This window comes from Hemicordylus capensis, chromosome 4 (assembly GCF_027244095.1).
Source record: "Hemicordylus capensis ecotype Gifberg chromosome 4, rHemCap1.1.pri, whole genome shotgun sequence".
Lineage (NCBI taxonomy): Eukaryota > Metazoa > Chordata > Lepidosauria > Squamata > Cordylidae > Hemicordylus > Hemicordylus capensis.
In genome coordinates, this window is record NC_069660.1 from 227,372,665 (window position 1) to 227,425,724 (window position 53,060).

The 53,060-nt window shown below is 42.8% G+C and overlaps 1 protein-coding gene across 8 annotated transcripts; it reads right to left on the reverse strand.

The window, feature by feature from the left end:
• Window positions 1-2,344: 2,344 nt before the first annotated feature.
• On the reverse strand, window positions 2,345-43,640 carry C4H18orf63 (chromosome 4 C18orf63 homolog). Of its 8 annotated transcripts, none has more exons than XM_053243142.1 (16): window positions 43,117-43,632; window positions 42,843-43,005; window positions 42,377-42,541; window positions 40,785-40,863; window positions 39,173-39,229; window positions 36,444-36,555; window positions 31,322-31,363; window positions 23,807-23,883; window positions 22,047-22,156; window positions 21,208-21,304; window positions 20,994-21,075; window positions 16,851-17,029; window positions 7,634-8,689; window positions 5,766-5,876; window positions 4,942-5,020; window positions 2,345-2,738 (listed from the first exon to the last, which is right to left on the reverse strand). In XM_053243142.1, the coding sequence occupies exons 3-15, from the start codon at window positions 42,508-42,510 to the stop codon at window positions 4,952-4,954; spliced, it is 2,205 nt and encodes a 734-aa protein (XP_053099117.1). In that variant the 5' UTR covers window positions 42,511-42,541; window positions 42,843-43,005; window positions 43,117-43,632; the 3' UTR covers window positions 2,345-2,738; window positions 4,942-4,951. The 8 variants fall into 8 exon arrangements, with proteins under 8 accessions (XP_053099117.1, XP_053099120.1, XP_053099123.1 ...); XM_053243145.1 differs by having other exon boundaries at window positions 4,942-5,024; window positions 43,117-43,625; XM_053243148.1 differs by lacking the exon at window positions 5,766-5,876 and having other exon boundaries at window positions 4,942-5,024; window positions 43,117-43,640.
• Between the last annotated feature and the right edge of the window lie 9,420 nt (window positions 43,641-53,060).

Sequence of the window (53,060 nt, forward strand, 5' to 3'; positions counted from 1 at the left end):
GACTCTGGAACGTGCTTCCTAATGAAACTAGTTTCCTCCTCTCTGAGTGTTTTTAAGAAGAACCTTAAAACATATCTATTTAGTCAGGCTTTTAGTGTATAGTTTTAAAGCTTTGGTTTTAGAGTTTTTATTGCATTTTAAATTGTTTTAATTATGTTAATGTTTCAATGGTTTAAAACTGTGAACCGCCCAGGGACTTTTTTGTATGAGGCAGTATATAAATGTACTAAATAATAAATAATAATAATAAAACATAAAAAGATCGATTCCAGGACAACAAATGGAAAAATCTGAAATGAAACTCAGGATTTGACAAAAGAGCTGGTCTAGATGTAGCCTTGTACTTCAGTGGGTAGGAACAGAATCCACAGAGCACCAAGAGTTTATAGCCCAGTAAATTCTTCAACGCAGGAACTATAGCATCACCTAAGGATTATGGAACTTGTTTAATTTAATATACCACATAAAACATTTCATGAGGTCCCAACTATGACAGTAGGTTTTAGGATTGAGTCCTAGCTCAAATTAAGCATTGTCTAAAACTTAAATTGCACTTTGAGCTATTTTGGCACTGGTCAAGTGTTCTGCAGAAATACAGGATGCCCTTAGTGGTCACTAGGACAGAAAGAGTCCATCCTCCTGGAGCTGTTTTTAAACAGCTCCATGCTCCTGGAGTGGGTTTTTAAAAAGATAGATAGATAGATAGATAGATAGATAGATAGATAGATAGATAGATAGATAGATAGATAGATAGAATAATAACAAATAGAAAATCAGACTTGTCTCATCTTGGGCAAGCCACGTATCCTGTTCTTCCAATGGAATCCCAGCCCCCCACTCTCAAGATACTGTATTCAAAGGGAGGGCCAGGAGGCCCCCCCCATTAGTGATGTTTCTAAAGCACTTGTTTTTCCTTGATTTGGAGCCACATTTAGAAAAATCACATAGTACCATCTCCTAGGACTTCAGCACGTCAGAATGCAGGGGGGGGGTGTCACACAGTCCCTCAAAATATTTCTGACAGGCAAAGTTAGCATTTCAGGAGAAGACTTCTAGCTCAGCCTTCTCTCAGATATGGCAGTTTTCTGTGTAACTCTAAATCTAACAGTTATTCCAAACTGTCCAGACAGGTGCTACTCGTGTGGAGCACCAGGATCACTCCTGATCCTGGTGCTTCTGCCTCTGCAAGCCCAACTTTTTAAGCTGGCGTTTAGCTGAAGTTAAATGAACCAGAGGAGTGCCTTGGCAGGTGATCGTGAGAATCATTACCACCAGGTAAAAAGGCTTCCCCCCAGCCCTCTGCCATTCTGGCAGCAAGCTGCTCTAATGTAAGCAGCTGTTGCACTCATGGCATGGGGCACTTTGGGATGTGGGAGGAAGAAGTCCTCCCACTCCCAGATCTGGCTTTCACCATGCTGCTGCTTGTGTGGGTAAGCGGCACGGTGGAGGAACAGATGGCCACTGCTTCTCTTCTGGGGAAGGCAGGTGAACACCTGCCTTCCCCGCAGCCCTTCTGAGTAGGAGCTGGAGGTCATGTGAGCAGTCCCTGTGAGGTATCTGTTTACTGGAGAGCACCCAATATAAAATCAGTTGGCTGATTTGTGATTGCAAAGACACAATCACAGAAAGAGACATCCCCAGGGATACCATCTAGTATCTGATATGATTGGCCGCTTGAGATGTAAAATGTTCTCATTCAAGGTGATTGGCTTGATAGGAGGAGACAGTCCCGCTGATTATGCTATCCTCTCACCACAAGTGAAATGGGAAAAGATACCAGATGGCATTACAGTCCCTCTAAACTGCTTCCTCCATAATCTTAAGCCTCTATTCTGTTCTAGTTGCAAGAACAGCAGCACTGATTCACTTAAATAGTAATTCTCCCATTCACTCACAACAGGTCTCAGAAACATACACTGGGCTAGATACAAAATACTGCAGGTGGCCTTCCACTCAAACACAGAAGTTTTTTAGCTTCCCCTTCTAGAGGCAGGCCCCTGAAAAGCTCTCTCCATCAGGAGTCACCTGGAACAGCACCTCATGAAGTGTAAGAGGCTCTGCAGAATGGAAATATCACCTCCTCCCCTGCGCATGAGCAGAAGTGCCTCTGTGTGTGTGCATTTATAGTCACAACAGTTAGTATTATTCCTTTATTTAATAAGAATGAATCATGCATGCAAAGTTATACTTGTGTATTATGAAATGTAACCACTTAAAGCAATATGCTAGAAATGTGCATTGTAACATTTATGAGTTATATGTTATATAACTCACATGTTATATGTTATATAAAGTTATATGTTATATAAAAGTTATATAGAAAACATCACCACTGTGCAGGTAATAATTTCTAATCACTTTATCAATGAGACGCAAGACCTTACAAATAAAACAATTTAAAACAGATCACTATGTTGACCGTTCATCTTCTGATAAAAAGCTTTTCCATTTTGATTTTTCAGACAATTACATAAATGTGGTTTTGTTTTCACTAGCTTTCAGAGACTTTCAACTGTGGAAAATAAGCACAGCAACTAGGTGGTCTTAATTTTTTCTATTTAAATTCAGAGAACTGTGTCATAAAGCTCAGCTGACAAAGCAACATGTTTAAAAAAAAAAAAATCTTCAAAGGATGACCAAAACAATCAAAACAACAACTTTTCTGTTAAAATGAAGAACATTTCTTATTCATAAAAGGAGTCAAGGGTCAGCAGTGTCTTTTGAGTGTTGCACTGTTCCTAGAACAAAAACATGGTTTCAAAATAATTTCTCACATAGCCTTCTGGCAAATATAATTCAAATATAAAAACTGCAGCTTACCAAAGGCAAATAAAGAAAGATTTGTGGTCACAAGACAGGCAAGGTGTCTTATGGTCATAAGCCTGAAGGCTATGCTTATGTAAGGATCAGAGACAAGTAAACCAGTTGTATGCATGTTTATTCAAACTAGAAACAGACAATGAGGCTATTCACACAATTGTAGAAAATTGGGCTAGATTTTCTACAATCGTGTGAACCACCAGGCTCAGCTGAGAGCCCGGTGGTTCTTGAGCGGATAAGCCGCTCAAGTAGCCCACCCCTTAAATAGGGTTTGTGGAGCGAGCGCTCCACAAACCTGATTTTTGGGATCGTGAATAGCCGTGGTGTGGCTCCGCACTGCGGCTACTCATAAGTAGACCCCTGGTGGGAGGCTGAAAAGCAGCCTCCTGGCTCGGGGGTCTCCCCAGTATGCCCTGCATGCTCGTGCAGGACATACTGGAGCTTCCAGGGTCTGCGCGGCCCCTGAACTCCCCAGCACCTGCCGGCTCCGTCACGGAGCCGGCAGTTGTGTGGGCGGCCAATCTGGCCGCCCAGGGCTCCCGCCCTGCTTGTCTGTGGGGAGAGTGGGGTTAGCCTGCTCTCTCCACAAAACTAGCAAAAGCAGGTCTCACTGATCGTGAGACCCACCCTCAGTAGTTTTTAAGAGTTGAAGGTATTGAAGCAATGCTTTCTTTCCTATAACACACATACACACACAATTTCTTTTGGCCCAGTGTTACTTCAGATCAAATGGGCTTTATCAGCTTATGAACAATATAAAAGACTTGAGATATTACTACAATTAACATAGAGAATCTGAATGTTAGGGCTTTCTCATACATTTCTTTTCTTACACAGCTAGAACTGCAGTGTAAGAGAAACTGCATGTCATCACTTGTGAAGTGCAGCACAAGAGTGCAAATATACACAGATTGCATTGGCTTCTCCAATCCACATGCATACAGCCAAGTAAATACTCATAATGCACTTTCCAAATGAAACTTGATCTCAGCTACACTGGGATTATTTCTGTAGGAAATGAGATTCAAAACATATAGGGCTGGTTAAGATAATCTAACAGAGGCGGGTCTCACAACTTTGAGAGCGGGTCTCATGACCGAGAGACACGCTTTGAAACGGTTTGCGAGGAGAGCGGGCTAAGGCCACTCTCCCTGCAGACGATCAGCAAGCCCTGCCTGGGCAGCCGCCCACACGACTGCTGGCTCTGTCACAGAGCCGGCGGGGGCTTGGGAGTTCGGGGGCCGTGCAGCCCCCGGAAGTTCCAGCATGCCCTGTGCGAGTGCGAAGAGCATGCTGGACAGACCCCCGAGCTGGGAGGCTGCTTTTTAGCCTCCCGGTCGGGGGTCTCCTCGTAAGTTGCTGTGGTGCGGAGCTGCACCGCAGCAGCACACGATCCATTAACCCTGGAGCACTTGCTCTGCTAACCTGGGCTAAGGGGAGGGCTTCTCAAGTGGGTTAGCCACTTGTAAACCAGCAGGCCCGCCTGCGAGCTTGGTGGTTTACACGAGCAGCAAAAATCAGACCAGGCTCTCCTAGCCCGATTTTTGCTGGCCATGAGAATAGCCTCAAAATCTTGAAATGGTTCAGATGATATGTAGAGCTGTGGTTTAACTAACCAGGATTCTGCTGCTCACAGAGTCAAGCATGTGAAGGGAAGAGGAACTGTAAAGAGGAAGCAGGGCGTGCAAGTGGTCCATGCTCCTTCCCAACATATTCATGATCCAGAAATCATGATTTGTTGGATCACCTGAACTGGAACATAAGTCATCCCATTCCTACAGTCAGAGCGTTGAGTTTCAATATACCTTCTTGCTGAAATACCTTCATTATTCATTTTAACTCAGAGGGCTCAACAGCATGTATGTTGCTTGCTAGGACCAAAATGGTCCATGTCATTCAAAAGGGAACCTTGCCTACATAAGAAGTCTATTGTGGGTGCATGGGGATCATAGTACAAGAAAATTGTTAGACAATTTTTACAGAAAAAATATACCTCTTGAGTTACAGAAAATAGTGAGATACAGCTCTAACAGAAAACTCATTTGCAAAGCATGTTATGAATATAATTCTTCTTGTATTAACTGAAAGAAAAAAACCTTCCCTGGTTTAGTGCATACATACCTGGTTTCCTCTACATTCTTATTCTAGACTGGCAGCTTATTGGTTCTTGGTTTCTTTGACTCTGAATAACTTCCTCTTTCTTCCTGCCAGCAAGTTAAAGCATTAAAGCATTAAATCACTAAGAATATCAATTTACTAAGCACAATTTACAATTTACTAAGCACATTTACTAAGTAGCATTGAGCCAACAGCTATCCTAACAAATGTCATTCCTGCCTATTACATACTTGTTCAATATCAACTTGTTCAAATATCAAGGGGATATCCATAAACATATGAAAAATAATCCAATGATTACCAAAATATCTAAGCTATCCCTCCACACACTGTGATAAAAACAGCAACTAGTGGCTGACATCTTGACTAAATGTATTCAAAGAATTCCCACTGAAATTAAAAGGACAAATTAAGCTTGCCTTATGTGCCTTAATTTCAATGGGATTTCTTTAAGTCAGGCTGTATGTTTTAGAACTGAAACTGTTTTCTAGAAAAAAAGCAAATGTTTTAATCAAGATTACATAGTTCTAATAGAATATGTGACAGGAAATGAGAGTGTAAATGATGCTATATGAATGTTAACTTATGAATATGAAAGCTCATATAAAGTAAATATTGTTGTGTAAGACCCTGTTGTTAACAGGTGCCATCCTGACCTGTGGCACAGTAGCATGCCATTAACAAAAGCTCTTTCCATGAACAGAAGGTGAGTTGCGCTTTTACAAGGAACTTCTGTAGAAGGTATGCTGCTATACCAAAGATCTGGACCCAAGAGGTGACAGATTCCTCTCCCATTGAAATGCTTATATATGCTGTTATAAATAAACCTTTATCTGATGCCTTTTGCCACTTCGATTTGGTATGGATGTCCTATGGGTTTTCATCTTGGAGGAAATGTGCCTTAAGTTCACATCTTCACAGTGGAATGACTCATTTGTCTTGAATATGAATTTTAAAAAATAGAATATTCCATCATTAATTTACAGTTTCATATTATAAATGTTGTAACATGAAACATTAACAATATGCTTAAAGTGCCTGCTGTGGTCTATTCTAATGTCAACTGTGTGTACTACAAAGTGCAGCATGTGCTATCAATGGCTGACATACAGAGCAATGATGCACCAGTGCAGTGCATCCTTCCCTAACTGAATTCCCCAACTGGTGCAGCAGGGAAACAGCCCTCTGTGTTACCCAATGATATGTCCCTGAGGGTTGCACAGCCCTTGGGGACATGCTTTCAGGAGGAACAGCAGGCTTCGTGGGGAAAGGGAGGGCTTCACAAACTGCAGCTGCTTCCCTGCTTCACCGATGCAGTTAGTTGGGAAGTTATCTTAGGCTGCTCTCTCACTGCATTGGTGCATCCTTGTTCTGTATGTCAGCCAGCCACTAAGTTCTATAACACTTTGAGAATCCTGTCACATAAGAGAAGCAAAGAAAAAGTTTTGTTTTCTACATCCACCTTAGGCAACTGTATCTGTAAGCAGTAGTTAACAGTAATGGTTACAAACCAGAGAATAACAAATGAATTTGTCAGAGATAAACAGCTGTACTTCTTTTAACCAGGAAGGCCAGTTATAGCAGCATCTCCCTGTAAAAAACTCAAATATTAGAAAGAAGTCCAATATAAAACAAAATAAAAAGAATCCACACACAATGGGTAGCATCCATGTGGTAGTGCTAATATAAAGGCTGTTGCATTAGGCCATAGCGCATGATCATTGTGAAAAGAAATTAAACTCTTTTCCAGACTAGTTATTGAGCTAGTGCAACTAGCTCATTTTATCCATAGAATGAGGTTGTTTTCACAAGGAGCCTAGCCCAGTCTAGGGCAGCCTAGCCTGCGCTACACTGCTCCCATCCAGCCTAACCCTGCTCACAAGCCCAGCTCTTAGCCAAGTTTAAAGGAGCAAGTGCTCCCTTAACCCAGCTGCTGGGATTGTGTGTCTCCTTAGGCTCCATGGAGCCTGAGGAGTCACAGGGACAGGTGCCTAGAGCTCGTCATGTGGTGCCTAGAGCTCGTCATGTGGGATATCCAGAAGCTTGAAAAATGAGTCCCAGCCTCTGTTGATCCGCGCTGCTGGAAGCAGTGTGTATTGTATGGGTGTGCGGCTCGGGAAGGGAAGCGGGATGTGCGTGCTAATGTCCTATATTGTGTGGTGGATAGGGGCCACTTGCATATACTGTTTGTTTGAACTGACCCACTAAGTTTTGTATGTATGTACCCCAGATATGCCTGAGTGCATGTGCTTCTTTATTGAGAAGTTTGTAACACAAGATGGCTCTAACTTAGCTTTAATGATGCTGCACTAGCACAGCCATGCACCCTGTACAGTCTGAGCTATCATCTGGTAGCTTACATGGGGGAGCAATATTAATAGTGGGAAATCTGCTGGCTGAGCATGGGTGGCACAGTCAATACACAAGGAACATGCATGGAGCACCACACATAACTTCATGCAGGCGTAGACAACCCTGGTTCTCCAGATGTTGTTGAACTACAACTCCCATCATCCCCAGCTACAATGAATTGTGGCTGGGGGTGATATGAGTTGTAGTTCAACAACAGCTGGGGGGCATGGGTGCCTGTTGCTGACCTACAGCACTTTTTTTCCTCCTTTCTGCACTTAGGTTTTGTGTGAATCAGCAGTAAGGGAAACTCCTGTGCTGACATGCCCTATATAATTTACTATACCTGTTGATGGTTAAACTGCTCATGATGACTTGCTCTCTTAATGATACAGTCATTTGATCGTCCTTGTGATTCTTTTTGATCTCCTCCTTTTGGGGCCAATTTGTGCACTGAACTGTTTAATCTGTAAGCATTCATTTTTGTTTCTGCTGGTGGACTTGTTTGATTCTGATGTACTCTGGGATATTCTACTTCTACATCTGAGTGAGATATGCAGAGATACGTTCTCTTTGATCCAGTATTCCCTGTACTCTGGTTTTCAGCTTTTCTAATCGCTTTGTTACTGGAACTGTGATTTTCAGGTTTGGTCAAATGCTGATGGATAGTTGATGCAAGATGTACTGATGTGTCAGGTAGCAAAGATGCATTTCGTCTTCTGGATTTGATTTCACTTGAATTCCTATCTAAAACTGTTTCATTAGATATAGCACAATTTGCAAGGCATTGGCCATACTCATTTTTTTCTTTTAATGCAAGTTTAGCATGTTTTACATTTTTTCTTCCAGTCTTTATCTGAAGAGTTCTGCTTGTAATATGTTTCAGAGATGAATCATATAATGACTTGTTGACTTGATCTACATTAACTTTGGATACAGCCAAATTAGCAGCTGCATTAGTTTCCACTATTTTTGCTGAATATTGTGAAACATTCTGCTTTTTCTTTCCATGGTTAGCTTTTGTTGTTTGCCTATCCACCTGCAACAGCTTTCCTTTGAAAATTGGTATTATTTTAGTAGAATCTCTTTTTAGAAAATCCACAGGTAAATTCTTTGATACTTTTAAAAAGTCAGTTGAATGCAATGTGAAGGCAGATTCTTCTGAAGTTTTCCACTGCTCCCTGTTATGAGCTTTTTTCTCCACTATTGTAGTGCTACCATCTTTTGCTAGTAAACTGAGATTAGAGAAAATACCTATTTTGGGCAGATTGAGCTCCATCTTGTGGCTATCTTTTGTAGTGCACATGGAAGGACTGGACATACCTGCTTTTGGAATTACATGAGTCGAAGTTACCTTGCAACTCCTTTTCCCAGTGAGATTGGCAGGTTTAGAGTTTATTTTCTAAGACACAAAAAAACCGAACAGGACAATTTGAGTTATATGATATGTAGAATGGTTTTAGAGTTTTTTAAACACATGGCATGTGATATTTTGAAATCAATCATTTAATAAACATAATTCCATGAATATAAATAGCAAATGTCATTTGTCAATCTCAGTCTCACAGAATATGCTGTGACTTTCTCAACAGAGTGAGCCAACAGTATAATGATTCAGATTGATGACTGAGATGTAGTAACAAACTCAGGAAAATACTGGCCCTATCCACCCAGCACAGTCCCTCCAGTGACTGTTGCTGGTGTCTATCTTGTGTTTCTTTATAGATTGTGAGCCCTTTGGGGACAGGGATCCATCTTATTTATTTGTTGTTTCTCTGTGTAAACCACCCTGAGCCACTTTTGGAAGGGTGGTTTAGAAATTGAATTAATAAATAATAAATAAATACAGAGCTCACAGAGAACCTGAATTTTTGACAATAGTGGATATTCCTACAGGTATTTAACAACAGTGAATATCCGTATTCCTAACAGGTTACAGAATTTTCCAGCCACTCCGCAAACTTGCTCACACAAGAATATCCTCATGTTTTCCCTAGAGTGAAAACAGGAATGTTCAAATGACCTTATACCTGTGTGGACCCAGGCATTCTGACCCCAATCTCAGCATACTCATGACTCAGAAGCAGACATCAGAGTGGGTCAGTTCAGATGATACTTTCAATGCACATTTAGATTCCTCTACCTGTGTACAAATGATCATCTGAATGGAAAACCACACATTCTCTACCCTGATTTAAATACTAGATGTAATGTAGGATTTAGAACCTGGGGTAGTCACTATCATGTGATTAGATGAACATCCGAATTGCAATGTGGTGTCCGCCCCCCCTCCCAACCATAGAGTTTGAATTGTAAACAGGACAGAGCCCAGGACTGGATCACCCAGTTATGTAGGTGGGACTTACATGTGGCACAATTTTCTTCCTCAGGTGGAGAGTGGTGAAGAGAACACTTTTAATCTCTGTCACACTAACTGGCCCTAACTGACATAGGTGGGAACTGTGTTGCTTATTTTGGGGGGATCAATACATGTGAAAAATTGTATGTGACAATATTTGAGTTTCAAACATGAGGTTTTTGTGTGGTGGTGGTGTTTTTGTTTGTTTGTTTGACTGTGACAGGAAAATGGGGCAGTCCTACCCACCAAAGAAAAGCCTTAGGGACAGGGGGTCACCCCTGGTCCCTTGTCTTCTCTCCTCCACTTTCCAGTGCCCTACTTGCAGCCTCTTCAGTCACGGCCTCCCCCCCCCCCGAGTATTTAGAGCTCACTGTATTACTCACTAAGCCATCTAATGGTACAGTGGGGAAGCAACCTGCCTAGAGAGCAGGAGGCTGTTGGTTCGAATCCCCGCTGGTGTGTTTCCCAGAATATGGGAAACTCCTATATCGGGCAGCAGTGATACAGGAAGGTGCTGAAAGGCATCATCTCATATTGTGTGGGAGAAGGCAATGGTAAATCTCTCCCTCCCCAAAGAAAACCACAGTGCTCTGTGGTCGCCAGGAGTCGACACCGACTAGACATCACCATCTTTCCTTTCCTATATTACTCACTATTATCCGTCTATCTAAAGGTGCTTGGGCCTCTCTCACTCACTAACATGAAAGTCCCAGACCAAAGCACGATAGAAGGATGCTGTTTTCACTGTTAGATTCCACACCTTGTCCATAATTCCCCCTAAATCCCAAATGCTTGGAAATGTTACCTTTCTAGTAAAAGCAGGAAAACACTCCCATTGGAAAGCATAGGAAATGAAACCTCATAAGGATGGGAACCTCATAGATATAGTCACAGAGAGAGAGAGAGAAGATATTGATATCTGGAGGAATGTTTGCAAACTGCCAATGCTTTTAAGCACAAGCGCGCACGTGAGAGATTGTGTGGGTATACACACATACATATAGGAGCTCACTATATTTTAGGAACTTAGGAAGCTGCCTTATACCAAGTCAGAGCAGTGGTTCATGGAGCTCAGAATTGTCCATGCCAACTGGCAGCATCTTCTCCAAGGTTGCAAGCAGGAGTCTCTCCCAGTCCTACCTGGTCTTGTGGTAGCAAGCATGAATTGTCCCCTTTGCTAAGCAGGGTCCACCCTGGTTTGTATTTGAATTGGAGACTACATGCGTGAGCACTGCAAGAGATTCCCCTTAGGGAATGGAGCCGCTCTGGGAAAAGCATCTGCATGCTTGCATGCAGAAGGTTCCAAATTCCCTCTCTGGCATCTCCAAAATAGGGCTGAGAGAAACTCCCATCTGCAAGCTTGGAGAAGCCACTGCCAGTATGAGGAAGATGGAGCACTGGTCTGATTTGGTATAAGGCAGCTTCCTTTGTTCCAATGAGATGGCAGAGACTGAACCTGGGACCTTCTGCATACAAGCATGAAGATGTTTTTCCACAAGGCTATGGCCTGATCCCCTAAGGGAATTATCTTATGGTGCTTCCAGGGGACAAGGTGGGCTCCTAGCCTTTCTTGAACTCCAGGATGACTGGAGTACCCCCCAAAAGGTCAGCCTCAGGAACAGCCAGGGGAGGAGGTTAGCTTGTCACCAGAGTCCTCCTCCTGGCTTGCTGCAGTCCTGGCTCCCAGGGGCATTTCTATGGTGGGGCAGGCAGGGCACATGCCCCGGGTGCCACATGAAGGGGGGCTCCATTTTTAAAAATTAAATAATTTTAAGAAATGGCTGCCGAAAACAAAATGGCCACTGCACATGCTCAAATGGCCTCTGTGAGGCCCTAGGCCATGCCAGGCCTTGCAGAGGCCATTTGAGCATGCATAGCAGCCATGTTCTTTTCAGCGGCCATTTTTTAAAAACAAAAAATATTTTTTAAAAAGGTCACCACACATGCTCAAATGGTCTGTGAGGCCCTAGAGGCCAGCGCGCGGGGGGATCTTTACAGGACCCCCCCCCGGCCTTTAGGAAGCCCCCCAAAGGAGCTTCAGGTAAATTTTATTTTTTTAAAAAATAATATTATATAAGTCACTGTACACATATTTAGTTTGGCACTATGTACAGAGAATCAGGGCTTGTGAATACTGAGCTGAAGCTTATGAGCTAGGATTGTATTTATTTGCTCTTACTTTGCTTCTTGTGATAAGTGAGTTAAATGTGATGTCTTAATAATATGGCTATTAATGCTGAGTTTGTCTTTGAATCAGTGTGAAATCCTTAGTATTATGGCCCACTGGGAGTTTCTTGCTCTCTTTCTTTCATTTTAACTGTCTTTCTGAAATACTAGAATATTTTCCAAGCAATGACACACTTTACTCTGCATATCCTTTAATTATTTTCAGTGTTTTGGGGAAAAGTCAAATTCTCCATTTATTTTTAAAACTTATGTAATAGTGATGCTACAATGCATAGTAGAGAATTATACAGGCACTTCTGTTTAGTTTTCCAAGTACACCTCCACATGGTATTTGAGTATTTCATGAGCCCCAGCATCCTGAAATTTGTAGTTTCCCAGCATTTTTTGGTCTGGCTACGTCCACTGCTAAATAGTTTTTGAAATATGAAAAGATTAACGACCTTGACTTGTATTTTTCAGCTGATATTATGGTAAAGCTATCTGAAAGATGGGTGTCAGATGTTTGGACAGGGGGCACAATTTCAGTGCTTGCCCTAGTCGCTATTTCCCCTAGATATGCCTCTGCTGGCTCCCATACTCAGAAACAGCTCCTCCTCATCAGCTGCCTTGTCTTTAAATACCCCAGTGCAGAGCTGATGGCTTAAAGCTTACTTCCAGCCCCTCCCCCTTCCTGATCTTGCTTCCTGTTTCCTGCCACACCCAATGTAGCTGTCTCCCTGGTGCTGTTTCCTGCAGGTCTCCCTGCCTTGCCTTCTCAACTCCACTGGGATCCAACCAGCCTGGGCCCTTCTCATCCCCACTACTCCCTAAAGGGAACAAAAGCCTCAGAGGAGGGATGCCACGCCCTTCTCCAGACTCCACAGGGTCATCCAAGCAACCAGGTAACATGGCATCCTGACAGCTCCCACATGTAGAATCCAATTCAAATACAAATTTGCTGAAATGGGGGAAGAACTATCATGTATTACAGCATCTCATGACAACCAAGGCAGTTATTAAGGCAGTTTCTGCAAGACATGTGAGGAGACAAAATGTTTCAGTTTGACTGCATACAGAAATTCTGAACAAGGACTACTTCATGGCTTCAATCAGATGAATTCATTGGAAGAATCTATTTCTTATCAGTTAACACACAATAGGACACTTGTTGCAAGAATAAGTGTTGTCATAAGTAAATTTTTTTCTTTCTCTGAAAGCTGCTCAGACACTCTGGAAAGCGTGTCTCCTACATTTTGGCAGATTGAATGGCCACAAAACTGGTGGGATCATATAATGTCATTAAGAGGATGGGATGATGAGCGTTGGATAATTTGCCCATAAAAGATGGTGCTTTTTTCCTTTTCCTTAAAAAAATAAACTGAATTGGACAATGTTTATGTTGCACTCATCTGGTAGGTTTCCAGAGTGACCTTAAGCATGCTTAATGAGAAGTAAGTTTCACTACGTTAGTGGACCATACTCCTATGTAAGCATGCATAGGATTGCAGTATCTTTTTTTCTTATTTGGTTCTCTAGAGAATATTATCCTACAGTTATTTTGGTTCTGACTTTTTCTAGATCATCTGCAGAGGAAGGCAACCTTGCCTGTAACACTGTTGTTGAACTACATCTCCCATTACCCCCAGTGACAATTTATTTATTGTAGTTCAACCACAGCTGGATAGACAAAGTTGCCCGAGTGCCATTTTCATTTTTCCCCAGTGCAACACTTTCTTGGGATCTCTTCTCTTGCATTCTCTCTATTTCACTCCTTCACCTCTCCCCAACTTGATTGGGATCTTCCTGGGCAAAATGCTCGGTCAGATCCCAGTAGGGAGAAATATGGGGGTGGGGGGGAATGGAAGTGACCGAAGAGGCTGTAAGTACAGTTCTGGAAGCTGCAGGAGTGAAGGCAAGGGACCAGGCAGATCCACTTAAGGAAGCTGGCTTATGGTCTTTTCCCACTAGGATTGCCATCTTCAAGCTTCTCAAATCCAGGTGACCTGATTTGCATATTATGTAAATTATGTGGCAACTAATTCAAATTTTTATTTATTTATTTGACAGATTTGTATACTTTCCCCTCCTTTTCTGCCCTCCCATGTGATCAGATCCAGAGTAAAATCCGGGCAGCACATTTGAAATCCATGTAAATCCGGGTGGAATTTAGCAGCTGCGTGAAGGAGCCAAAATCTGGGGGCTACCCTAAATTCTGGGGGACATGGCAAACCTATCCCCCACTCCCACCTTTCGTTTCAATCCTTCACCCCTAATCTGACTAGGATATTCCTCCCAGAAAACACTCTGTCCGTTCCTAGGAGTGAAAAACTGGGGGCTTTAAGGAGGCTGTAAGTGGTGTGCTGGAAGCTGGGGAAGGAGAGACTAGGGATGCCCCCATGCCCTAAGGCACCTGCCTCTTGGTCTAGCTCCCCAACACCTTTGGATCTCGCTTCTTGCAGCCTCTCAATTTTGTTCCTGACCTTACAGCTTGGTCAGATCCTAGAAAGGAGAGTGATGTGAAGAGGCTGTAAGTGGGTGCTGGAAAGTGGTGGAAAGAAGGCAAGGGGCCTGGAGTGTGCCCTGAGATCTCCAAACATGCCTATTTAATCTGTGTAATTCAAACTAGCAGGCAGGTTATTTTATAGCTGCTTCCCTCACACACACAAGGAAATCCTATGTAGATTGATTAAAGGTTTATTCAGAAACAACTCCATTTTATCCACCTTTCCCTCCCTTTTCCTTTCTGACTCCACACTCCACACTCTCTATAGGATCCCCACTGGGACAAATGTCTCAACAACACAAAATAAAATATTACTAGATAGAATACAACACAGGTCAGCATGTTTCCATAGAAGACAAAGGTGCCAAAGCACTCAATTCTGCCTTGGAATAGAAATGTATCTCAACAGCTGATCACTGTGCATGACTCTATCATTTTATGAACTTATATCTATGGGAAGGTGCTGTGTTTGAAGCAGGAAATACAACAAAGGAAACCTGGGAACCATAGAGAACGGGAGTGATGGACCTGCATCTGTGAAAGGAAGGTAGAGTAGCATTCTAAACACATGATTGGAAGAATACACTCTACCCTGCTCATCTGAATCAGTTTTCCAAGTGGTATGAAAAACCACAGATATACTGAATGCGCGTTTAAAAGTATCATCTGCACTGACCCAGTGAAAGAAGTCATTCCAGTGTTACAAATTTTTTTCATGAAAGTGCACTAACAATTCAGCAACAGTAATTCTGGAAGGACTCCTGGTCCCTGAGAACCAGACACAGGTATTCCTCGTACAATTCTTGGTATTGCTAAAACAAACATTAAGTTCTTCTAGTGTTGATATTTTCACATTAGTGTTCATATATATCACATTAACAAAATAGTACTAATAGAGGAGGAGAGAATGACAATTGTGAGGTTCTGTGATACAGAAGGAATGGGGACATGTGAATAAAAACAGTAAATAAAAAGCAGCTCTTTATTTGTGCTAGGCTTCCGATGGCTCACCATGAGTCCCTTATAGCTAGGGATGAGCCCGAACCGGTCCGGAGGCCATTCTGAAGGCCTCCGAACCAGTCTGGGCATGAGGGCGGTCTGGCACTGGTGTGTGGGGCTCTTTAAGGGTGGGGGAGGGTGTGCTTACCTCCCCCCCACCGCGTTTTCCCCGCCGGCGCATTCATTTAGTAAAGCTTTTGGGGCGGCAGGATACCTCCCTGCCGCCCCTTCCCCCAGTCAAAAAGCCTTTTGTGTGTGCGCACGTCGCGCGCGCACATGACACGGAGACGTGACGTGCGTGCGCGACGTGTGCACACGCAAAAGGCTTTTTGAAGCCTTTTGCCGATGACTGGGGGAAGGGGCGGCAGGGAGGTATCCTGCCGCCCCAAAAACTTTACTAAATGAATGCGCCGGCGGGGGAAACACGGTGGGGGGGAGGTAAGTACACCCTCCCCCGCCCTGAAAGAGCCCCCCACACCAGTGCTGGACCGCAGCTCCGTGCACATCCCTACTTATAGCTAGACACTATGCAATAACTAAAACTGATAGTCAAGTAAGGAGGAGGGGAGGGCTAGAGCTAGGTGCCACCTACACAGTGCTTCTTCCTTCAAATATTCACTTAATTGCTCATAACCATGTTCTGAGATTTCTGTTCCAGGAATACCAACAACTATTTTTACCAGCCTTACCAGGTCCCATAGTCATATCATTCCATCATTTTAAAGGTGGATGAAACATCAAGTAAGATCAAGAGGATACAATTTTCTTGTTGATCCTCAAAGCGCAGATGTTCACCCAGAGATACAAGATAACCCATACATCGACTAAAAACTGGCATAAGTCAAATCTGGAGCTGAATCTGCAAGGTGACCTTACAACCAAAGCAGACCAAATAATAAAGAACAGATACAAATGGAATATTTCTTCAGAATAAGGCAGGCATACAGTTATAGTGTTAAGGCTGCTGAGCATCCTTTCCTCCTAGATACTGGAATCCCAGTGAGCAGCAGCTTCAGTTCTTTCTTAGTAGCCTTTACTATTAAAATGGACTGGAGACCATTTGTAGTTGTAGTTGGTTGCTCTCATTCCTGCAAACACAGTCTTAGCACATTCCCAGCACTCAAACCCATACAAATAGAAAAATGAGTCTATGACTCTCTTGAAATTACAAGCATTTTTTTTGCCTCAGAAGTGGCAAACTAGTCATAGTTTGCCACTTAGTTACTAAAATTTGCAAGACCTTGTGCTGTAATTTTAGATAGACAGACAACCATTTAGAGTTGCTATGCAGCAACTTAGAAAGCATTCATTGCCTTTGCCCAGCAAAAATTATTTGTGCTGTAATCAGCTGGTTTCCACATAAACCAGTGCTATGAGTGCTTTAGTTGGTCACCCTGACACTTCAGCTGTTTCACATACTATACCAGTGTTATAAAAGCAATAGCAAAGGATTCATCGGGACTACAACGGCAAAAGCCAACAAATCATTCCAAAGTGCTATTCAGCACATATAAAATACATATTTGATTTTTTTACCTGTGCAGATGATTGTGTAAGGTCCTGTGTAGCATATAAGGCTTTACTTGTCATTTTAAGAGGAACCCCACATGTATAAGGAAGGATAGTCTTCAGATCAGTAAGAAAAGCATTGAGAACACCTTCAATATCTACTCTTGGAAAATACTGCACTGGCTGGCTTCTGATGCAACTTAAAGGATATCTGAATTGCTGTTAAGGGCTGAAACAAAATTCTTTGAATGATATGTATGAGAATGCAGGTGCATATATTAAAGAAAAGAGGAGCAAAATCTTTGTGGACAGACTGCACAAGACCTTCCTGCACAAGAGTCACTGAAATGAGTGTTATTTACCCAGTTTCCATTAATTTCAATGGGGCCTGTATAGGAGAACTTAATTCCTAGTGAATTATGCCAAAAGTGTGGTGAACACACTGGTTGAATTGGGACCAGAACTGAGGGCCCAAAGGCCTCACTGAGGCCTAAGCTTAGGCCTGTATCTGGGATTGTCATTTTGCAAGAAACTGGAGTGTGAACTTTGGCTCTGCTGAGCCAAAGTAACTGAATTTTCTATTCAAGGTCTGACAAGAGGGGAAAAGATTTGCCCATCTCTGCTCTTAAACTTCTTTATGCATTGTGCTATGCCACAGGTAATCATGGGACCCAGGTTGAAATTTGCTAAAGTTTAGAGTAATGGTATTTAGAAGGTCTTAGGAAGCAACACATAGATATCAGTATCTACATATTTTAGGGGTACATTATATATACACACAATTAATTGCTGAAACTCTTTGCATGTTATCTCTTAACACATTTTTTGGGACTAAAAGGCACCAACTCTGCTTTGAGATGAACACAAACCTGTAAATCTGGACGGAGACAGGAATGTTTTGAGAACATCAAAAGGGAAACAGCTCCATCTGATTCAGTAAACGAGTGCCAGATATGAACCCCAAGAATAGCAGACTCCTTCACCAAATATGGTAAGAGAGTTCCGGGGAGAACCAGAGTTGCTGATATCAGACTGGAGACACAGAGAGAAATGATATAACTGTTTCTGATATATGGATAAAGGGACTGGAAAAGGTTTAAAGAGAGCACGCACACACACACAGAGGAAAGGTCGGACAGGGAGGAAGAGATGAAGTAAGGGGGGGTCTCGCCACCCAACCCACCTGCCAACACCCGGTAAGGGAGAACAAGGGAAGGCACGCTCTCACTCCATGGGAGGAATAGCATGTAGCCCCTATCCTGTGAAGGCAACTCATGCCTAACAGATTGCTGAAGTTGCTCCATTCTCTAAGATGGGAGGGACTTCCATTCCTGCATATTTGATTACTCTGCCAAGCCACCTGGACAGCTGGAAGCCACTCTGAGCACTCAAGATCTCCATTCCTGAATCTCACAGCCAACGCTGGCCTACAGCATCCAGCAGGGGCGTAACAAGGCTGGAGTGGGCCCAGAGACAAAATTTTAAAATGGGCCCCTCACTGATACACACACACACACACACACACACACACACACACACACACACACACACTTCACAATATATAGTCATGTGACTTGCCTCTGGGGGGCCCTCGAGGCGTGGGGGCCCCCAGGCAGCCGCCTCCCCTTGCCTAATGGTAGTTACGCCCCTGGGATCCAGTAATTATACTTGCAGACGTTGCCTTCAGCCCAGTATCTTCTAAACTAACATCCCTGCCCAATTTCCCCCCCTCCCTGTCCTATGGATCTTTCTCTCCCCCTTCTGTTTCCCAGAAAAGTCTCTATCTCTTCCTTAGCCTGTGCCTTTCAGCTTTCAGTGAGTCAGCTTACTCACTTCAGCCTGTTCTTCCCCGTCCCTCCTCCCCTTTCTCTGTTTTCAGCTCATTCACTCTGGACTGCCAGCCCGAGGCCAGAATGAGCTCCTCCTCTCTTCTCTGCTCTTTCCTCCTCACCCATTTCCCTCCTCCTTTTTGTCACACCTTGATTTTTGCTCTCTTTTCTCCCTCTCTCTGCTTAAAATCAAAACTTTAAATGTTGTGTCTTAGCTAAAGAACAGCTATGAGATAACACACACTCACAGGGTTCATTGCTAGTGAGAGAGAAAATAATTTCAACTGCTGTTCATTTCTAGTGAGGGAAAGTGATTTTAACTGTTATTGAAAACACTACTCTAAGTTGGGGAAGAAAACCAATTGATTGATTTTGCTTGCATGCTTCATTGCTTAGATGTAACCATTTGCCTTAATAAAACTAGTTGTGTGTGATGTCTCTTTTCCTCACTCCTGATTGCTCCATGACCTCAGAGCCGAACCAGGGGTAGCCTCTGTTGGCTAAGTTGGGAGGGGCTGTGTGCTCCCTTTGAAGGGAGGGTGTTGCAGCCTACTCGCAACAAATGTTATTTGATTCAGGCCATGCCTGCATCTTTATACCTTGGAGGCCACTTGCGCATCAGTGCAAAACTGATTAAAAACTGACAAAGGAATTTGTACTGGTGCCAACATGTCCTTAGATCTAGGCAAGCTTGAACACTTCAGACAACATAATTTCCATTTATATTTAACTTCTCCTCTAAAGAAAATTTGATGTATTATAGGCAGGGCTCTGTGTATGCTGTAGTTCCTCATCAGAGCAGGGGAAAAAACACAATTTGCACCTAATTCAGCTTCTGAGAGAGCCAGGTTTAATTTATTTTACAAATAATTGCTGACCCAAACAGGGGCGCTCTTACCCCTGGACTTCGGGGCTGAAGTCCAAAGGCCTCCAAACCCCCTGGGCCCCAAAATCCTCTTTAGTCTGTCTACACCACGATCTGATGGTATGGTCACCATGCCAGGCTGTGCTGTGCCGAGCCATGCCAAGTGTGATTGTGACCTGCACCAGGTGCTTTAGAAACAGAGTGGGGAGTGGCGAAAGAAATATGTGGGATGGGAATATGTTGTCGCATGTTGAGAAATGTTTCTGCTAATGCATATTTCCATAAATATACCTGTTTTATATTCTTACATTCTTGTGAGTTCAGTTGCCGTTTGTGCCCTCAAGAACCCACGTGTTAGAAATACTGCATGTGTCTGTGTGTGTGTGTGTGCGCGCGCAGGGGGATGGTGCTTAACTTGTAGCCGGGGGGCGGGCATCTCCAAAGACCATAGGTCCAGGCTTCAAAATTACCTAGGTGCATCTCTGGGCCCAAATGGCTGTGAAGGCGTTCTTGAAAGCGCATGTTGAAAGTCTGCTGAAATCTCAGAAGCTAGAGCAGTGGTGGAAGTTTTCCAGTGGTTGGAAGTGAGCCTGTAATGCTCCTTGCCTCATCCAGATTATTAGCAAAACCATAATACATTTTTTTAAATTGACATTTTATATCCCGCTCTTCCTCCAAGGAGTCCAGAGCGGTGCACTACATACTTAAGTTTCTCCTCACAACAACCCTGTGAAGTAGGTTAGGCTGAGAGAGAAGTGACTGGTCCAGAATCACCCAGCAAATATCATGGATGAATGGGGATTTGAACTCGGGTCTCCCCAGTCCTAGTCCAAAACCATAAAACAAAATAAGAGAAATTATGCAATTTTTTGTAAATTTTACATACAGGTTACAGAATTCAGCTTTCTGGTGAAGAATTTGGAAATCATGAGTGTAGGATTTTAAATTTTTCACCAGAAAGTATACACAGGATTGATAATATGCTTATGTGACTATTCAGACCAGTGTTCCCCCTAAGGCATGTGTGTGTGTATGCACTCACACATTTTTTGACGTCTGCTCAGTTAATTTTAGATCCCGCTCAGGCGGAATCAGGAAGATTCCACTCTGAATGCACATGCACACACACTGCTTTGATACTGTCACCCAGAACAAAACTTACTCTGCACACAAATGAAAAAAATTAGAGAGAACACTGATTCAGATATTAATGTACAACAAATGTAAGAGAAAATCACACTTATTAATGCTAGAATAACTATCCTTTGTTATGAAAAATAAATGCTCAGGAATATAGAATTTTAAAGAACATGTTTAAGGCTTTCACTGAACTTCATGGGATTTGAAAGTGCTTAACTTTGATTTGAGTTTGATCATATGAAATTTTGTGAAGAGCAGATTTCACCCATGATCTTGAGTGGCACTACAAAAAGTTAAAAAAGGTATGTTTTAAATATATATATATATATTTAAAAAGATATGTAAAGAGTTGCTCCCCAATGAATTTGAAGTAAACATTGCAATATGTCTGGATATCCTCTGGCAGAATATAGCCATACTAGAGACAATAGGTACATATATTAATTATTATTATATTATATTAATTATATTAACATTAAACTAATAAGAGATAAATAATTGTCATAATAAAATGACTAATACTAAAGAAGAAACAAATGTATTCTCTCACCAGATTCTCCCAATACAGCTGCAAATCACTACATGATCGAAATGTAGAATCACATGGAATGATGTGGCTAATAGTTATGATCCGACCCATTTTCATGCTGTACAGAAGTAAAGGATACTTAAAAAAACAGTAAAAACATGCTAAATGATGTGATAGAAAATGTAGTTGTCTTGGCTAAGAGCAACAAATTGATTAAGAATGTAGAAAATATGGATTTTCTACCAATGCTAGAGAAGGAAGTTGCCAATTTGGAAGCAGGGGGGCTCAACTGGGTCAGAAACTGTCATACCATGCTATTTCAGTGAAAATGTGTCACAAAATTTTGTCATTTTTCAATCGTCCTTCCATACAAAAAAAGGGACCTGACAACATAAGCTTATCTGAAAGCTTTCACTTTTGTATCATCATGTATATTTTGCTACAGTTGTAGATGAGATGTAGATAGGCAGAGTTGCTTCTTTGAATGGAAGTTCAAAGAACCAGTACTACCTATCTACATTCAAATGGAAATTCAAAGAAGCAGTTCTGCCTATCTACATCTCATCTACAACTGTAGCAAAATATACATGATGATACAAAAGTGAAAGCTTTCAAATAAGAAAGATAAGAGCAATATTTCAAAATTAAAAGGTGTATATAAATTGTATTTATATGTTAATGTTTAAAATCCTTTGTTTTACACATTTGTATTAACACAGATGAAACTATACTTTTAGTTCAACTTTGATCATGAAAACCTTTTGTCTGAGGTTCCAGACACAATAATAAAATTTACTAATATATGTTGCAAAAGTTTTATTCATCTCAAAACCATTGCCTGTCTAAACATAAAAACGTACCTTGGCAAAACATAGCACCAGTTATTTAAAATAGAATGTCTTTGAATGACTGCATTCTTATTCGTGTCAAATTGTTTTATAATACTTCTTGAAATGTTAAAATCTTCCAACTGAGATAGAAAAAAGAGATTAATGATTATATGATCATAGAAACATATACTGAAAATAATCAATACCTATTTTTCCAGTGTATCTACAAATATACAGAGCAAGGAAGTAACATACATTAAAATAATTAAGGAAACATAAAAGATGTTACCTAAAATGCATGCGTTTGGATTTCCCATCATTAACGCATACTACTTATTTTAAAAGAAGGGTGGATAAAAATCAACAGCTGATGTGTTCTGCAGCATTAAAGGAGCAGAGCAAATTCTTACAGAGAAGCTGCTGCAGAGATCAGCCAAAGGCTTGCCATGCAGCCACCTGTGAGCTCAAGTGGAAGTGATTTTTGCTGGTCTCCTCTTCCTCCGAAATACTACATGATGCTCAGAGACATATTTTTAGAAGCCAAAAAGTACTTTTGGAAGGAGGGGGAGCAAGAATAGCTGTGCAGCAAACTCTGCAGCAGCCTCTCTGTGAGGGCTCTGCTTTTGTTCTGCCCTCATAACTGTAGAACAGTTATGCCTGTTATGTTTTTTTTTTTAATCAGCTTTTAAAAAGTTAAAATCAATGTCTTTTATTTTAAATTTTTTAAAAAATAAAATACTAAATTCCTGATTAATAATGACATGGTTGAAATTAAATTTTATCACAAACACCCTATACTGACAGAGTCTCTTAAAAATGTATTAATGGTTCTCTCACACACACTGAGTTACCTATCAATCAATCAATCAAACAAACATGAACATTAATTTCTGTTTCATCAGGTGAAAATGGCTCCAGTCTGCCTGGCACAGCCCAGTGACTACCAGCTCTTGCTTCTGGAAATTTCTGGGCTTCCAATTTCACTTTCTTGCATGTGTACAGGCTCTGTGAAAAAACTTTAGGTAATTTTAACCTTCTTGTAAAATACAGTTTTAATTATTCTTGGAAAATACTCAGCTAACAAGATTTAGATTTAAGAAACAAGGTTTAAAATATCTATGCTTTAGCACTCAGAAATATTTGGTATGGACATAATGCTTAAATTTCCAACAGGTGTTGAGCTTCTTCATTCTGTTTATAGAACTGTAGCATAAGTTCATATAGCCAGTAAACCTGCACACTCCCATAGGCAATTGCAACAGGCTGTATGAATTAGCCCTTATGAAACAACTAGGGATGTGCATGAATCACTATTTGAAGAGTGATTCATGCACATTCTCTTCATCTTTTTACTACTCAGTAATTTACCACTCAATACCACCTTTAAAGCAGAGTCCTCCGCTGCTCGCCACCACTTCCTGAATCTCCTGCGCTCCCTTCAGCTATCTCTGAGAGTTGGTGGTGCTCTCTCCCAACTGCCATCTCGCAATGCCAGCATGCTCATGGCCTCTGCGCATGTGCGGTGGCCAGGCCATTTGTGTGGTTGAGCGAGGGCACCAGGGAAGAGTGCCACCAGCGCATGGAGATAGCTGGAGGGACTACAGGAGATTCAAGAAGTGGCAGCGAGCAACGAAGGAGCAGGTATGCACCTGCTCTCCTCCATTTTAAAGGTGAAGGGGATGTGCTATGAATTGCGCTTCGAATTGCAATGTGTGCACATCCCTAGAATCAGCACTCAGCAAAACAAAAATGAGTCAAACCAGACAGAAAAAGTTGAACTACTACTATACCTCAGCAGGTGGCAGTCGTACCATGCAAACTTCTAGACTAATGCAAAGGTGGGTCTCTGATACATTGATCTCCATGACTGAAATACAAATCCAAGATGTTCAGCACATTTAGTTCTCTGTCTCTTTCTGCTACATGTATACAGAGACATTAAAAAACTACACTTAATTTTAAATGAAGTCTCCTACATTCAGTCCAGCAATTTGGCAAATCCAGGTGGTTAAACACATCTCTATCACAAATAAATATTCTTTCTCTGTGTGGTTGCTTGGAGGCTATTGCTGTTTGGCTCTCAAGGGTTTAGTTCTTAGAAGAACCTGTCTGGGGGAAAGGAGCATTAGTTACTTACTGTGAAGTTTTCTTCTTGCTCCTGGATTTGAGGACATATGTGGGTTATCCTTCCCATGTGCTTCAGAGGCAGGGCTATGCAAACTTGATAGAAACTTTAAGAGCCTGGGAAGGGTAGTCCAACCCAGTTGTGAATGTCCAAGTCCAAAGCTAATAGTGCAGAGGCCTAAAGATATACCGGCCCATAACAGGAATTCAGAAGAAAACTGGAGAGGACAATAAGCTGTTCTTATCAGCAGACCAGTGACATGCTAACAGGGTGGGTTGGGATGTCCTCAAACCCAGCAATAAGAAGAAGACTTCATAGTAAGTAACCAAGGCTCCTTTCTCTGCTGCTGGATGAGGACCTCTCATGTGGACCTCTCATGTGGGACGTCCCACAGTTGAAAGAGACCCAGGTGGGATGGCTCGATCTACTGAGGAGGAAGAACCTGCTGCATCACCCTTCTGCTGAATGCTGCCATAGCATTCTGAGTCATGCTTGTAATAGTCATGCTTGTTGAGAATGTTGATGGTGAAGACCATGTTGCTGCCTTACATAACTCGGCTATAGAAGCATTAGTTGAAAAAGCTGCAGAGGTTGCTGCCGCTTTGGCTGAATGTACAGTAATATTAGGTGGTGGATTAGCACGCTATGTTTCACAGGCTGGAGCAATACAGGCCTTGATACATCTGGCTATGGTTGAAATTGATACTTTTTGACCCATAGATATGCCAGGTAGGACACAGAAAGACAGTCTGTAGAATGAAAAGAGTCAGTGCGTTTTAGATAAGTCTTCAGATATTTATGTACATCCAGCTTGTGCCATGCCATTTCAATGTCCTGAGACTGCTGAAAAACAGAGGAAATTTTGGGAACTAATGAAGAATCTGATATGAGCCGAGTTGTCTGGAAAAAATATACACAAATGTTTATTAACAGAAAAAGCGTGTAATTCTGAGACTCTTCTCACAGAGGTGATGGCAACAAGGAATGCTAACTTGAAGATAAAAGCCTGTGGGGTATTGAACGGATAGGTTTGAAAGGTGGTAACTGTAGTGTTCTCAATGCCATGTGCAAATCCCATGTAGGGAAGCAGTGAACAGTTGGTGGAGATAATAAAGTGACCCCTCTCAGGAACCATTTGAGGTGAGGCCAATCTGAAAGGTTCCACCTGTTCTGTATAGAAAGGACATTTGCTAAGGAAGCTACTTGCCTCTTCAGAATATTGGCCTTTAACCCCTTATCCAGCCCTTCCTGGAGAAAATCTGGCAATTCTTTGATCCCAAATTTCTGCTTCTGCCAGTGGTGCCTGGAACACCATCTCAGGAAAGCTCTCCATATGAATTGGTATATCTGGTTAGTGGATTGCTTTCTGGATGCCAGGATGCTGTTGACCATGTTAGGGGAATATTCATGAAGTCTTAGGAGGTTCTGGTCAGTTTCCAAGAGGCTAACTTTAATTAGGCTTAAGACCATAAGAATAGCCCTGCTGGATCAGGCCCAAGGCCCATCTAGTCCAGCATCCTGTTTCACACAGTGGCCCACCAGATTTATTTTCTTTTTATTGTTAAATTTATATACCGCCTTTCATTAAAACAATCAGAGATGCCAATGGGAGTCTACAGGCAGGAGTTGAGGCCATGCCCTCTCTCCTGCTGGTACTCCCCTGCAACTGGTATTCAGAGGCATCTTGTCTCTGAGGCTGGAGGTGGCCTATAGCCATCCAACTAGTAGCCATTGATAGACTGCTCCTCCATGATGTTATCCAGACCTCTCTGAAAGCCATCCAGGTTGTTGGCTGTCACCACATCTTGTGGCAGAGAATTCCACAAGTTGATTATGTGTTGTGTGAAAAAGTACTTCCGTTGGTTGGTCCTAAATTTCCTGGCAATCAATTGTTTGTTATACTGTACGTTATTTATATTGTACATTGTTTGGGATATTGTACATTGTTTGGTCCCTAAAACGCATGGTTGGATTACTTATATTATCTCCACCTCGAACAAACTGAGAATGAGAATGCTTTACTGAGAATGAGAATGCACTATTACATCATGATGAGACGTTTTCTCCCTATTGGATGCTACTGGTATTGAACTCCATCAGTTGACTATCAGGACTACAAGATAAGAACTGTTTATACCCAAGTGCCTAATTGAACTATACATCTGTTTGAGAATTTTGGATTATATTTTTATGCACTTTGTTATATCAAGTGGGGTATAACTTTAGCTCTGACATGTCAAATATATAAAAGAATTTGGGGTGATTAGTGTATGTCTTGAGCATTTCTCTTTTAATATATTCAGTCACGGTGTGTTATTCATTTATCTGTTCATGATCATGAACCCCTGCTAACCTGGCAAAGAGGCACCTTTTAACATGGTGATTCTCTTTATTTAGTGGGGGAGAGCAACTGGCCCTACCTATCCCCAGCACAGTACCTCCACTGACTGTTGCTGGTGTATATCTTATGTTTCTTTTTAGATTGTGAGCCCTTTGGGGACAGGGATCCATCTTATTTATTTTTTATTCTCTGTGTAAACTAGGCTCAGGAAATTACTTCCCTGGGCCATTTTTGGAAGGGCTGTATAGAAATTGAATTGTTGTTGTTGTTAATAATGATAATGTTGAAGACCGGGTGATTTAGGCTCCATTCTGCTGGGTCAATTTCCTTGTGACTGAGCCAGTCCACCCTGGTGTTGAGAGTTCCCTTGACATGATGTGATTAGAGGGATGCCAGGTTTGATTCTGCCCACCAGAGAAGGAATGTGGTTTCTTGGTGTAATAAGCATGATCTGGTTCCGCACGTCTGTTCACCTGTGCCTTTGCTGTAATGTTGTCAGTCTGAATGAGGACATCTCTGTGCCTCACTATTTGTTGAAAAGCTAGGAGAGCCATGTGGATGGCCCTCAGCTCCAACCAGTTGATGCTGTGCAAGTGTTCCTGTTCTGACCATCTCCCCTGTGCCGAAAGATGAAGGTAGTGTGCTCTCCACCCCAGGAGACTCGCATCTGTGGTTATAATTATCCTGGGTAGGTCTAAGAATTGTTTGCCTTGAGCTAGGCGCCTTGGGGAGGTCCACCAGAACAGTAAGTGGTGAATGTGGTGGAGTAGCTGCACTTTCAACTGTTGCTTCAGTGCTATGGCCCTTTGATGTTGTAAGAGGAACTACTGTAGAGGTCATAAGTGGACTGCATCGAGAGATGCCACCATCAGGCCCAGGATGCCACCATCAGGCCCTGGGATAGACACCTGTTTGTCTTGAGGAACGACCTGTATAATAATGAGAATTTTTTGAATACATTATTGTTGGAGAATTAGCCTTTCTAGAGATATATCTACTATGATTCCCAGATGGAGAATCCTCTGGGTAGGAATAAGCTGGCTCTTTACCTTTTTTACCAGGAAGCCATGGTCTGTCAATGCTTGAATGGTCTTGTCTATGACCCTGTAGGCACCTGGAAGATCTGGGGCACCTATCAAAAGATCATCTATTTAAGCAAATATCCTGACTCCCCATATCCTGGGGTAAGCTACCAGGCAAGCCAGAATCTTTGTGAACACCGTGGATGCAGATGACAGTTTGAATGGGAGAGCTTTGTGCTGGTAATGGATTCCTCTGTAATGGAAATGAAGGAATGGGTGGCTGGATGGGGACATGCAGGCACACCTCTGTGAGGCCAATTGAAGCTAGGTAGTCTAGATGATGGAGAAATTCTGCTATGGAGTGTAAGGTCTCCATTTTGAACTTGCTTTGGTGTACAAACTTGTGGAGTTATTTTAGGTCTAAGACAGCTCTGAGAGAGCTGTCTTTTTTTGGAAATGGTGAATAGAATAGAATAGACTCCCTCCCCCAACTAATGTTGAGGCACCCTCTCTATTGCTCCTATCTTTAATAGATACTGAATTGCCTGTAACAATCCTGAGAGTTTGTGAAGTGAGTGGGGGAGGGGGTGTCCTCAGCAGTCTATTTGGAGCTGTAGCAGATTACCAGCCTTTGGCTCAGAGCAAGCTCACGTGAGAGGAAGAAAAATGCTGAATCATCCCCTCTATGCTTTCCGAGCAAAGGCTTCGCCCTTTAAACTTTCCTGTACTTCTGGTATTTCTAAGATTGCCATCATCACCCACTTACTGGCAGAGCTTAAATTCCCCCCTCCTCTGGCTTGGGTTGAAATCCCAGGGAAACTCTCCTGCTTTTGCTACTGGAAAAGTATACAAAAACCTTCCATGTGCAAGCTTACACATAGAGAGAAAACTAACAGCTGCCAAGCTCCTGAGGCATGTGTGTGCACCAGAGTAAGAACCCTTCCAGCCCCTTTTCTTCTGAGACAAAAATCCACAGAGAGGATTTAAAAATGCAAAGAACAAAAATAACTATTCAAAATACTACAGACAGCTTCTGTCTGAGGGTCTCTCAGCTAGTTTCAGGTAAACAAAAGAAATACTCAGTGGTTACAAGAATACTTCAAAAAACACCCCAGATGATATTGGGGAGGCACACTTTAAAAATCATGGTTACCCAGTTGCAAAGAACATGGATGTAAGAAAATACAAAACACCTTTAAAAGTTTAGCTGGATGGGCGCAAGCTTAGCTTAGTTACATTACAGGTAAACAATAATAGAATGGTTTCAGGGATATGCAAAACACATGAAAGAAATATAAGTTTCTAACACAAAATCTGATTAACAAACTATGCTGGATCCCCTTTTCCTTGAAAACTCACCCTAAACCTGATGAGAATCAAGCTTTCTGCAATCCTGTCTCTCAAGGATCTGCAGTTCTTTTCGCAGCCATACTCCATGGCCAACTGTCCTGTTCTCACCCACAGCCTGTTCCCTTCTAACAAAGAAACTCTTATTTTCCTCCCAACCGCTCTCTAGGTCCCACCCACCTGGTGTGCTAATTGGCTGATCCCTGGGGTTCAGCAGCCTGTCAGTCAGGACAGGGTTCACTTCTGGTTAGCTCTTTAGGGGAGAGGAGGGGCTGATCAGAGGCTGATCACTACATGAGCCATTTGGGGATAGCGGACCATCTTATTTATGTATTATTTATTTTTCTATGTTTCTTTGAGAACTTTGGCAGAAAAGGAGTATACAAATATTTGTAGTACACGTATTTGTAGTATTCGTAGTAAGACCCTAGAAGGAAAGTAACTAAGCTTGGTATGCATATACTAATAAGCCTTCCCCAGGAAATTAAAGGTCATCATAAAATAAAGAAATTCCTCAGCAGAGCCCAAGCGTGAAAACTATTCCTACCACGGATTAGCCCTGAGGACTAGGACCTCATGATTAGATCAGAGTGAACCTCACACTCATCCTGATCTCTACCTGTACGCAATTCAGCCTATCTGAATCTCCCATAATAACAATAAGCTCAGTCGCAAGACTTCATTGCTGTCCCTCATTGATATTCAGATAAGAATTCTCAGTTTAGAAGGTGGAAGGAGCTCGACCTGTCAAAAACGTTCAATCTTTAGGGTATAAACCTGCCCCCCAAGAACTAGTCCTTTCTTCAGCTTTCATGCAGCACTCATTGTCCAGTGTCATCCAGCATCAGCATTGGTTAGCTTTTCCCAGCTCGTTAACCTCCCTGTGGATTTACCTCCACATCACTGTTCCTGGGGATTGAGGCCACCCTGATTCTCGTTAGCTTAACCATCAATCCTACTAAATGCCAATATAGAGTACACGCTCTGTAGATGTCATAGAAATTCCCAATTCTGAGAATCTCTGAGCTGAAATTGCTATTTTGGGCCCCTCAGTCTCTCGCAAGCCACTAACCTAGATGCTCAGCGTTCCCCCTACCAAGCAGATCTCCAACTTCATTGCTCAAGCCTAGGCAAGCTGCAAGACAGGTAGATATAGCCTCTTCCCTCAGTTGCTGCTTTAAAACAAGGATTCCTTTTCTCTCTTTTCTTTTACTAGCACAAGTGGAGCTCCTGGAGACCCGTTTTTGATAAACACGTGCAGAGCTGAAGTGCTTCTATGATCAATGTTAATATTCATGCAAGCAAGTTTTGTCTCTCAAATTCCCCACATGAATGATTAGGTTTATCAGTATTACAATTAAATATCTATGCTATTGATTCCCCACATGAGATTGTGTATTTTGATTGATCTTCAATAAAGGTTGCATATCTTGCATTAGAAGCTTGTGGTCCTCATTTGTATCATTGCCATGTCCGCACTCAGGTTAGCCCTTGCTGCAAAGTTCCCACAGCAAACACATGTCATGCCCTACGTGTCGTAACAGTGTGCAGGCAAGCAAAACACAGCTTGGACGGCCAAATGCTGAACAGCAATGGAGATGGAGGAACGCTGTTTAAGGAAAAGGCAGGGCCCAGTATTTGAGCTATTTGAGTTCCATGCTTTTACTGATGGCTCAGGCCATTGGACATCTCTGTAAAGGCACAGAACTCAAAACAGGAAAACACAGCTCTTCTGTCTCCTTGGATACACTTGCCTTGTTCTTTGATTGCTTGTGGTGGAGAGGAGAGGGAGGTACAATTTCCCTACCACACATTAAGATCATCTGAGGAGGTCTGTCTCCAGTTACCACCAGTACATGTGGTGGCGACTCAGAGGCGGGTCTTCTTTGTAGCTGCTCCTGGACTGTGGAATGCACTCCCTGCAGAAATCCATAATTTGAACTCTTTATTGGCCTTCAGGAGAGCCCTTAAAACCTATCTATGTGGCCTGGCCTTCCAGGGTTTTTAAATTGTTGTAAAGGGTTTTTAATGTTGTAACCTGGTTTTTCAGGGTTTTTTAATTGTTCCGATTATTGTTTTATAGTGTTTTATAATCTCTGTTTTTGTTGTTAACTGATTTTAATTGTTCTGTTTTAATTGTAAACCACCCTGAGCCATTTTGGATGGGCAGTATAGAAATTGAATGAATGAATGAATGAATGAATGAATGAATGAATAAATAAATTAATTAATAAATTAATAAATAATAAATAGATATATGACTGCATGAGGACTGGAGATTGAGACTTTTAAAGCTAGAGGTCTTCTCAACCTGGAGATCCTAATATAGGTCCTGCTGGTGATAATCTGAAGGATGGATTTGGTCCAAGTTCCACTATTTATCAACCACTGACATTTACATCAAGGCAATGACAGATCCAGAAAGAGCCATATGTATTCTGCCCTGCCCACCAAACAATCTTGTACTCACCAACTGCATTTTGCTTTCCCAGTAGAGATAAAAAATCTTTCCCTTAATAAATGAAATTGGTATTAATCAGATTTAATAATACTTAATACTTAAAAGTACCCATAGAATTACTGGACAATAGGTGCTGACATACTGAGCAAGGGAACGCAGGTGTCTTGAGCACCACCCATGCTCCTGAGACAAGTAAGCACTTGTCTGGTGCTTGACTGGGCTGTGCCACAAGGGTCCTGTGCATATAGTTGCACGACACAACACCCATTATTTCCATAATGGGTGTTCGCACGGATACAGGAGTGCGGGTAGTGCTGAAACCATCCATGTTCCCTTGAGCTGTATGTCAATCATTGATCCTAGACAGTGCATTACTTCAAGTGATAATTATTAAATTCAGATCTCACAAACATCAGATAAGATGGTAAACTCGTAGCTCAACTATACCATTGCAGCTAAGAACTCGCTTTCTCCTGAAAAAAGATAGCTACATTTAGAAACTAGAAAGGGAGAAAGACTCTTCTCCCTGACATACTGGTTTTCTATACACAGGTGTCGGGCTTCCCTGTCAGCCCCGGTTGGGGTGAGGCGCTTATCTGGTCGAGCAGTGGAGGAAACGACGACCAGAGTGAGCCTGACCCCTTGCAGGGCCAGCAACGCGCATTTGCAGAGGCCAGGGAGTCAAGGAAACCAGGAGGCCAGTCACATAAATGAGAATTAGATCTAAGGGTTGCTTTGGCAGTTTCAAAGTCCCTTTCAGCTCTATGGTTTTGTTTCTGTATGTGCAAATTATTTCAAAATCAATAGAACTTAAGCGCACAATAAGTGCTTCTGCATCACTAGCACACTTAACTTAGGGATGTGCAAAACGTTTTGACTTGAAATAGGCCATTTTGAGTGCTTCGAGTTCAAAATAAAACACCTTCTAAATAAAGGTCCTGTTTTGAGCTTGGAACAAAACAACCCCATCTTGGTCGAAAAGTTTCAATGTTTCAAGCACCATTTTGGAGGCCTGTTTTCCCCTTGCTGATTGGTTTTCTGGCACTGGCTTCTGATTCACTTGCAATCTCCTTGCTTCTTGGTTGGCTTATCATACAAATAAAGTGTTGTCATGGGCAACTGTGCCCCCATTGGCTGGGGGAGGGGGCAAAACAAAAGGCAGAGATTGCCCTTATGCCTCTCTTGTAGAGGAGACATCAGGAGAGGAAGAAGGAAGGTTTGATTTTGTGGTTTTCTTTTCTCAGCACTGAGTATAATATATTGTGCGCTTGCAACTTGCTGGATCTCAGATTTGCACAGGCAGAACTTGATTGCCTTCCTTCATTAAGTTGTGGTTTGTTTTGCATGTGAGATACTGTTGTGGCAAGAAATGGACAGTGGCAGCTGTCATGTGCATAATACTTCTTGACGATTGCTGGCCTTGAGACTAACTTGTGCTTTACTCACTGCTCTGGTCTGTTCTGCAATCTGTATTGTAAGGTATACCCACCCAGTCAAAATGTGGCTGAAGTTGCTCTCGTTGAATTTATGGCTATGCTTGCTGCTAAGGGTGCTTCTGTGGCAGCTGTTGCAATGCTAGGAAGTAATGTAAGGAGTCATAATTGTGTGTGAAAGAGCAACTTGTACCAATGATGCTACTGCAGCACAGTCACTGTGGCTGGCAGTGGGTTCTGGGTCAGTGATTCTTTTTTGGCCATTTTTAGACAGTGTTTGAAATGTGTCTTCTGTGTTGAGAGGGACAGATTCCCTTTTACTGTTTGCTTCTGCAGTGTTTTTCAAGGCAGGGTTGCAAAATGCATTGCAAATTGCAATGCAAAACATGTGTGGGAGCTCTATGAGTGTAGTTTGTTACAGCATAGGGAACAATAGAAAAACTTGAAACTCCCCATTTTCTCCATGTGTAACTCCTAGGGACACCAAAGTGGGTTGTGTGGTAGGGCATGATGGGTGCTACCTACCCCCCAACCCACAAAATAAATGGGCAAGCCAGCAATGTTTAACAAATTTTAAATCTTTCCCCCAAACCCCTAAAGGATCCATCATGCCCTACCACCCAACCCATAAGAGCCAGCTCTAACCACTCTAGTGGTTAGAGTGCTGGACTAGGACCGGGGAGACCCAAGTTCAAATCCCCATTCAGCCATGAAACTAGCTGGGTGACACGGACAGTCACTTCTCTCTCAGCCTACCCTACTTCACAGGGTTGTTGCGAAAGAGACACTCAAGTATGTAGTACACCGCTCTGGGCTCCTTGGAGGCAGAGCAGGATATAAATGTAATAATAATAATAATTATTATTATTATTATTATTATTATTTTACACAGTCAGACAGGTGTTATTGACTGGTTTGTTTTATCCAGACATCGAGTCCTTCCCAAGGACCTGGGATGCCAGAATTTTATTGTCAATGTTGTTGCTGTTGTTATAGATATCGTCGCAGAATATAGGCTGTTCCCAGTAAAGCTGCTTTTTGTAACTGGCTGATGGTGATTTCTGTGGCCCCTATGGTGTTGAGGTGCTCTTCAAGGTCTTTTGGAACTGCACCCAGGGTGCCAATTACCACTGGGATTATTTTGGTCTTTTTCTGCCACAGCCTTTCAATTTCAATTTGTAGATCTTTGTATTTGGTGATTTTTTCTATTTCTTTTTCTTCTATTCTGCTATCCCCTGGTATTGCTATGTCGATTATTCTCACTTGTTTTTCTTTCTTCTCGACTACAGTTATATCTGGTGTATTGTGTGGCAGATGTTTGTCTGTTTGTAGTCGGAAGTCCCATAATATTTTTACATCTTCATTTTCTTCAACTTTTTCAATTTTATGGTCCCACCAATTTTTGGCTACAGGTAGCTTGTATTTTTTGCAGATGTTCCAGTGTATCATCCCTGCTACTTTGTCATGCCTTTGTTTGTAGTCAGTCTGTGCGACCTTTTTACAACAGCTGATTAGGTGGTCCACGGTTTCATCTGCTTCTTTACAAAGGCGGCACTTGCTGTTTGTTGTGGATTTTTCGACTTTTGCTCTTATTGCATTTGTTCTTAGTGCCTGTTCTTGTGCAGCCAGTATTAAACCCTCTGTTTCTTTCTTTAAGTTGCCATTCTTAAGCCATTGCCAGGTCTTGGTGATGTCTGATTTTCCACTTATATTGTGCAAATATTGACCATGCAGGGGCTTATTTCTCCATTTTTCTGCTCGGTTCTTGACTTGTTCTTTCTTGTAGGCCTGCTTTGTTTCATTGGTGTTGAATAGTTTCGCATTATTGACCATTTGAAGTGCATCTTCTTCACTGTCCTTGATATATTCTTCAAGGCTTCTTTTCTCCTCCTCGACTGTTTGATGGACTTGCAGCATTCCTCTTCCACCTGAGCTGCGAGGGAGGTATAGCCTATCGACATCACTGCGGGGGTGCAGAGCATGATTGATGGTCATGATTTTCCTGGTCTTACCATCCAGCGTCTCTAGCTCTGCCTGGGTCCAGTCTATTATTCCTGCAGTGTATCTGATAACAGGTATAGCCCAGGTGTTTATGGCTTGTATGGTGTTCCCGCCATTGAGTTTGGACTTGAGGATTTTTCTAACTCTCCTGATGTATTCACTTCCAATTTTTCTTTTAACTTCAGTGTGTGCGATGTTATCAGCCTGGAGAATGCCCAAGTATTTGTAATGTTCTTTCTCTTCCAGGTTCTTGATCTTGCTTCCATTGGGCAGTTCTATTCCTTCTGTTTTTGTTATTTTCCCTCTGTTCATTATTAATGCAGCACACTTGTCTAGTCCAAACTTCATTGCTATATCGCTACTGAATATACGGACAGTGTTTAGCAATGATTCGATTTCTGACTGGGACTTTCCATACAACTTCAGATCGTCCATGTACAGCAGATGGTTGATTTTACTTGATCTTCTAGATGTTTGATATCCGAGGCCTGTTTTGTTTAGTATTTGTGAAAGTGGGGTCATGGCAATTACAAACAACAGAGGGGATAGTGAGTCCCCTTGGAAAATGCCTCTTCTAATGCTAACCTGTCCAAGTGTCTCGCCATTGATTGTTAACTGTGTATTCCACATGCTCATTGCTTTTTTAATAAATATCTGAATGTTTTTGTTGACACCAGTTGTTTCTAAACATTTTAGTATCCATGTGTTAGGCAATGAATCGAAGGCTTTCTTGTACTCAATCCATGCAACACTTAGATTTGTTTTTCTTCTCTTGCAGTTTTCTAAAATCATTTTGTCAATCAGCAGCTGGTCTTTTGTGCCTCTGGTGTTCGGGCAATTTCCTTTCTGTTCAACTGGAAGCTGTTTGTTAGTTAATAAGTGTTGCATCACTTCATCTGCTATTATTCCAGTTAATAATTTGAACATGGTTATAATAATAATACTAATAATAATTATTATTATATAATATATTATATTAATATTTAAAATATAATATAATATAATATAATATTATAATAATAATTATTATTATAACATGGTTTTGGTGTCCCTAGGAGCTACCCATGGGCAACAATGGGTGTTTCAATTTCCCCATTGTTCTCTATGGCTGAAACACTTGAAACATTTCAAGTTTGTTTTGTTGAAACAACAAACAAAATGTTTCAGCCATTTGCATTTTGTTTCAAGCTCAAAACAAAACAAAACACAAAATCTTTTTTGTTCACATCCTAGCTTAACTTTCTTTGGATTGTTTTCAGTGTCTGTTTCTTGGACTTCTTATTTCCACTGTCTGCTTCCAAGACACAATTTCATAACAAGTAGCATTTAGTAGGAGATACAATGCCCCGTGGTGTGCAAGCAATAAACAGACTGATTCAATTTGGGGGGAAATTTCTGATCGAAAACATGCTTCAATCAGAAAGACATTCCATTAGACTGACTAGCTCAGTAACATCCAGTTAGTGGCCCACAGAACATTCCCACCACACTATTCTTTTATCCTGCCCTTATTCTGGTTCCAGATCAGGAGGGGAAATGAGTGATGCATGGGCGCTGTAAGCCATTCCTTATGGACTAGTGCGATATTAAAAGTACCCAGGCATATCTGAAAAATAGAAATTGTCTCAATCTGCTAAAAGAATGTGATATAAAGCACTACAACAGAGTTGTGATTGCCAAAGGCTCAAAATAAATACCTTGTATCAACAGATGACCAGCTTGGTTCCACATAGGTGCAAGTTTGGTTATAAGTGTATAAGAGAAGCAGGTCTGAAAGACAGCTGGTATAACTCTCTCTGGCCTCGCCATCTAAAAAGAGCCACCAAGGAATGACAGTTTTAAAATATGTATGCTTTTTCCTCAAAAACAACAACATGGGATATCATATCTGTAGAACACTGATGCAATGTATCAAACAATATACTGAATCAGACCACTGGACCATCTAGCCCAGCACTAATAGCTGAAACTCAGGTCTCTCCCAGCCCTCTACTTGATCTACTTAAATCAATCAAAGAAGTAGTTTGTTGCTGTAAAGTGCTAATACAGCTGCCGATTGTGAACGGTCATTCTCTTGGTCCAGCACAGTATACTTACATGAATGCTATTAAACATGGGGGCGAGTCATACTATTGTCCTGGGCGGGCTGGGAGGGGGAAGGCTGAACTTAATTTACCTTCTCCCCAGACAACCAGATTTTCCTTCATAGAGTGACTTCTGTGTGCCCTCACGGACAGCCCTGCTCCATGCAGCACGGAGCAGGGCGGAGGGATCCAGGGCCGTAACTTGTTGTTCTGGCTTCCCTCAATGCAGTGCACGTTGCATTGGGAATTCCCGCATCAGAGGGGCATTTTATGCACCTATCTCTGTTACTGCTCAGGCTGAACACAGCTCAGGGAATCACACAATTCCCAGCAGCCAGGTTAAGGGTGCAAGAGCACCCTTAACCTCAGCTAAAAATCGAATTTGTTAAGGGGGTTAGGTGGTCAGGGAGTGGAGAGATCTGTGAGGATCCCACCACTTCTCACTACCAGCTCAACCTTTCTTGGGTCAGCCCAGGCAGGGTTAGGCTAGCCATGAGAACAGCCTCATAGTCAGTGCTAAACAGGGTAGGTAATGCAAATACATTTTAGGTATATTAAGTGCTGAAGTGTCAGAGTTCCACTCTAAATTCTTTCATGGGCCTGGGCTTATTTCCTCCACCGAGTGCCTCAGTTATGGAGGGAAGGGGATTCTCAGACACCTGTAATGTCCTCCTCCCAGTCTTTGCATCTCATTGACTGGACTCCTCTTGCAAAAGCCTTGCCCACTGAACTCTCCTCCTCAGCACTGTTTTCCACTGCTTTAAATAACTCTATGCAATGTTGGAAGTCTCACATGAGTTTGTTTACCATGTTTTTGTGGGAGGCCAGTCAAGCGCACAAGATCTCTTTGGGTTTGCTATCCCCGCCCTGCCTTGGCACAGTTATGGTATCAGCATTTCAGAAATCTTCCTTTGCTTTGATCAGCAGCTTGTCTCCGCAGCTTTATTGTTATTAAGGTAGTTTTGCCTCTATCCGGGGCTAAATCCCCAACATTATATGCATTACATATTGCTACAAGCTTCCCATTTCACCAAGTGCTGAGAAACTGTAGGGGTAACCTTATATACAAATATATAGGCCATTGGAAGCAAGAAGACTCCTAAGGATGTGAAGAACCAGTCCACCACGAACCAGTCCAGGTTGACCGTGAACCACTTTGAACCAGTTCAAGCTAGTTCGCCGGTTTGACCAGCCCAGCTAGTCAGTTCTACCAAACCGGTTCATGGAGCAGCAATTTGGTCCGACTTCGGACCAAACCGCCACTACCGGTCTATGCACAGATCTACTCCTAACAAATAGGCAGCAAATCTGTTAACCCTGAATCAGATTTCCAGAGAGCCACTTCATCCCTCAGTGAGTCACCTGCAGCCAACTCACAGGACCCAACTCTTTTCTGTCTACCTTTAAATTACAAACTGTTTCTCTGCCCCCTTCCATTAGCTCTGATGGAGTTACATTCCTAAGTATCGAATCATCAAGGCAAGGCGCTTTTAATGTACATTAACAGGCTTCTGTCAAATCCTTGTACCCCGTCAGGTGACACTTTAGGCAAAACCATACAGCTAGTTCCATTCGCAATAACAGATATTCCAAACTCACAGGAATATTAGATACATTCATCTATCTATACAGGCTACTTCTTGTGCACTATGGGAGTCACTGCCTGGATTTCATTATGCAATCTTATTAATCTGGAACATATACACAGATAATATTGGAACAGTATGCTACAGAATACTGGTATTCCAGCTAGAAACTCACAAAATGTTTTCAAACCAGTCCAGCTACTTATCTGGCTAAAGGCCAATGATAAAGAAACGTGCAACCAGAAAGTCAACAGGAAAGCTGCACAGTAGTTTTACACCGTCTGCTACAAAACAGTCATTTGTAAAAATGCATACATTTTCTAAAAGGAAAAATAAAATGAAATAAAATTAAATACTAATATCTTAAGGACCACCTATGCCCGCATGGACCTATCTACATATATAGATCTTCCTCAAAGGTCTCTGCTTTCAGAGGCAACAAAAATAAAGGCCTTCCTGGTATGTAGAATAATTCTTGGTTGCAGAATGATATCCTGAGGAAGATTTGCCTGAGTCTACTCTTGCGTCTTTTTGTACCAAGTGAAGACCTTTTTACTTAGCACTCCTTTTAAACTTCTGCACTACTTAAATGTTTTATCTAGTTTCAAATGTTGACCCAAACATTTTTTTAAAATTAAGTTGTTTTTATGCCTGCCTGACTGGTTATCAAATAAACTTGTGTTACTCATTGCACTCTTGCATGAATGGTTACATAAATACAAAAACCTAACTAAAAAAACTATTTTGATCACTTACCATAGCTCCATGTTTCTCTATATAAGCTTGAATTTTTCCTGATTTGTAAAAGGATATCTAAACCAACAAAAACAAAACAAGAACATGAAGGCACTTTCCCAGTTAGGTAACACTTAATTATTTATACTTTCATATTTTGGGGAAAGGTTTAATCTCAACTAAAGAGATCACCTTACGTGGCACAGCGGGGAAATGCTTGACTAACAAGCAGAAGGTTGCTGGTTCGAATCCCTGCTGGTACTATATCGGGCAGCAGCGATATAGGAAGATGCTGAAAGGCATCATTTCATACTGTGTGGGAGGAGGCAATGGTAAACCCCTCCTGTATTCTACCAATGAAAACCACAGGGCTCTGTGGGCGCCAGGAGTCAAAATCGATTTGATGGCACATTTTACATACTAAAAAGATGATGGATCTCTAGATGACAATTACATCTAGCTGACCCATCTGAGTTGTTTGTTCCATAGTCAATAGGCCAGTTCCCAGAGAAAGGACAAATTGTTATTTACTTCTACTATCACCATGCACCCAAACCACAGACTGCATTGGAGAAGTGGTAGGAAGACACTGTAGTACAGTTTAGACATAACACTAAGCCACAGAGATGTGCATGGAACCAGTGACTGCCACTTTGAAGGTGGGGTGGTAGCTTTAAGGACTGGAGAGGGTACGCTCATCCCGCCGCTGCGTTTTGCGTGTGCAAAATTGGTCCTGCCCCCTGTCCTCCTTGATGCCCTGGTGTGTTGTGGACTGGAACTGGACGGTGTGCATGCACATATGACGTGCGCACAAGAAAGCGCAACATGTGCACATGCACTTCCATCAACCTCTGGTCCGCGATGTACAGGGGCAGCTGCTGCCCCGCAGGACTGATTTTGCACACAGCACTGGTGGGGGAAACACAGCGGGTGTGTGCGTAAGAGCACCCTTCCTAGTCCTTAAAGCCATCCCCCCCATGAAACAGTTCTGTGAAAATCTCTATTTAGCACTAGGAGTTTAGAATGAGCTGCAGGCCTACGTTTTCCCTCTTCTCCTCTCTCCCATGCAAGATAAGTCTGAAATTCTAGATATCCTATTCCAAGGTTTGATATTCTAATGCATTCTAACTCTAGTTAACAAACTGCAGTTCCTTCAGTTCATACATAACTTTTGTTCTTAAAGAGAAAGCAAGAGCGTTTGCTCCTTTCTTCTTGCACATGGGACAAGAGAAGTGGGGAGGAAAGTGAGTGTGAGTTCACAGTTCCCTTAGGTTTGTTCAAGTAGTACTAAACCATGGTTCAGCACTACATCAGGAACATAGGAAGCTGCCTTATACAGATCCTTGGTCCATCTAGCTCACTATTGTCTATATGGATTGACAGCAGCTCTACAAGGTTTCAGGCAGGAGTCTTTCCGAGTCCTACCTGGAGATGCCAGGGGTTGAACCTGCCTGGAATCGTCTACATGCAAAACAGACACTCTACCTCTAAACTATGGCCATTCCCAGACCTGTGTTTATTACAGCACGAAGCTGTGATCATAATTAGGATCAGGGTACCAGTCTTATGAATTCTGCTAACAAAACAAGTATGAATCTATGCATTTAAAAGTATCAGAAATATTATTACTAACCGTCATAACCACTGAAATTTGATTTAGTGTTCCAGGAACAGGTGAAGAAAGCACATCTTCATGCAGAAGCAAGAGTTGCCTAAGTAAAGTATTCCAAAGTTGTCACTGACTGTCATAATTTCATACTAAGGCTGCAATCTTAAGTATACTTTCCTAAGCAGTACAGACCATCAACCCAGTGCTTCTGAGAAAATCTACTCTATAGCTGCATATTTTTTTAACCATTTCTCCATTCTACCATTTCTGGGGAATTAGGATCTCCTCCACAGCAATATCTTCTGGACTACATGTGGCAGCATATATTACTATTAAGAAATGAGAACTTGCTTATAAATGGCTTAAGTCTTCAGAAATAAAGAAACCCACAAGAACTGAATATTAAAAAGAATACTATCCTCACTCCAAATTTCATCCCAAGTTACTGTTCTGTTGAAGAAAAACTGCACCAGTGAGATCTGTACCTAAAACCATACCTAAAGCTGAGATCCTAAGTATGCTTACTTGGAAACAAGATAGACAAGAAAGACAAATAGCTTGGAGATACAGGACAAACAAAATGCAGACTGTATTGTAGCTAAGATTTGAAACTAGTGGGTGGGAAGACAAGTTTCTTCTCACCCACTCACTTTTCCCTGAACTTACTTCTCCCATGGCCAGCCCCTCCAATGCTGAGAGTGATAAGAAAGCAAATAATAAGAATATGAAAACATAAGCAGTCTTCCAAATTGGTTGTAACCCATTGGTTACAACTGCCAATTACCATGATGTTTAATTCCATACATTTCACCATAGGTATTTCCCATAGAAGTGAGTGAGGAGTAGCCAATCAAACAAAAGAAAATCCCAGCAATGACATTTTATAATCAATTATATTATCTGGTCTATGAATCCCTGGTCCAAGGCTGGCTATGCCAAGAAATATACAGTGGTCCCTCGACTTACGAACTACTCGACATAAGTATTTTTCGAGTTACAAACGGCAGTTTTAGATCCGGTTTTAGATGCGGTTTTTTCGACTTACAAATTTTTAGATGGGGTTTCCTCGACTTACGAATTTTACATGCGGTTTCCTTGACTTGCCTGCCTGTTTACTGCCTGTTTATTCTTGAAAAGAAATGTTCCTGTGCAGTTTGCAAGCCTTACTGGGGGTCTGGGTCTTTTTTCTAGGCTCCGGAACGCATTAATCCGTTCCCAATGCATTCCTATGGGAAACCGCTTTTCGACTTACGAACTTTTTGACTTACAAATGTGCATTCGGAACGGATTAATTTCGTAAGTAGAGGGACCACTGTAGTAGCAAATATGTTGGGAGACCAGGCAGACATTCTATTACAAGTAGATTTGCCAATGACTTTTCACTGAAACAAGAATGATAGTGAACTAGATTTCCTTGCAGATGAAATACTGAAAGATTGGGGATGAAGAAATAGCTTGTAATGCACATTCCTAATTTGCAAGAGTTGTAGTTAAGTTCTTGATTTTGTTCCAGTCTCTGGATATAATCTTTATAATCGTATAAGCAGTTGACTCTGATCCCAACTATTAGCAACCATTTTTGCAAAGACTAAACCACTCCAAAGCATTTAATTTACCTGCACATCTTCCTTTGTGTCATTCTAATCTCAGTTGCTGCTAACTGAGAACTCACTGTAACTTTCACAACACAGAGTTTTTGCAGCTCAGGCAGACTGATGAAAAACAGAGACTGGCACTTTGCATTATTCATGTTACTTTCTTAATTTCAACAACTCAGCAACCTGACCGTCAATGTAAGGAAATATGTGGTTAGTAAAAAGAAGGTATAAGAGTATGTATAGAGCAATACTTTACAATCTCATTCCAGATATATGGTTGTTAAAATATTTAGGTGTGACACTAAGGGCTTTTCCAGATGACAATAAGCAGCGCTTTGAAAAGAGCTTGTGAGGAGCTCTTTTCAAACACTCAAACCTTGCTCTCACAATTTAGTGCTCACACACAGACAAATAACACTGCACATTATTAACTGAACATCACTGATACTATTTAGTCATATATTCTCTCTTTGTACTTACTTACCACTAGTATACATTGCTGAGAGGACAGATGAGTTAATTACATGCATGAAATGGAACAGTTTTTCAAGCAAAGTTAAAAATGCTCAAAAGATTGTTGTGAGACCTTGTCTTGAGGGAGAAGTGGGGGAAGGAAACGTCAGAGATGGCACAAAGTGAAGAGGAGGCTGTGGAGAATAATGAAGTAAAACGGGAATTAAAAAGGGGGTTAGCTTAGGAGAAAGAAAGGGAGCAGCTGGAAAAGGAACAATATATGAGGAGGAGACATCCCGACACACCTTTGACACTTCTGCAATCTATCTAGAGGAGAAAAAGGCTTCCGTCATTAATAGCCATAAGCAACAAGTTCAACTTTTCTCCCCCAAACCTCTCCCATGCAACTTCGTCTCTTTCTTGTGCGCTACTGCTTCAGATCGCTTTGCCTCCAAACAGGCCCTCCTCACCCCTCACTGTTTCTTCCCGCCTTTGGAGAAGTCGGCCTCGCGCTGGCGCGAGGTAGGAAAAACGCGCGGGAGAAGTGCGCAAGCGACCAGTACATGGGGGTGGCTAAGCGATTTAGCAAGCTACAATGCAAAGGAGTGTGTGGGAAAGGCCTTGCTCCAGCTTTCTGCTGTGCAGCTCTGGATTTTTGGTTCTAGTGTCTGCTCAGAGGTCAAGACACGAAGCGCTTCCTTTACGAAAGCGATAACCTCTCCTCTTTCCTCGCCCCTAGGCAACTACGGCTAGACTGGACTGGAGCCAGCCCAGAAGGAGGAACAGAATTGCCTAGCAGTGACAACGCTTAGTTCTCTTTGACAAACGACCTACGCTTTGGGGGCCTGTCCAGAGGGTTTAAACCCGTTGTTATCAGTTGCCCTTGTGATGTGAACATGGTTCCTCCCTGGGTCCGCCGCGTAGTCAATCAAACAGACTCAGTGGGAATCATTTAGAGGCTTTTATTGCTACTGCAGTTTAGCAATCTATTATATTAATTGTCTAGAGAGCGAGAGAGGCGCTGTGGGGGGAGAGAAAGAGCGAGCGAGAGAGGCGCTGTCGGGGGGACAGAGCGAGCGAGAGAGTCGCGTAGGGGGGAGAGACAGCGCGAGCGAGAGAGGCGCTGTGGGGGGGACAGAGCGAACGAGAGAGTCATGTAGGGGGGAGAGACAGAGCGAGAGAGAGGCACGCGGGGGAGAGACAGAGCGAGAGAGAGGCACGCGGGGGAGAGAGCGAGCGAGAGAGGCACGCGGGGGAGAGACAGAGCGAGCGAGAGAGGCGCGCTGGGGGGAGACAGAGCGAGCGAGAGAGGTGCGCGGGGGGAGAGAGCGAGCGAGAGAGGCGCACGGGGGAGAGACAGAGCGAGCGAGAGAGGCACGCGGGGGGAGAGACAGAGCGAGCGAGAGAGCTGTTGTGTGGGGGGGGGACAGAGCGAGTGAGAGAGCTGTGGGAGGACCAGCCAAATGAATTCTCCCAACTAAAACCAAAAAGGAAGTGAACTACTACACAGATGCTTTGTGCGGGTTCAGCTAGTAGGTAATCAATAGGCTTACACTCTCAAACCGATTACAGTTTGGTTATGGGTGCATCTTACATTTATACAAACAATCTGAATGATGCTTGCTGACACCCTAGACATAGTATACGTGACAATAAAATGGTGGTCTAAGTATCTAGTATGCATGCGAATGATTCATTGTTCATCTGGTGATTACTCCTTATTTGGTTAAATCCTGTTTTCTTAACTGTCAGCGAAAAACAGTGAGAACCTTGTGAGAACCAAGTTTCATAGATACAATTTAGTGGAGAGAGATAATGATGTTGATCATGAGAGGCAGTGATGTCCCTGAGCTGGGATGGGGTTACTTTAAGTTAAAATGAGGTATTCTGGGCAAACATGGAGTTTCTTTGGTTTTCTAAACACATCACTTAAACAAAGCAACAAACAGGTTTTGTTTGTTTAACAAACAAAACCACCCTAACTTTTACTCAAACAACTTGAAATTACCTCCTATTTTGAGAGAACGATTGTCACTAAAATTTGTTTCTGCTATTTCCAGTGTGTAGTTTTTCTGAATTATTAATGCACAGTTGGCCTCATAAAACCAGTTGCAGGGGAGTAATGGCAGGAGAGAGGGCATGCCCTCAACTCCTGTCTGTGGCTTCCAGCGGCATCTGGTGGGGCACTGTGCAAAACAGGATGCTGGACTAGATGGGCCTTGGGCCTGATCCAGCAGGGCTGTTCTTCTGTTCTTAACCGAGGAGTACTGTGTGTGTTCCGTTTTGTTTTGTTTTGTTTTGTCATTCACTAAACTTCCAATTTATTCCTTCCAGCAATGCTCATAATTTGTGTGTATAATAATAATAATAATCCTAAACGATATATAGTATATTACATACTACAAATTATATTATAGAAATTATATAATCCTATATTATCATTTTTAATGTCTTTGAATCACAGATGAGGGCAGGGCAGAGTGGATTTAATATTATGATCATAAAAGCAAATGATTTTTGTAGTGTGTGAGCACTAAATGAAGTGTGGATAAATTGTTAGATACCACTTAGTATACTGTAGGGATCTAATTGCAAATAGAAATATGTGTTGTAGACATTCTTTTAGCACTTTTTTCTGACCAGTAATTCTGAAATGCTTTCAAATACAAGTTTGTTCTCAAAATTCCCAGGGCCACTTAACTTACCAAGGCAGGTCTGCTGCTGCTCCTGTACCTTTTACTTCTTTTCTTTCTATTTTTGGGGGTGGTGGTGGTATATGCACTTTTGTATATGTTTCTTGTTCTGTAAAATCATCCATGCTCTTCACATGGAGGTTTGGTATGAACTGGAATAACCAAGGATATAGTGGCAGATTTTCTAATTCTTAAAGAACTACTACCCTATTGTTTATTATAAGACTAGTATTTTTAAGCCCGTTTCAATAACGGGCTCTAGTGGGGGGGGGTGCTGCTCTCAGCCTCACCTTGGGCTGCCAGCGGGCCCAGTCCCCCGGACTTGGGGTGGTTTTGTTTCGGCATGGGGGTGGTGGGTTCTATTTAGGGCGGGGGGGCTTACCCCTCCCGCGCTTGAAGCCCCCTGCAGCTGCCGCCCCCTTAAGTCTCGGGCCGGACTGACCGGGCGCTCTACAAACGGGTGGGCAGCGTGGCAGCAGGATGTACTCCCACCCGCCCCCTTCCCTGCCGTGTCTCTGCTCTGCAAAAGTGTTTTGGAAGGAAGCCTTCTGCGCGCGCACGCGCAGAAGGCTTCCTTCCAAAACGCTTTTGCAGAGCAGAGACATGGCAGGGAAGGGGGCGGGCGTACATCCCGCTGCTGTGCCGCCCGCCCGTTTGTAGAGCGCCCGGTCGGTCCGGGGCGCTGGATCAGGCCCCCCCTTCTTCCTCCTCTCAGCCGCCAGCCAGGGGCCATTTTTCTCGGCGGCCACCGCCAGCAGGGCCATTTTTCTCGGCGGCCACCACCGCCACCAGTGGGGCCAGTTTTCTCGGCGGCCGCCACCACCGCCAGCAAGGCCAGTCTTCTCGGCGGCCGCCGCTGCCGTGAGCGGGGCCAGGCTTCTCCGGCAGCAGGGCCAGTCCTTCCTGCCACCGCCGCCTTTCCCTGCTTAGAGCCAACATGGCCGCCCGTCTCTGGGAGGCCATATCTTTTTGGCCCGATCTGGGCATGCGCTCCGCTCCGCGCATGCCCAGAATGGGCCAAAAAGACACGGGCAGCACGGCTGCACGCCGAAGGCTTTTATGGTATAGGATACCATATGTGAAAAGTGTGTGCTTATTAGAATATGGTACTATATTTTTCAGTGTTGCAATATTTGGCTTGATTCACTCACACTCGCATGATTTCTCTTCACCTGATTACACAACATGTGACAACTGAATGTATGAACAGATTCCTTTGAAAAGTATTGTGTTTGAATTGATGTCACATAATATGAATGTTTTATCCGGAATGTTTGATTGGTGGCATTTCATTCACACATCGAAGTCACTACTTGATGCTCAATTCAACAGACAATGAAGTAAGAGTGAAGAAGCCTGTAGGAACTGACCCAGAGAAGTATTGGTTGTATTCACAGAGAGCCCAGTTCATCATGAGACATCTCCACGCAAATGTGAAATTGGAGAGCATCACAGAGACAGAATGGCTAAAGAGCACGAGTGCACACATACTGTAAACATACTGTAAAGGTAAAGTGTGCCATTGAGTCAGTGTTGACTCCTGGTGACCACTGAGCCCTGTGGTTTTCTTTTGGTAGAATACCGGAGGGGTTTACCATTGCCTCCTCCCAAGCAGTATGAGATGATGCCTTTCAGCATCTTCCTATATCGCTGCTGCCCAATATAGGCGTTTCCCATAGTCTGGGAAACATACCAGTGGGGATTCAAACCGGCAACCTCTGGCTTGCTAATCAAGTCATTTCCCCGCTGCACCATTGAGTGGCTTAAACATACGGTAGTGCTTCCTTTAATTATTAATCCCTACTATCTCCTGGTCTACTCTGAAAACTAGGAAGAAGTAGCATTCTGTTGACTACACTAAAATTGTATTTGATTTGGTAAAGTTCTATGGCACTTTCTTATCAACGAATTTCCACCTGAAATTCCTGTTGAAATGACTGTCTATCTAGACTGAGCCAAAAGTGTGGTAGCTGAATCACAAAGATGTAGGATAAAATAATCATAGCAAAGATAATTACTGAAATACCATTAAATCAATCTTACAATGTGTGGAGTGTGAGCCAGTTGCAGGCCCCTCTCACATCTACTCATTGTCTGCAACCCATTCTTACCTTAGTCCAGGATCTGCCATAGACCGCAATTAAAAAAAAAGAAAGTACAGAGAATCTTGAAGTGTGTATAGGTTTCAGATCTGCGTAGGTTAGCTGGGATATTCATACCCATTCTTGTGGCATTATTTCTATAGCTGCCAGTTCCCAAGATTATTGACATGCAATTGTGAACATTCAGTAATTCATAGATGAGGGCATACAGAAAGCTTATTTGGTATCAAAATATAGATTTTTAAGTTAAGATAGGTAGGAGAACTATTATTAGCATTATTAGCCACTATTATCACCACTATGGTATAATGGATAAAATGCCAGACTCTGAGCAGGAAGACCTGGGCTAAAATTGTTGCTGAGCTATTACACCGCCCCAAACTTTTGTCTCTGGGCAGTTAACAAAACAAGTTAAAAACTATGAAGCTTCACTAACTAATCTTCTGTCACCATCTCCTAGCTTAACTTAGCTCATCAGGTAGTTGTTGTGAGAATAAGAGGAATGGGAGAAATGTAACCAGTCTGAGTTCCTTGAAGAAGGGTGGGACAAGAATGAAGTTAATGAATATTCATTTAATAACCAACAAAACAAGAAACAACACTCAAACAGTAGCATCTGTTTTTAACTGATACAAATATATTTTTGAACTTCTGGTTTGTCATTTAAGATGCAGTTTTTCACACTTGTAGAAGAACAGGAAATCATTGACAACCTTTTGCATTTGCACATTCCTGTGTGGCACATTTTGCACTGGAACATGGTCATCAGTTCTTCGGGTAAAGGCATAAGACACTTAGATGGTTGCAGAATTATATCATCCACTTCCATTCAACTGCTGTCCAGAAGATCCAGCATTGTGTAGTCATGATCCCAAAGGATGAGTGACAGTAAAGAATGTTCTTTGGATGTGCTGTCTGTTGAAGCTAGAGGTCAGTGACAGATCATCAAGGGACATGGTCACTATCTGTCTGCATGAGCTCACATGCCAAATTAAGTTACTTAATAGATCTGCTCAGGAATTACTCTAAAGGACTACTTATTTCAATAGGATTTCTGTTTAGTCAGGATGTCAGTATTACTACATGATGGCATTAGAAATTACCACAACATGCTTGACACAACGCAGTTTAGATGTGGAATAATGCATCAGTCAGCCTCCTCAGTTTTGCTACTGAATTCTCAAACTTCTCACCATTCTGTACATTTCTGCAGTGACAACTTCATTATCGATGACCATAACATTTGCAGTGATTCGGAAATTAGCCAAAAGTGATTCAGCTCTTAATTAAATAGGCTAAGTATTGCAGATTCACCATACTGGTGCAATACTGGCTTGAAATCATTCTGTTTATCTTGACTTTTAAAAACCCTATACATACAAAAGTTAGAATAGTTTGGACAATGGTTTTTCCCGTGACACTCTGTAGATGCAAAAGCTGGACCTTGAAGAAGCAAGATAGAAAAAGTATTGACGCTTTTGAACTTTGGTGCTGGAGAAGACTTTTGAAGATACCATGGAGAGCCAGGAAAAAAACAAACAAATGGATCATAGAACAGATCAAACCAGAATTTTCACTCAAGGCACAAATGGCCAGGAGCAAACGATCATACTTTAGACATATTATGCGAAAACCCAGTTCCCTTGAGCATTCCATAATGCTGGGAAAAGTTGAAGGAAAGAGAAGAGGATGACCAGCAGCAAGGTGGATGGACTCGAATATGACAGCAATGAATGCACCACTGAGAGACCTTAAAGGCCAAGTCGAAGACAGATCATCCTGGAGAGAATCTGTGTGGTCGCTACGAGTCGACACTGACTTGACGGCACTTAACCAATCAATAATTTGCCACAAAATTTGTTCATGAGTTATTGCAGATCCACATTTGCATTTCAGCCAACTTGGAAAATAGCAGCATAGCAGCCACAGAATGGGCATACCTAACCCCTGCTAAATGTGTATGTACAAAGGCCTGAAACACAGGCGCGTAACAATGATAGGGCAAGGGGAGACAGTTGTCTGGGGGCCCCACTGCCTGGAGGGGCACCCCAGAGGCACCTCATGTGACTCCCCATTGCCCCCTGCCCAGCCCCATAGCCTCTCAGCCACTTGCCCTCTTCGCCGTCTCTCCTGCTTGTTCTGCTGGCCCGCAATCGAAGCAGCAGGCAAGCGGCCAAGAGCTCCTTTTCTCCCGCCTCTCAGCTGATCGGCGGGTGGGCGGGGCTTCCACGGAGGCCTCCGTGTAGGCCGCAGTGAAGCCTGAACTCGAGTAGGGCCCAAGCCAGCCAGGAAGGAGGAGGCAGCCAGAGTGTTCTCTGCAGCAGAAGACCCCATGCTGCCCTGCTTAACCCAGACCAGCATTTGCCAGGTAGAGTGTGAACTCCTTTTTGTGGTTACCTTTCCCGCCCCCCCCCCATATATAGGGATCTGCTTGCCATAGGGCTTGGATATGGGGGGGGGAGGGACCGAGAAGTCTCTGAATATTTATTTTTAAACAGCTTGGAAAATTTGCTGACTTAAAAAAAACTATCTAAAAAGTCCTATAAGTGGCTTGTTTCATGGCAGAAAATTGCAAAAACTTCTGGAACAGTATTTTATTAATTTTATTCATTCTTTCATTCATTTATAAATGCACTTATGTTCAAGTTGTTTTGCAACCCAGAAGGTCTGAGTGAGAACTGTGAAGCATGTGTGGTGCTTTTATTTTATTTTTCTTGTGTGTGAACTGCTCCCCAATAACTTGCAGGGACTTCAGGGTAAATCTGGCCAACATGTGAATGCAGCACCTCCATTCCAGAGGAGATGTGTCTTAAAGGGCTTTAAAAGCCTCCTGTGAAAAACCTCCTGCAATCAAACTTGACTGAATTTGTTCAGAATTCTGAGAAAACAAACATAGGTTCACCCTGCATGGTTGAAAGTCTCCTTTGCTAATCTGCAGCGAGGGGCCCATTTTAATAATTCATCTTTCTAGTGCGTTCTAGGCATTAAAAGTAATACAAATGTATAGTACTCAATGTATATCACTATATATTGTGACGTGTGTGTGTGTATTCAGTGAAATGTATTTGCAGGCAGCATACTTATTTTGGAATATCAGACTTAAATCCTTGGGGGCCTGGGGTGTGCGGAGGCCCTGGACTTTGGGGGGGGGGCATTTTAAAATCTTGTCTCTGGGCCCACTCCAACCTTGCTACGCCCCTGCTGAAACACATACAAACTTCAAGTTTTTTGTTTTTTTTTGCTAATACAGAGAATGTGTAGCAGATCTAGGACAGCCTCTTTGTGGAAGCATTGCCTAAGCCCATCAACAGTGGGAGCGGGCCTTGAAGAATGCCTACATCACTACTTTTGAATTTCTCTCCTTGTTTCTTTATTCAAAAGTATGTAGCAGAATTGGCAACAGAACTTGCATGTTCAACTATAGCAGGGCTCAACTTTGGCCCTCCTGCAGATGTTGGCCTACAGTTACCATAATCCCAGGCTATTGACTGCTGTGGCTGGGGATTATGGGAGTTGTAGTTCAAAAACAGCTGGGGGGACGGTTGAGCAGCCCTGAACTATAGCCATTCATCCAGTGGCAGAGGGAGGCCAGCGGCAGCTGAAGCATTTAGCCATGCCTCCCGCATCTGACGTCAGACACGGGGGTGTGGTTTAGCTCCTGAACGGGTCCGCGCAGCCCTGTTCGGGAGTTAAGTCGGCCAGAGCAGGGAGAGCCGCTCCTGGCTGCGCTGTGAATTCAGCACACTGGCCATCTAACTCAGGAACAAGGCTATGCAGCCCCGTTTGGGAGCCGTTTGATGTCAGACACCCCATGTCTGACATCACACACCCCATGCCTGAGGGGCAGCAGCCCGGGTTCTTTGAATCCTGTTGCCCAATGATGGCTCTACTTCTGCATTCATCCAATGCTGTATAGGCCTCCCTCCCTCTCTCTGTGTGAATTGCTAGAAGAATGAATCTGAAGTGAAGACAGGGGGAAAGAGTAGAGTAGAGAAGAGAAAAAAAGAGGGTTATCTGAGTTTATCTTTTTAAAAATTACTTTTGATGAAAATGGTAATATTTGTAGCTGTCTAGTTATTGGTTGCTCTTAGAGGGATAAATGGAAATTTGAGCTGGCAGAGAATCCAACAATGGACTACTTATGCAAATTAAATTGGAAATATGTATTATTTAATGTACTTAGGTTAAACAGAAATGTTTTTTTCAGCTAATGTAGCAGTGTGGTCATGCCTGTTCTTTGTACAATAACTGTAACTAGCCGACCCGCACAGAGCATCTGTGCGTTCTTTGGGGCCGGCAGTTATATCTCCCCCCCCAAAAAAACACACACACACACACACACACACGTCTTCTGCCCCAGTCTCTGCTTCTGGGCCCAGCTGTGTCTCCTCCCCACTGTCACTTCTCCCCTCCCCCACTGTCTTTCCCTCCTGCCCCTTGCCCCCACAGTCAGGTGGGCCTGCCACCGCCTCTGTCCTCCACGGCCAGGCCTGCCGCTGCCTCCGGCCTCCACAGCTGGGTCAGGCCGGGCCGGGCCCGCCGCCACCGGTGGCCTCCGCGTTCGGGCCGGGCCCGCCGCCGCCGGTGGCCTCCGCGTTCGGGCCGGGCCCGCCGCCGCCGGTGGCCTCCGCGTTCGGGCCGGGCCCGCCGCCGCCGGTGGCCTCCGCGTTCGGGCTGGGCCCCCCGCCGCCGGCCTCCGTGGCTGGGCCCCCGCCATTGCTGGCCTCCGCGGCCGGCCAGGCCCGCCGCCGCCCTGGCCTACATGGCCCAGCCAGGCCTGCCACCGCCTCTGTCCTCCACCACTGAGATGCGCCTCAGCCAATCAGGTGTGTCCCTCCGCTCCGCTGCCCAGCCAATCAGCTGGGTTGCCCGGACGCATCCCCACAGAGGCTACGAGAATTAAATATATGGATAAGTAATCTGCCCTTTTCAATCAAATTTCTCATTTATAGCTCATTGTCATATGTTTTACTGATTTACTGAAGCAGTTTAATTGAAAGGAACTGTGTAAGGCATTGATACAGTTCATTTTAGGCTTCATGTCTGCACAGTTTAGGAATAGTTGAAAAGAGCTGTGGATGTGGCACAAGTGTCATTCTGAAGAGCAAAATGTTGTGGCACAGCTTTGCTCTATAAGTTTTTTTAATAGTTTTTTCTAACTATAAGTTAGTTTTATGCAAAATTAGGTACTTTAGAAAAAACAAGTCTTGAGGCACCTCAAAATACATATTATGGTTTAAGGATGAGCTTTGGGAAATTAAAGTCCACTTGATCCAGTTGCAATTCAGACAGTGAGCGCTGCTCCACTAAAGGGTTTACACAACGAATACTTTTAAAGTCGCAGTCTGGTAAGGCCTTCACAAGTACAGCCACCAAAATGACAGTCGTCAGCAGTGAACTTTGCAAATTTGTGTCATTTCGTCTTAATAAAAGTACCACCAGCAAGTGTTTCCC

What these genes read in the sequence shown, in the direction of transcription:
- C4H18orf63 (XM_053243144.1), bottom strand. Translation starts at nt 42,510, where the DNA reads ATGAATAATGCAAAGTGCCAGTCTCTGTTTTTCATCAGTCTGCCTGAG. An exon ending in ACACAAAGGAAGATGTGCAG is followed by an intron (nt 40,864 to 42,376) that starts GTAAATTAAATG and finishes TACTTTACTTAG; the next exon opens with GCAACTCTTGCTTCTGCATG. An exon ending in GCAAAAGGCATCAGATAAAG is followed by an intron (nt 5,021 to 5,765) that starts GTTTATTTATAA and finishes GCTGGCAGGAAG; the next exon opens with AAAGAGGAAGTTATTCAGAG.